Here is a 72,089-nt window from a genome sequence, read left to right as displayed (position 1 = left end):
CGACCTCATTAAAGTGGAACTAAAAAATGTGTGTAGCTCGGTCAACCTGAAATCCCATCTGGCGATTCCCTTTAACCAAAGCTACATGAGATTCCATCTGGCAACCTCATTCAACTGGAACTAAAAAATATGTGGTAGCTCGGTCAACCTGAAATCCCATCTGGCGATTCCCTTTAACCAAAGCTACATGAGATCCCATCTGGCGACCTCATTCAACTGGAACTTAAAAACATGCGTGGTAGCTCGGTCAACCTGAAATCCAATCTGGCGATTCCCTTTAACTAAAGCTACATGAGATCCCATCTGGCGACCTCATTAAACTGGAACTAAAAAATGTGTGTAGCTTGGTCAACCTGAAATCCTATCTGGTGATTTCCTTTAACCAAAGCTACATGAGATCCCATCTAGCGACCTCATTAAATCAAATAAAAAATGTACAAAAAGTGGTCTCATTGTAATGGGTGACCTACCTATGTGGAAAGAATATGGAAAGCGGTCTCATTATGATGGGTGACCTACCCAAATGGAAAGAATGTGAAGTGTGGTCTCATTATAATGGGTGACCTACCCAGATGGAAGATAGAAAAAATATGAAGTGGTCTCATTGTTATGGGTGACCTACCCAAATGAAAAGAATGCGATGTGCGATCTCATTATAATGGGTGACCTACCCAGATGGAAGATAGAAAAAATGTGAAGTGGTCGCGTTATAATGGGTGACCTACCCAAATGGAAGATGATGGTCTCATTGTGATGGGTGACCTACCCAGGTGGAAGATAGAAAAAATGTGAAGTGGTCGCGTTATAATGGGTGACCTACCCAAATGGAAGATGGTGGTCTCATTGTGATGGGTGACCTACCTAGAAAAATGATGTTTTTTTTTTCAAAAAAAATGGTCTCATTATTACAGGTGACCTACCCAAAGATAGAATGTGACTTACTTGGCAAAAAGACTTATTTGAAGCAGTTCTGGCAGGATAAGGCTGGCAAACTTGGCGCTTTCTGGTTGCAGGTTGACTTGAAGACTCCTTTTGATGACGGGGTTAATCTCCTCGTTTCTTTGAGATTCTCCTACTGGCAGGGTTCATCTCATTCTCTTCTCGTTCCAGGATCTAAACCGATTCTTTATCATCATCAACTTAATGATTCTTTCTTTGACCTCATTGAGGATCTTTCTGTAACAAATCACAAGAATGTGCAATGTTTTGAGGTTAGATGACATGCATGCATCCTTACCTGATGTGAAATATAGGTCCCCCCCTTTTGATGATCTATCATCATAGGGTGCCTTTGTTTGCATTCCAAAGCTTTCTTTGTTCTTTTGATGCCTTGGCTCATTCATGTGCTAGCCATCCACTCAGTTGTAAGTGCAGTGCCCATCTTGGGCTGTCTTCGACGGTTACTGCTCTTGTTGTTTATCAAGCTTGACTCTGCCTCCAAGTGTGGTGTTGCTCGATTCATCATGAAGGAGTTGAACAAATCATCCATCTCCTAGATTCTCTCAAGAATTGTCCTTTGATTTGGTGCGTGTGTTTTGCCAACACCCCTCAAGAGGTTTTTGGCATTTAACCTCCTTTTAGATTGTCAATCAGTCATGAACTTGCCCCCAATTGAAATAATACTCTTCAAGTATATGTTATCATCAGTCTTCATTGAAACTATCCAATCATCCAGACATGCATCTCATAGCTTGCAGTACAAAGGTTCATGGTTGTATGCTTAATGTTATTCTCAATAGATTCCCCTCAGCTCTTCTAATCAAATTGTGAAAAGAAATGTAGTGGCATCATCAATGATATTCATTTTATCACCCATATTCATGCGATGAAGTGCGTCTTTGATCTCCAAAATAGATGGTCCCACAGTCAGTCTTCGGGGTGGGTGCCTTTCCGACATTCATTCAATGCAATTGTGTGATAACATCTGTCGATAACCATGTTTCAAATGATGAAAATATGAGATTGTCCTTCAAGTGCAGCATTGTTCCACAATTAGTCTTGGTGGTGTGCACATCTTTTCAATATTCATTCAAATACAACTGTATTCCCACATCGGTCGATAGCCATGTTTCAAAAGATGACGATATAAAGATGTCCTTTAGATGCATCTTTGGTCCATCATTAGCCTTGGTGGCGTGCATATGTTAGATGTTCCTTCAAATGCACTCACTTGATAACATCTGTCAGGAGTCATGGCCATGTTTTAGAGGGTAACCCAAGTTGACGATAATAAAATGCCCTTCAAGTGCAGCATTGCTCATCAATTGCTGCTGAAGTTCACTAAATCACTGACTGTCTTTGAACAACATTGCCCCCAGTAATGATCTGAATGCTTGTTCTGCTGATTAGCTTTCTTTAAACACCATTGTCCTCAGTGCATTGATTCATCATTTGATCATCTTTAATTGCCCTCAGCTGATCTAAATGCCTTTTGTTTTCCTTCTCAGGGTCCACTGTATTGCCCCCAGGTGGTCAACTTTTCAAAGAGTGTCAAGAAGTGTTGATGTCATTCTTGTCAAGGATTTTGCAAACTCGATCGATATTCTTCTTGTTTGACAATCTTTCTATTCTGGAATCAACTCTCATACTTCAAAGATCATGTCTATTCAAAGTCTAGTTGTTGAAATGAAATCAGAGAGATGTTAGTTTTTGAAAATCAAGTTTCTTCGGTCAAAGATCCAACACACGTTATTCGAAATATACAATCCTTTGATTGTCATGTATTTTGAAAACAGAAATTGACTCGTTGTAAGACTAAAATGGTTTTTTTTCATGGTTTTTTGTATCCATTTTAGACTCTGATTTCGGGTATATCTTTTGATGGTCTATGATGAGGTGACCTTCTATGAATTTCAAGAAACAAAAGACTCAAGTCAAAACTTGAGGGTTCATCAAGAAAGATTGTTTTTTTTTTAACACCAATTTTATCAGCATGCATAATAACCAGTAGCTTAATCCATGAAGCTATGACTCTTATGGAAAACTCTTCAAGTTTTGAGATCGCCATTTATCGGTTCAGATTGCTTACCTGATTAAAAAAGGCTTTTTAAAGCACGTAATGCAGGCTATGGTTCATGGCTATGAAAGAAAGGAATTTCAAAAGCTCAAAAGGTGTTTGAGGGTTTCAAAGCCCTAGGATCAATATCAACTATTCATCAACTTTTTTTCTTATTGTCATTGTAGAGAAAGTGACATGTAACCTTGTTAATATCAAATTCAGAATTCTCTTAACATAGGTCATAATGCTAATCCAACTTTATCTCTGATGAATAATGAATCTAAAAAATTTTGAAGACACTAAAAGCTTTATCCTAGACACACCAATAGACATGAAACTTGATTTTTTTGGTGTTGACTTTTGACATTTGTTGTGTCTTTCTTCCATTGAAACCTCTTTTGCCCCTCTTAGAATTGATAGGCATTCTCCTTCATTTCCACTTTTTTGCTTTTACATAACCTTCGTCAAAGTTTTCTTGGATGGCCCTCAATCTATGGCTTTTCTTGTTCTCCCTTTCTCAATCATTGGGCTTTTATTCTAAGCCTTTCTTTTATCATTGATTCTATCAGTGTCTTCATCCTTCCTAATAACATATCTCTCATGGCCTCCAGTGTGGGGTGTGATCCTAGTCAAGGTTTCTTTTTGAAAGAAAATATTTTACCATGCTCAAAATGGGACTGCAAGGGATATAATCTTTAGAAAGTGAAGGGATATCAAAGATGGCCTTTTCTCATTTCAAGCAAGGTCGGTTAGAACCGATAAATTTTGACTTCATCCAGTGTAATGATTGGGACTTGTAAGAATAATGATTCACGAGTCCATAACTATCGAATCCACTACATGTCATTATGCATACTGCTAAAACTTAGCTATATGATGTGTGGTTCAGTTTCAGGAGGTATGAGTTCAAAATTGTTTGGTCACCTCATGTCATTTTCAAGCATCGAGTTATTTCTGCAATCAAAATACTTTTAATCTTCAGGATTGATTAATCTTAATCGCATGTTGGAGCTTGATTAAAATATTTTGTAAAAATACCCTTTGAAAGAAGCATCTCTTGATTTCAAAACAACAGAAAGACAAAGGAAAGACATGTTTCGTTCAAGGATGAGATGTGACCCCAAAACAAAATGCAAGATGGCAAAATCCATAACAAAAATGATTGACAATTTAACCCCTTCTTAGATCAGCCTCTTTGGCAATATCTTTGTTTTGCCAAGCAATTCTGATCACTCGTCATTCTGAGGATGTTCTGGTGACAAAATGATCGATGACAAGCTCCTTCACAGATTCCTCTCGTCTTTTGCTCACCAACTTCGGGACTCGATTCTTGCAATTGTTCAATTAAAATGGCTGAGGACCCCACCATGACATCACATCTCTTGTCTGGATTATACCACCTAAAAAACGGTGGTTGCATGGGATCTGTCAGAGTCAGGCAAAAGTCTGGAATCTGGCAGATGCTGGTAAATAAACCCACATGGCAAAGGAATGTCTATCTTTGGCAAAGACATTGGAGTAGTTGATGCTTGAGCGAGACTTGACTAGGCAAAATAACTGAGGTTTCTCAATTGAGAGTCATCTTCTGATTCAACTCTCTTCACAGTTCTGGAATCCATGGCAAAACCTTCAATCCTTCACTTCTTCATAGCTTGTTCAATTCTTTCGATGATCTTCACAACATCATGTCAATCTTCCCATGTTGTTGTGGTCGTTTGTGGATTGTTGGAAACCTTCCAACAGCTAGGTAATCTTGGCAGTGCATAGAATCATGCAGCGCTATCACTGTCAATGTGTGAAATGATGCATTGTTTTTATTGGAGGAGAAACTGCTGAATATGAAACTCCTTTGTCTCCTCTTCGATCCCTCACTGACAATGTAGCAAACAAACACCTGTAGAGGGAGCTCTGCTCTGTTGAAGTTTCAATATTCTTCCTATTTTTCAGCCGAGGTCTGTCTCTTTTCCCTACTTCTGCATTTTGACACTGACACTGGTAGGAGAAACTTGTAGGTGATCTGAAACTACTTCATTCCTTCTTGGATTCTCCACTTGCAGAGCAACAAACAGATTTTTGTGGAGAGAGCTTTGCCACGATGAAGTTCTATATCTGCTCCTGTTTTCTAGCTCAGGTCTGGCTTTTCTGCCTACTACAGTGTTTCGGTGCTGAAACTAGTGGGGTAAATTTTCATATCATCTGAAACATTTACATCCCCTCTTCCATTCCCCACTTGCAGAGCCACAAGCGAGTTTTTATAGAGAGAGCTCTGCCACGTCAAAGTTCGATGACTGCTCATGTTTTCAGACTAGGTTTGACTCTTCGGCCTACTCTAGTGTTTCGGTGCTGAAACTGATGAGACAAAGTTTTGTAGCGTATGAAATAATTGTATCCCCTCTTGCATTCCCCATTGGCAGATCCCCAAACAAATCTCTACAGAGAGAGCTCTGCAATGTAGAAGTTTGATGTCTGTTCATGTTTTTCAGACCAAGTCTGGCTCTTCAACCTACCACGGTGTCTTTGTGCTGAAACTGATGAGAGATTTTTATAGCATATGTAACTTATAAATCCCCTCTTGCATTCCCAAGTTGCAGAGCCATAAACAGATTTTTGTAGAGAGAGCTCTGCCACATTGGAGTTCAGCGTCTAATCATGGTTTTTTTTTTTGCTACCGAACTAGACTTAAGCTCACAGTGAGGGTAACCATGCACAGAAGGCTAGCAGTTATTTGGTACCATTGAAAGATGTGGAGGCGATGAACAATTAACAGGGCAGCTGACCAAGAACAAAAGTTGTCATTAGCTGATGACTGAAGGCATTGCTGCAATTATTCATGACTGAAAAGAGGAGGTGTAACTTCAATGGGACATGGACAAGCAGTGTTCCCACAGAAGACTGTGTAGACATTCCCTTTCCCTTTGATGCTTTACACTTGTTCAAGCAGATCTGATTATAGCTACTTCACCTCTGATGCTCTCAACTTCCTTTTGACAATGAGCCTCTCTCCGACAACTTTCTTTGCTTTTATCATCTTTCTTCATTCACGTGTAGCACAGCTTGTGTGGAGGAACCTATCTTTCAACCCGGTACATGCATGATAAATGTATGAACATGTAAACTATATGATGAACTCGCCCTTCGAGGGGTGACATATGGTCGTAACTCTTGTATGATGAAACAAGAATCTTGATTCTTGCCCAAACTCTAAAATGAAAATTTTCTGAGTGACGGCCATTGGGTCACCCACAAGTCTTGAGTTCAAGATGCTTCAAGAAGGGTTTGCCCTGATGCAAAACAATGTATACGGAACACACATCCTAAAGGCAGGTTCTATTCATTATGTGAACATGGGTAGGTTTTCTACCTGGTCTCAAAAGGGTCTCATATCTGCCAAGTGACGATCTTTGTAAAGACAGTATAGGGGCGTTGCAAGAAATGGTTAAGGTACATATACCCACCATTACCAAGCAGGCACTCAGATATGAGTTGGGTGTTTCACGCATCTGAACCCTGACCAATAGTCTTAGGGCAGATCGCTAGTTCCCCACCTAACCTAAAAGCTTGTGTGTGCTTTCAAAAATAAATACAAATGATGCATGAAACAATTCTAAAAATGCATGGATAAGACAAAAATAAAACAAGACAAAAATACAAAAACTTAAGCACATCAAATACACAAAGCTTAGTCCAATATTGTCAGAAACAGTACCTTCCCAGTGGAGTCGCCATTCTGTCGCACGTTAGAAAATCTCCGCGCGGCATCGGCTGGCGATCTTTTCGTTGTCGTTGCGTTTGCTTGACTTGATTCGTTGGAGTCCCCACCTAGTAATTTATTGAAGGCTACTAGGAAACTGGATGTACTGGTCTTGTCAGAGATTCGCGGGTAAGGGACTGGTTGTGGTTCGGGAAGGTATTAGCACCCCTAACGCACCCTATCTTAGGAAAGCTGCTTCGCGAATTTGATGTATTTAAAGAAGTTTTAATAATTGTTTTTTTCATCGAATATTAGAAATACAACTTACGTATAAGTTAATAATTCTTGATCGTGATCCAATCAAAATATTAAATTCTTCTTTAATCTTTGCAATTTCATCATAAAAATATATATATAAAAAATAAAACAAATACAAACACACACATTCACTCTTACTATATTTTTGTTTCTTTTCTTTTCTTTTCCTTTCTTTTGTTACATCCAAATTCACAACATACAAATAAAAATTCAAACTAAACAAATATTACATTAATCAATTTAAAAATTACAAAATAACCCCTCAAAAATCCATAACAGTGCTGGGAAGCCCTTTTGGAACAGCATGAATAGTGGTGGCGCGTCTTCCCACGTGCCATCGCCACTGGCGGCGCGTGGGTTCACGCGCCACCGCACAAAAACTTGGAAGCCGGGTGGATCTGGCTCAGTTTCATCTCCTCTTCCCTTCCCTACCGGCGGTGAGGGTCTTCATCACTTGCAAAAGAGTAAAACACCCAAACCTGTTGATTTTAATCTTTGTTTAGATCGATTTCGCTTCTGTTCTCCTTTTCTTTTTTTAGATCTATTCTCTTCTTTCTTCTTCGTGGTGTCCGTTCTTTCCTCCTTCAACCGGTGGCAGGTCTGGCGGTTGGGCGGCGACGGCGCTGTGCAGGAGCTGGAGGAAGACGGCGGACAGATCTAGGTCTGTGAGCGCCGCTGTGTTCGGGCTGGTCTAGAGGAAGCAGGCGGAGGTGGTGGCTGATGGAGATCTGGATCGATCTATGATGGCTGCGAGTTGTCGCTGCTGGTTGAAGAAGGCGGGCAGCTCTGGCAGATGAGGAAGGGACGACACCTGTGGGCGTGCTGCTGGAGAAGGGCTGTTGCTGGAGGTGGGTCGACAGCTATCATTTGGTGCTCTTTTGGCCAAGGAAGGGGAGTTGTGGCCGGCTGCTGTGGTTTGTTGCAAAGGGAAGGGGAGATGTTGGATGTGCTCTGGCTGTCAAGAGGGAGAAGGAAGACTTGCCCGACTGAAGGGAGAAGAAACTGAAAATCAGGACCCCCTTCAGCCAGGGGTTTCTCTGGTTTTGGTCCCCAAGGCCAAAAGTGGGGGAAGGTGGTGGCTTGTCTTGGTTTCAAGGGTGGCCGCTGCAGAGAAGATGAAAGCTTGGGTTTTTTACCTTTTGGGTAGCTGCAGGGGGAGAAGTGAGGCTTGTGTGCCAGGGGAAGGAAGAGGGACAGGAGACCGTGGGTCTCTCTGCCCACTGCTGTGGGGAAGAAGAAAATGGTTAAAATCCCCCACTGCTGTATGTAGCTGGAGATGACAAGAAATAGGGGTTCCTTCCTGGGGCGGGGCCTCTGTTGTCGGCTGGAAACAAGGAAAAGAAGTGGGGGGCTGAGTTCCCGATTTTCAGCCGAATTTAAATTCTTTTTAGACAACGCTGCAAAATGCTAAAAACGATGCAAATGTTTTAAAAATGTATTTTTTTGGGGTTTTCAATGCTTTTCACTATTTTTGGATTTTTTCTGAAAATTTATTAAAACATGGGTCAAAAATTGGGTAGCAACAGTGATGAACAGTGCGAAGGTAATTTAATTACCTTTGCACTGTTCATGCATGCGTAAAATAGGCAGAAGGGGGCTGCTCACTCGCGTGGGCCAGTGACCAGGCTGGGCTGGCTAGGCCCAACCCAGCCACATGGGCTGGGTTGGGACCAGCCTAAAAAATAAAAAAAAAATTATTTTCAAAAATCTGTGATTTTTCGCAAATATTTTACTGTATTTTTATCAATATTGGTTTGTATTTTTCTACTGTAAAAATACAAATCTAGTATTAAATACCTGGTTTTCATCAAAAAAATAAAATAAAATAAAAAATATTTTGTTTTCATGCATACGGCCAAGTCTCTCTTAAAAAAATATATAATAAAAAAAATCATATTATATCTTCATAAAAAAAAAGTTTTTGCATGCATTTTGGATTTAATAACCAAGTTTATTAAAGTCACGAGAACTGGCCAATATTTTAAAAATTCCAAAAAAAATTATTTTGTTTTCTTTTAATATCTAGGATTGCGACCTTATACGTAAGACGTATTCCGGATATTAAATTATTTGTTGAGGTTAAAACGGTTAGGTTTTACCCAATAAGATAAAGATTTCTTTACCGAAGAGAACTTTTTTTTAAACCATAGATGAACCAACAACTAGAAAACACAACAAAACTTTAAATTTTATCAGACAATAAAACAATACAGCTTACCTTAGGTAGGGTGTATTTGGGGTGCTAATACCTTCCCTTCACGCAACCAGTCCCCGTACCCGATATTTGAGACCAGTTAGGGTTCCTAGTGACCAAAATACTAGGTGGCGACTCCCATTCTATTTTTCCACTAATAAAAGACAAGAATTCCTTGTCTTCCCACATTTGCCACATAAGATAAGATTTTGAGGGTGGATGTTTTCGTCGCGACGCCGCACCCGTGCGACACCACCAATCACTTGCTTTTCATTTGCGTGGTTCTTAGTTACGTGTTTAGGGACTAGCATTTGATTCTCCTGGGTTATAAATCGATACATGCGGATTTATGAGTCTATCAACATGTGTTATGATAGATTTAATTGATGAAAGCTATTCTAGTTTTCTTCAACCAAATAAGAATATTGGTAGATTATTATTGAATCATTTCTTCATTCCATGGTTATTTGTTATGGTGCATTTCTACATGGAATGCTACCCCTTCATCATATTTCTTCTTGGTTTTTGGATCTTTTGTTCTGTTCATTTGAAAGTCAAGATGATGTAGTTGTTTGAAAGAAATGTTAACATAATTGCTTGTTATATATATTTGCACTAAACTGAATTATATGAGAATTTTATATAGAAAAATAGCCTTGGTTTATAGAAAGGCTCACATGACGGTTGTCTAAGTGATTCTTAGATTTGAGATCATTAAATCATTTTATATAAAAAAATGTTATGTTATGATCCTGTTACGTGTTATCTTAATCGGGGTAATAAAAGGGAAGACATGAGGCATAACATGAACCATATAAAAGTATTTGAGTGATCAAGAGAAGATTCATCATTCTAGATGAATTTGAGAAAATGTTCCATCTATTCTCAAGAAATCCTTGGTCAAGATGGAATGAGATTTGAAAAAAGTCTCAAATTTTAATCAAATGATCAATGACTATTATGTAGAGAACAAACATGGTTTAACATGACAAATATACTCCATGCTTTAATGTTAAATCAAAATATTATTGATGAAGAGATATTAATTATACTAGGAAATCGATCACTGAAAGGTTAAGTCAAACCACTAATGATTTTTCTAATATTGAGGGGATCATGGCATGTTGTTAGATGATATACCTAATCTTCAAATAAAAATTAATCAATTATTGAATTGATAATAAATTAAATTGTTTGACTTATTTAATTATATTTAATTAGAATTATAATTTATATTTGGGCTAACATATCAGGAACCTAATGAGTCATACACATTAAAAATCATTAGTAAGAAATTAAACTGTGATGATTTAATTAAGTATAACTTGATTAAAATATATTTTAGAGATTAAGGACTAGAATATAATTAATACAAAGATTATATTTTAAATTTAGAAAAAATCAAGTAAGGAATTGATTGATTAAATTTCTAAAATTATCTTTAAATAATATTTAAGGGAAAAATAGAGATTTTGTTATTTATAGGGGTTTTAGGATTCCCTGTAAATATAAAGCTAAGTCTATTATTTTGTAAGAGAAAAAGAGGAGCAGTTGTCTGTTAGACATAAAAACTACATAACCACAATATTAGAGCTAGCACTCTAGACATAAAAATCCCTCTCTTCTAAATAGGTATTTATGAGATTTATCACGAGTGGTTCAAGTGGATTACCTTTGGAGACCAGACAATTGAACGACTTCTAGTTTGCAACAACCCAATCTTTAAGGAATTATTCAAACCCGAAAAAGATCAGATTTCAGGTAATAAATCTCTAAAAAACTTTAAATCTATCTAAATAGATCCTAGAAACTCCCGAATAATTTTATTTTATAATTTTCACTGCGTGTATAATATTCAGGAAACCAACAGTTGTATCAGAACCATCATTAGACAATAAAAGTTGTTGATTGCATGTTTTAATTGTTATTGATGTTAATTTCAAATTAATTTTATGTGAACAAAATTATTTTTTCCAAAAATAATTTTTCTCTTTTGATTTTGTTTTCAAAAATAATTTGATTATTGTTTCGGTAAATTTTTCCAAATCTTCTTCCTTGTCGTCGAGGATAATCTTTCTAGCTAAAGACTGATCCAATTTTCAACCTTTTAGAAAGGATTATTTTTAGTCTTCTTGATGTTCTCTCTTTTGGTTTAATGACCAAGTGCGGTCTTGCTTCTCTAGCCCTCAAGAAGACAACTTGGCGACTCCTCTTATTTAGGGCATGACCTCGAACCTTCAAACTTAAGCAGGGAAGACCAGTTATAATTTTCTTTTTAAATGGATATATATATATATATATATATATATATATATATATATATATATATATATATATATATATATATAAAATGTCCATGTAAATTAATCCTCCTAACTCTTGATTTAAAACTCTAGAGTTTTAAAATTATGGTGGTGAGAATAAAGATTTTATTATAAAAATATAAGTAGATAAAAGAAACTTCATTTCATCTATATCAAAATTAATATTATATTACTTAAATAAAAGGATTCAAAATCATATAGATGAAATGAAGTTTCTTTTACCTACTTATATTTTTATAATAAAATCTTTATTTTCATCACCATAATTTTAAAACTCTAGAGTTTTAAATCAAGAGCTAGGAGGATTAATTTACATGGACATTATATATATATATATATTAATCAGGTCAAATTATGCTAATTTTTTTATTATTCAATTTAAATCAATTTAAACCCAAATCATCCGAGTATCTAGATATGTCTGTCATGTAGAGGTGAGCAAAACAATCAAAATATCGATTAAACCGAGAAAATAAAAAACACAATAACTGAAGAAACTAAACCATGGAAAAAACCAATTAAATCTTTTAGAATATTTTAAAAAATATTCGGTTTGGTTTGGTTTCATAAGCTTGAAACTAAAGAACCAAACCGAACTGAACCAAAACCAAACCCATTAGAAAAGTCCAAAAAAACTCCAAATAACAATATAGTTTTTGGTTTTTAATATAAAATAATCAAATCAAACCTAAATTTAACCAAACCAAACCAAACCAAAACCAGTCGGTTGAGTTTTGATTTTTAATATAAAATAATTAAACCAAACTAAAATCGATTGGTTTGAACCAGTTTTGGTTTTATTTTTGTATTTTGTAAAATTTCGATTTGGATTTTTTTTATAAGTAAAAATCCAAACTTAACTGAAAATAATCACATTCATTAAACATTAAACATGTAATGTAGACAATTTTTTATCATAAAAAATAACAAAAGGCAGCAACATATTTTATTTATGTTCATAAAAGTTTTTCACACGGCAAATGAGAGCACCCAACTCTATCTTAACTACGGCTAAAATAAAAGAAACGCTTCTGGTTTCTTAATTAATTCATTAAAGTTGACTTTTCTAATTAACACCTTTGATTAGTGTTAATGATAAGTTTAGTTTTGAATTGATGGTTGAGATGTATTGTTTTACTAATCAACTAGTGTTATTTATCTAATACTTCATATCACACATTAATATTAAAATATTCTAAACAACAACTTGAACCATTATTCAAGGTTGTCAATTCCGTTTCGGTAGGTGTTTCGTTTTTTCAATTGGAACGGAATGTTTCAGTTTCGGAATGTTTTGGCGTGCCGTTTCGAGGTTGTACTGTTCATATATATATATATATATATATATATATATATATATTCAACAAACATGATTCAAATTCAAGATAAATTAATTATAAATTATGCAATACAAACACAATGCCAAACAAATATAATTTCAAAATTTAAAATATTTCTAAATAGTCAAGATTAAATAGATCTTTAACTTAAAGTAATTCAACTTAAACAAAATATCAAAATATTATGAAAGTAAAATGTTTTAACACAAATATTTTAAATATAAAGTTAGGTCAATGTTATTAAGGCTAATGAAATCTAAAGCATCCCTTGTTTTGCTCAAATTCCTACAAAGTATAAACATGAAAAAAACAACATGAATATAAACCATATATATTAGTGATAAATCTAATTTTAAAAAATTAATATCATTGTTAATAAAAATAGTAATAATAATTTTCAATGTTATTATTAATATCATTGTTATAGAAAATAGTAATAAAAAGAGCTTTTTATAATTGGGTGGTTTAATTAATTAAATTGAATAAGGTTCAATTTTATTCAATGGCTTTTCAAGAGCGGAACGGAACATTTGGAATGGAACAGGAACGTTTCGGGTGGAATTTAGCCGAAAAATCCGGAACGGACCGAGATTTAAAATGAGATGAAATTTGTTCCGTTTTGTTTCGTTTTTTGAATTGGTATGGAATGTTTCGGCCATTCCGGGCGGAACGGAATGGAATTGACAACCTTGCCATTATTATCTTTAAAATCCGTTTTCCATGATTTATGATTTCTGAAACGTTGATTTTAACACTGGATCACAATTTAATATTATCTTTTCATAAATAAATTATCAAAAACATTTGAGTTGAATTGATTAAAAGTATGTTTGACAAAAAATAAATTATATTAACCTTTTTTTTTGTTTCTTTAAGAGAATTGATTAAAGTAAAATTTTGATTTTGATTTTATATAATTTTTTTTTTAAAATCAAATAATTATTTCTAATCAAATGTGTTTATGAATCTTCTTTCAATTAAGAGTTAAAAAATGAAATTTAAATACCTTCACGAGAATAATGATGAAAACCAAAATATTATAACTTAAGAACAAAGTTTACCAACTTGATATTATAAGAGTCACGACCCTAATTAATAATTAAGTAGTTAAAAATATCAATTCTGAGTGGTGTAGCTTAACTAGTTAGGTTTTGGATTTGCTTCCTAAAGATTACCAGTTCGAGTCTCACAAACCTCAGGGCCGTTAAAGGGCTACATGGTCGTTAACTTCAGGGCTCGTAGAACTAGTTGAGGTATATGCAAGCTGAAGGTTACCAGTTCTAGTTTCGCAAACCTCAGGATCACTGGAGACTTACATGATCGTTAACTTTAAAGTTTGTAAAATTAGTTGAAATACGCGAAAGCTGATCACCCCCGGGATGTGAGTATGATATCCCTCGGGTGTGAGTATGATGTTACTGTATTTTAAGTTATCTTATATCATTTAAGCATTTAATTTTCCTTCTCAAAAATGTAAAACAGATGTTGACAACGAGGTGGTCTTTTTTTTTAATCGATTGCCGTTTAAAAAAATAACAAGTTACTATCTTAAAAGAATAAAAGAACATAGAAATATATACTGCAAATCTTCATAGTTTATCGATTCAGGAAGTTAGATCGACAAAATTGAATTAAATTAAACAATGTTCCAAACGTGTATAACCTGCTGGCATGTTTAAAAGTATGGTTGTAATTATTTTTTAATGTGTTTATTATTTCAAAATATATCAAATAATTTTTTTATTTTTTAAAAATTATTTTTAAAATTAACGCATCAAAACAATCCAAAAAATAATAATAAAAAATTTAGCAAAAAAGAAATTTAAATTTTTAAAAAACACGGGTTAGCCTATGTTTTCAAACGATCTCTTAGCATTAATAAAGGAATTGATGAAAACTACAAATGAAATTTTTAATATATGTATATAACGGGTAAGATCTTTAACAATTTTTATTTTATACTTAAAATGTTTTGTGAAGTATAGACAATTTTAATTTCATAAATCTGACAAATATTTCTTATTTAATTTTGAAGCTTTTGTTAACTAAAAATATTGAATCATTGTACAAGTAAACCTTAATTTAAGTCTGCTTTTGAAATACATTCTATTTATGTCACTTTACACTTTAATATGATTAAAGTGATAAATTATATAGTTATCAATTCACTCTCTCAAACTTTAGGATTCAAGTGATAAATTACACAATATATTAGCGTTAAATTGAGAATTAATTTTCCTTACTTTTAACTCCTTTTCGCGGACCGTCCATCACTCCATCTTTTTTTCATTGATAAAATCTAAGAAAAAAACTAAATATAGACTTACCTTTTCATTTCAAAATCACAACGGATTTTAAATGAATTTCATGATTGGTGACGGCATACTGTATTTTAAATTGAGAATGCATTGTTGATAATTAATGACGAATTTATTTACGAGAGGTGATACCGTGATAGTGTGGGTGCAGGGTGGTTAGGTATTAGATAATACACCACTAGAATTATATTATTATTATTAATCATAAAAATCATTAACATAAATTATTTAAAAACAAGATTTGAACCCCAACACTTTATTTTTTGTTTTGGGGCAAATCCTTACTACTTGTGCTTATGGTTGTGGGGTTTTCACTTTTATTTCCTTTCCATTATTGGTTGCCTTATCATACCTTTGCCAATGTCTTATCATACCTTGAGGTATCACAACATGCACTAGCTACTTGAAATCAATGGAGTTGATTAACGAGGAAAGTGCTGGTGGGCTACTTCAAGCTCAAACCCATGTGTGGAATCATATATTCAACTTCATAAACTCCATGACTTCGAAATGTGCCGTTCAACTAGGCATACCAGATGTGATCCAAAAACATGGCAAACCCATGACCCTCTCTGACTTTGAAAAGTGCACTCTGGTTTCTTTTCCCAGCAAAATCTTAACGGCATTCACAGCCAAGAAGCCTACTCTCTTACCCAATCCACTCGTCTCCTCCTCAAGGATAACCCCTGGAGTATGAGACCTCTTTTACTTTTGGGGCTCGACCCAGTTCTGACAAAACCATGGGATTGCTTGAGCACCTGGTTCCAAAATGATGAAGCCACCGCATTTAGTGTTGCCCATGAAAAGACACTTTGGGAGTACGCTGGCCAAGATCCAAGACTCAACAATATCTTTAATGATGCCATGTCTAGTGATAGCATACTGGCTAGCAAGTTGGTTGTAAGCAAATGTAAAGGCATCTTGATGGGGTGAATTCTTTGGTGGATGTAGGGGGAGGCTTCGGAACTATGGCCAAGGGCATTGCTGAAGCATTGCCCCACATGGACTGCACTGTGTTTGATCTCCCCCATGTGGTTTCTGAATTGCAAGGCTACAAAATTTTGAAGTATGTAGTGGGGGATATGTTTCAGGCAGTTCGTCCAGCAGAAGCAATTTTACTCCAGGTAAATTAATGTCAACAGTATTCTTCTACCAGCACTATATATTAAATTTGCATATATATATATATATATATATATATATATATATAAACGTCTTTCATTAGTTTTTCTTTGAGAGGTGCTTATATACACACGTCCATCAGTGAGCTTATATTTTGACACATTTATAACTATTCCATTCCTGACCTCTGCGTACACATGCATATGAAGATTTATATTCAAAGATGGACATCATCTCTGATAAGAGTTATCATTAAGACCAATTGTACTTAGCATAGAACTCATTGTATCTATCAGTTTGTTCCCTTGTATTTATCCAATCCTATTATATAGGACTCTTGAGCTGTAACCTCGTTATATAATGCCAAGCCATCTCCTCTCATCAGTAAGGAGATTTACAGCCGTATTACACAATCTGTTTAACACTTATATGGTATCAGAGCCTCGGTTGGAGATTGAAATCATGGCAGATTCATCTTCTTCATACTCTTCTCTTCCGCTCAACACAATGGTACACATACTTACCATTAAACTGACCTCCTCCAACTATCTATTATGGAGAAATCAGTTTGTTCCCCTGTTAACTAGTCAAGAACTCTTTGGTTACTTGGATGGGAGCATTGTTGCTCCATGTGCTGTGATCACTGATTCCAGTGGAGTCACAAAGCCAAATCCTGCTCACAATTCTTGGCTACATACAGATCAAATGCTTCTGAGTTTGTTGCTTTCTTCCCTCACGGAAGAGTCCATGAGTGAGGTGTTGGGTTTACGACACTCACAGGAGGCTTGGCAAGCTCTTGAAGTTTCCTTCTCACACCGATCAAAGACTCGTGAGTTGCAACTCAAAGATGAACTTCAGTTAATGCAGCGAGGATCTCAATCTGTTGCTGAGTTCTCCAGAATTTTCAAAGGACTTTGTGATCAACTGGCAGCCATTGGTCGTCCTGTTGATGACACAGATAAAGTCCATTGGTATTTACGAGCATTGGGACCAGACTACAAAATTTTCTCTACCACAATGATCTCACAGCATCCATTACCCTCCTTCTCTGAGATTGTTCCAAAAGCATTGAGTCATGAGATATTTGCTAAATCTGTTTCCCACTCACCATCCAATTCTGTTTACTATACACAACAGACTTCACGTAGGTCAGAACCAAAGAGAGGAAAGTCGCGCTTTTCCGCGACCTCTACATACTCTGGCAGTGTTAAACCATCATCCAACACTGCGGTTTACTGTCAGCTATGTGACAAAGAGGGTCACTTGGCTAAACGTTGCTGGAATTTCCTGAAGCTTAAAAAGAAACAGTCTGCAAACATCGCTGAAGCCTTTTCTGCATGCACAGTCCAAGATTTTAACAATCATGAGTGGTTTCCTGATTCTGGTGCCACCTCTCGCATAACAAATAACTCGGAAAATTTGGATGTCTCCACTGTTTACACTGGCAATGAACGTGTCCTGGTTGGTAATGGACAATCTCTTCCAATTTCTCATAAAGGTTCTGTTTCTAATAATGTTTCTCAAAGCTCCCTTGTTTTGTCTAATGTTCTTGTTGTTCCAAACATTACAAAAAATCTTATTTCTATTAGTCAACTCACAAAACAACTTAACTGTCAGGTTATATTTGATTCTTCTGGTTTTGTGATACAGGATCTAGCTACCAGAACGGTATTGGGGTCGGTCGATGTGAGAATGGTCTCTATGTTCTTGATCAACATCACTGCGCTCTTGCTTCAATCATGTCTTCCAAGAAGCCACGAGCCACAGTTCGACTATGGCATGCACTACTAGGTCATCCACATTTTCGTTTAGTTGCCTCTCTATCTAGAATAGGTTCTATTTCTTGTAGTGACAAATTGACTCAAACAGATTATTCACATTGCGATGGTTGTCAACTTGGTAAAAGTCATCGTTTACCATTCTCTCTTAATGATAAACGTTGTGACCTTCCCTTTGATCGTTTACATTGTGATTTATGGGGCCCATCACCAATTTCTTCCGTTAATGGTTATCGTTACTATGCTGTTTTTATCGATGACTGTACTCGATTCAGCTGGATGTTTCCTTTGAAACATAAATCTGATTTTTTTGATACATTCATCAACTTCCAAAATTACATTACCACACAATTTTCAGCAAAACTAAAATCATTTCAATGTGATGGTGGGACTGAATTTACCAATACTAAGTTTCGAAATCATTTACAATCTCATGGTATTGTTCAGCGCCTAGCATGTCCATATACTCCCAGCCAAAATGGCATTGCAGAACGCAAACATCGGCATGTTACAGAAACAGGTCTTACTCTTATGTTTCATGCTCGTCTACCAGTATCCTTGTGGGTTGAGGCATTCTCTACAACAGTATTTCTCATAAACCGACTCCCTTCACCGTCTCTTGGTGGTCAGACTCCTTATGATTTACTGTTTGGTAAGAAACCTGATTATTCCATGCTTCGCACCTTTGGGTGTCTTTGCTTTCCTTATTTACGTGATTATTCGCCACATAAATTATCTCCAAAATCTGCTCCGTGTGTCTTTTTAGGTTACAGTACCCTTCACAAGGGTTTTCGATGCTTCGATCGACAAACACGTCGTGTCTATGTCTCTCGTCACGTAAAGTTTTTTGAAACTGTTTTTCCCTATATCAATGGTTCTGTCACTAACATGTCATCCACCAATGACTATAGCACTTTCTTTGAATGTGCAGAATGTTTGTCTAGTCCTTCTCTTTCAACTGTTGACTCTGTCCTCTCACCATCATCATCCAGTTCCTCATGTTTGCCTTGCAGTGACAGTCTAGCGCCACTGTTTCCCATATCTGCAGACTCCTCCACTCCACTGTCCGTTCCCTCCTCTTCCAATGTAGCCTCGCCATCTCTCGAGTCTTCCCAACCTTCTCTACTCACTAACAGCCATCCTATGGTTACTCGAGGGAAGGCTGGTATTGTTAAACCACGGGTCCAACATGCGATGACTGTTTGCTCTTCTTTGCAGCCCTTTCAGACTCTACTTGCTCTCAAGGAGCCATGAGGCTTTAAATCAGCCGCCAAACATCCTGAATGGTTGTCTGCTATGGACTCTGAAATTCAAGCATTGCAGAGGAATGACACTTGGACTCTGGTACCTCGTCCTGCATCACACAATGTGGTTGGTTGCCGATGGATTTTTAAGACCAAACTTCGATCTGATGGGTCAATTGAGCGTCATAAAGCACGTCTCGTGGCTCAAGGGTTTTCTCAGATTAAGTGTTGCGATGTCGCGGTCGCACAAATTAATTACCCTAGCTTCAAACACAACACACAAGATAGTATAGAGCAAGCAAGGGGTCGATCCCACGAGGAAGATTCAAGTCAGATTTTTATGCTAGATGATATGCAATTTGGGGGGGGGGTTGGACGTTATCTAGGCTAAAGCAAAAGAAAACAGAAAACTATCAAACTAAATTTAATAAAATCAGAAAATTATCAAGAGAACAAACCTTGGTCACAAGCACACATCCACCTACAGAAATCAGAACTGATCATGGAAACGAAACATCAATTTATATTCTGAATATTTATCTCTTCTTAACATTGGTTAGTTAACGGATCCGCCGTATAACTAGCCCTAACCATCAAACAACCACAGTGTCCGCACTAGTAATTTAATTCAATGGCAGCCTTAAGAACTAGATAAGTTGATTAATCAAGAAAACATAACTGTCCGCAGTCTATGTTTGATTTGATTGAATGTTCTCCCTAAGATTAATAACGTAGATCCGCCACAATTATTAAACTCAGTTGCTTCACAAGTTCATATACCACAACTCCGGTTTTGATATCAAACTTAACAATAGATTGTCTACAATAATAACTTAGAGTCCGCTCTAGCAATTAAAATAAACAATCATAGGAAAAATAAGCATAGGAGAACAAACATATTCATCATATAAACTGAAAAGAAAAGGTAAAATAAATCTCACAGTTCTTGAAATCCGAAGGTTTCCGTGTCCTTGCAACCAAGAAAAAGTGTTTAGCCTTGCATGTTTGTTGAACAACTAATCAAAAAGAAGAAAGAATGCATAATTTAGGGTTTCTTAGAGGAAGGGGGCGTTTTTCTCTCCTTGGCTGGCTGCTCCCCTTCTCTTCTCTCATTCTTTTTATATCCTAGGAAACCCTAGGTCTCTATTTTACAAAATAGTCCTCCATTAAGTAGACTGTTTACATTTAAGTACTTCAATAACTATTTTCCTAAAAAGGAGAAATAGCCTTGCATGAAATCTTCAAGCTTTGATTTAGAGGAGCTAAATTGCTGAAATAAAAACTTGGATATCGGTTTAAATGCTTCGGAATGTCATTTGGACTCGTTTCTTCACGAAACCTGTTTGCTGGCAGAATTCAGATGTCATCTTTGAAAAATCATATCTCCCTCATATGACATCGTTTTTGGCTGCAATTTTGAGCGTTTATATAACTTTGAGTCATGAATCCAACAAAATTGAGTTTGCATCAATTGGACTTCTGTAGCTCCAGATATTCAAGTTGGAATGGCCAAAGGTCAACACTGGCAGATTGCGAGATTTGACTTTGAAGGCTGCGATTTCCATGCTCTTCCTTATTTTATTTTCTTGCCTTAGATGTCCAGAAAGGTATGGATGTTACCTTTTTAATTCCACTGGAATCACTTCATTTCAACCTCTAGAGCTCACGCTCTGCACAAAACATCAACTGAAGGTCAAATCTGCCAATTATCTCCAATTTACTCCTTTTTGCATCTTTCATCCAACAGTGCCTTCAAAACATAAAACAAAAAATATCAAGGCATTTTATATATAAAACATAGGCAAAACACTAGTTAAATGTGGGTGAAACTATTGAATAATATGGTTGCATCAAATACCCCCACACTTACCTCTTGCTCGTCCTCGAGAAAGGATAGGTAAAACCAAATTGAAGTTAAATTAAATGAAATCACTATGACTAATCTTCTAATCTCCCATCAATATCCAAGAATATATGCATTATAAACAAGAACACAATTAAGAAGGATAAAGAGTATAAATTTTCATGAATTTATTTACATGCAAACTTCAAAACTTAATTAATCGTCGGGATTTAAATGAAATCTATGCCATGCCAAAGTGATAGGTCCTCTCATTGATATACACTCCAACACTCACGTGTTTAGGGCTTATGTGTTTAAATCTCTCAAATTCAATCAATGAATATGTTCTACTATAAGCTTGCTCTTCAATCTCATCTCCATTAATAACATATTACAAACAATGCATGAATCAAAAGGTCTTATTTTCTGGTTGTAATGGGGCTAAGGTAAAGGTGAGGTAAAAGAGAGTAAAAGAAAAAGGTTCAAACCAAAGAAAGTAGAGCATTCTGAAAAATGATATTTCAAACAAGATATTCCATCGAAGCACATAAATTTTCCATCTTTAATCACCAATGCTTAACTTCTTTTGATTTCAAGCTTTTTCAATATAAAATCTTAAGAACATAAAGGAACACTTTTTTCTTTTTCTTTTTCTTTTTTCTGTTTTTTTTTTTTTTTTTTACCTTTGGCAACTTTGCCCATCTTTTCATCAAACATCACTTCTTCTTTCTTTTCACATAATTTCCAACCATAATTCCATGAAATATCACTAGTATATGCTCTACTAATCCTTGGCCAAGGGAAAAGGAAAACATATATAAAGTTAAGGCTTATACATGGATAAAGCAAAGAAAAGATAAACAAGCTCAAAAGGGGTTTACTAAGGATAATATGCTTTAGGTTGGCTTTTTGGATCAAATGGTTAAAATTCCTAATGCCTTTATCATCTTCATGTATGTATGTAATATGAATGTAATCTCAACAAGATATGAAGCAAGTTCTAAAGATACATATCATTGAAAGAAGGCACAATCAAAGAATATAATGTTGAAGGCTCAAAAGCTTGCATTGGTATAACACTATAAAGTCAACATGGCATATTCTCAAAGTCAATCCCTAAACCAATTAAACCTTAAAACTTGCATGCACACTCCTTCATTCGATTTATATCTTCATCTATCTCAACTAATTCTCATACATAATACTCATATTCTCAAAAACCAATGGGAGTTCAAAAGATCAAACATAATTTTTTTTTATTTTGAAAAATAACAAAGAAAACCAAAATTAGAAAACCAACATTCTCCCAATACCCCCACACTTAAAACATAACATTGTCCTCAATGTTAAAATAAAAGAAAAGGAATATTGGAGAATGACAAAAATAAAGTAAAATGCGAAAAATAAAAGACAAGGGAAAAAGAAAGCAAATCTGTTTTTTTTTTTTTTTGTGCTGGGTTGCCTCCCAGTAAGCGCTTTTGTTTTATGTCATTGGCTCGACATGTTGCATGCTTATTCTTCATAGATTGGTTCAGCTAACTCCGCAGAAGCAGTGAGTTCTGTCGTCCAACCTTCATAGAAAGGTTTCAAGCGATGCCCATTGACCTTGAGTACTTTGTTGGTTTCTAAACTTGTAATTTCAACTGCACCATAAGAAAAAACATTAGAAACAACAAATGGTCCAATCCAACGAGAGCGTAACTTTCCAGGAAAAAGTTTCAAACGCGAATGATAAAGAAGGACTTTGTCTCCAACATTAAACTCTTTTCTTGTAATCATTCGGTCATGGAGACTCTTAGTCTTTTCTTTATAAATCCTTGCATTCTCGTAAGCATCATTTCGAATCTCTTCCAACTCTTGCAATTGCAACTTTCTTGCAATCCCAGCAGCATCATAATCCATGTTACATTTTTTAATGGCCCAAAAAGCTTTGTGTTCAAGCTCCACCGGTAGATGACATGCTTTTCCATAAATCATCCTATAAGGTGACATTCCTATAGGTGATTTGTAAGCAGTCTGATAAGCCCAAAGTGCATCACCAAGTCGTAGACTCCAATCTCGCCGGTTAGGTTGCACTGTCTTCTCCAAAATGGACTTGATTTCTCGATTTGAAATTTCAGCTTGGCCATTCGTTTGAGGATGGTATGCTGTGGAAGTTCGATGAGTCACATGATATTTGCGTAACAATGCTTCCATTGAACGATTGCAAAAATGAGTGCCACGATCACTAATGATAGCTTTAGGGATTCCAAACCTGTCAACTATGTGAGTCCTGACAAAATCTAAAACAACCTTAGCATCGTTAGTTCGTGTGGCTTTCGCCTCAATCCATTTGGACACATAATCAACAGCAAGAAGGATATAAAGATTGCCAAAAGAAGAAGGAAATGGACCCATAAAATCAATACCCCAAACATCAAAAATTTCACTCACAAGAATATTTGTTAAAGGCATTTGATTCTTGTGAGTGATATTACCTGTTTTTTGGCATTTTTCACATGATTTGCAAAAATGATATGCATCCTTAAAAATAGAAGGCCAATAAAAACCACTTTCAAGTACCTTGTGGGCCGTTCTTTTTGCTCCAAAATGCCCACCACAAGAATGAGAATGACAAAAGGTAAGAATGGAATGAAATTCATCTTGTGGTACACATCTCCTAACTACTTGATCCACACAAAATTTCCACAGATAAGGAGTATCCCAAAAATAATATTTAGCATCAGCTCGTAACTTGTCTTTTTGGGATGTAGACAAACCTGGAGGGAATTCTTTGGTGACTAAATAGTTCACCAAATCAGCATACCATGGTCTTGTAGAGGAATGTAACACATACAACTGCTCATTGGGGAATGTCTCTCTTATTGTTTCGGTTTGTATATCCTCAGTCCTTAGTCGGCTCAAGTGATCAGCCACATGATTTTCGGCACCTTTTTTGTCTTTGATCTCAAGATCAAATTCTTGTAAAAGCAAGATCCACCTAATCAATCTTGGTTTGGACTCCTTTTTCTTCAAAAGATACCTTAAAGCTGCATGATCAGTAAAAACAATGACTTTTGTACCAAGTAGATATGACCTAAATTTTTCAAGAGCAAACACCACTGCAAAAAGTTCCTTCTCAGTTGTATGGTAATTGCATTGTGCACCGTCCAACATGCGGGAAGCATAGGCGATAACATGCAAATTCTTCCCAATTCTTTGCCCAAGGACAGCCCCTACCGCATAGTCACTTGCATCACACATTATCTCAAAAGGCTCATCCCAATTTGGTGGTTGGATGATAGGGGCAGATGTGACACGCCTCTTAAGCTCATCATGGGCATCTTTACATGCTTGATCAAACACAAAATCCACTTCTTTGGCTAATAGTTTGCACAAGGGTGCTGTAATCTTTGAGAAATCTTTAATAAAGCGTCGATAGAAACCTGCATGGCCAAGAAAAGAACGAATTTCCCTCACGCAGGAGGGGTAAGGCAATGATGAAATAACGTCTATTTTAGCTTTATCAACCTCTAATCCACGTGAAGACACAACATGCCCAAGAACTATTCCTTGTTCTACCATAAAATAACACTTCTCATAGTTTAAGACAAGGTTAGTTTCAATGCACCTTTTCAAGATCAAAGATAAATTTTCTAGACATTTATCAAAAGAATCACCATACACCGTGAAATCATCCATGAAAACCTCAATTATTCTTTCAACATAGTCAGAAAAAATACTCATCATGCATCTTTGAAAAGTTGCAGGTGCATTACAGAGACCAAAGGGCATTCTCCTATATGCATATGTACCAAATGGACATGTAAATGTAGTCTTTTCTTGATCCTCAGGATTAATAACAATCTGATTGTATCCACTATATCCATCAAGAAAGCAATAAAAAGACTTACCTGCTAGGCGTTCAAGCATTTGATCCATGAATGGTAATGGAAAATGATCTTTGCGTGTAGCAAGATTTAGCTTTCTGTAATCAACACACTTTCTCCATCCACTCGAGATGCGAGTAGGAATGAGCTCATCATTTTTGTTTTTCACCAACGTGATTCCGGTCTTTTTAGGCACCACATGGATTGGCGCAACCCATTTACTGTCCGTGATGGGATAAATGACTCCTGCATCTAACAGTTTTAAAATTTCAGCTTTCACTACCTCCATCATAGGCGGGTTCAACCTCCTTTGCATTTCCCTTGTTGGTTTCACATTGTCCTCCAATAGTATGTGATGCATACACATTGAGGGACTAATGCCCTTGATGTCAGCTAAAGTCCATCCAATGGCCGTCTTGTGATCACATAACAATTTCACAAGTTTTTCCTCTTGCGTATTTGTCAAACCTGATGCTATAATAACGGGAAGTGTATTGTTGTCGCCAATGAATACATACTTCAAATTATCGGGCAAAGGTTTCAATTCTAACTCGGGTGCCTGTAAAATAGATGGCAAAAGCTTTTTATGTGAGAGTACTAAATCAACAAAGACATTACCATGGGGAACAGTTTGCAATGATTGCAAAGCCAATGCTGATTCGTGCACGTTTTGGGGAACACATATGTGCCTCTCCATCTCTTCTATCTCGGTAAAATCATAGCCATAGCTCAAAGCTACGCTTAATCCATCCTCACAATCAAAATCAAAAACTTGCTGCACACACTTATCAACTTGGTCATAGCATGTGATAGAATAAACATTGCTATAAGGATATTTCATTGCATCATGAAAATTAAATTCAATCTTTTCATCTCCTACTTCCATAGACAAAGTATCCTTACCACAATCTATCCTTGTATTGGCAGTTTTCAAGAATGGTCTCCCAAACAATATAGGAGTGCTGTTTGATGAATCACAAGAATCATGTTCCATATCAAGAATATAAAAGTCGCATGGAATGACCAAACTATCAATCTTAACTAGGACATCTTCTATCACACCAAGTGGGTAAACAAAACTACGATCCGCAAGTTGTATTACAATGCTAGTTTTATTCAAAGGCTCAAGACTAAGAGAATCATAAACATGTTTGGGCATAACACTAATGGATGCACCTAAATCGCATAAAGCTCTTTTAAAACTAGCATTACCAATAACACATGGGATAGTAAACGCACCTGGGTCTTTTTGTTTCAAAGGCAGATTCTTTTGAACAACGGCAGATACAACTTCACCCATACTTACCGTTTCATGACCTTTCAGTTTGAAAGCTCTCTTAGTAGTACACAACTCCTTCAAGAATTTTGCATACTTGGGAATTTGCTTGATAGCATCAAGCAAAGGAATGTTGAGTTCTACTTTCTTGAAAACCTCTAAAATCTCTTTTTCTTTGTCCTCTTTCTTTGACCTAGAAGAACTCACAGGAAAGGGTGGAATTGTTTTAAAACTGGAAGTCATTGATTGAGGACTTACCTTTAGAGTGTTGGTCGTGGTTTCAATTTGTGAAGGAGAAGGATGTTTCTTTTTTGTACTCAATTCAATTTCTATCTCTTCTTCTTCCTCCATCTCAATTTGTTTCGACCTTTTCTCTTCAAGTTCTTTCCCACTTCGCAGCATGATCGCACTAACATTCTCTTTTGGATTCAATGCTTGGGAGGGCAATTTTCCATTCATTTGTGCTTCCAATTTCCCCACACTTGAAGCTACTTGCCCCATTTGCTTCTCCAAGTTGTGAATACTTGACCTTGTTCCCTGTTGAAAAGACATGACATTTTGTTGCAAGGTCACAGTGTTAGAAGCCAAAGTTTTCATCATCTCACGAAGATCATCACTGGATGACGACCCCATAACATTGGAGTTTGTGAATGAAGGGGGTTGTCTTGCTTGATAATTCTGTTGGGGCTGAAATCCATGGGGATGGAATTGTCGGCCTTGATTGCCTTGTTGAGGCTGGTTCCCATACCGTAGGTTGGGATGATCTCTCCATCCAGGATTGTACGTGTGGGAAAAAGGATCATACTTACGCTGAGGTTGTCCATTGAATGCTCCATCAACTGCATTAGCTTGTTCAATGTAATCTTCTTGCATTGTTGGGCACATATCTGAAGCATGTCCTTGTAAGGAGCATATGCTACAAACTTTCACCTGCTGTACATTGCCACAAGCCAAAGAACGCACAAGAGAAGTAAGATCATTAACTTTATTCTCAAGGTTAGAAATACTTATCTCATTTACTCGTTTATTTGCAAAGTCTCCACGAGTGCCAAACTGTTTCGAGTTGGCTGCCATGTTTGAGATCAATTGGCGTGCAACCTCGGGTGTCTTATCTACCAATGCCCCTCCACTTGCAGCATCAATGATACTACGGTCAGTAGGCATCAATCCTTCATAGAAATATTGAATGAGCAGCTGATCGGGTATTTGATGATGAGGGCATTGAATGCACAGTTGCTCAAATCTTTCCCAATACTCGGAAAGTGTCTCTCCATGAGATTGTCGAATCCCACATATTTCTTTCCTTATGTTGGCAACTCGAGATGCTGGGAAATACTTCTCAAGGAAGATCTTCTTCATGCCATTCCACGTTCCAATTGAACCTGGGAGAATGGAGAAAAGCCATACCTTTGCTGCCCCTTTTAAAGAGAAAGGGAAGGCTTTCAACTTAACCTGTTCTTCATCAACTCCATTCGGTTTCATGCCAACGCAAACCATATGGAATTCCTTGAGATGAGTATGAGGATCTTCTCCTGCAAGACCATTGAAAGTTGGTAGCAAATGTATAAAACCAGATTTGAGCTCAAAGTTTACATTATTGTCGATGTTTATGCACAATGGCTGATTTTCCACGTTAGGAGCAGCAAGCTCCTTGAGTGTTTGTTGTCGTGCAACAGCCATGGTGTTAAGGCGAGCTTCCTTTCGTAACCTGCGTAAAGTTTTTTCTATTTCGAGATCCAAATGCACTTGAATTTGATTAGTAGAACGGGTTACTGGCATAAATCATCAAGAAAATTCAAAATAAACCAACCACACAAGAGATCGAAAACAATGCAAATTGTACAAAAATCCTACGGTAGAAAACAAAAACTGCCTAAAAACCCTAGAAAACAGCGGAATTTGGCCTCGATAGGGTGGGGCTAGTGGTTTACCACTAGTCCTGTTTAGAACGTCGTTTCCCTTCAGGAAACAAATGGCCGATACCTAATTCCACCAAAAAATCTGTTTTGAACAGTACCGCTGCCGTAATGAACAGTACCGCAACAAACAAAAATTCTGTTTTTTTTTTTTCAGAAAAAGAAATAACAATCACAGCAAATAAAAATAATAGCACAAGAATCAACTAAAATTACTTCCCCGGCAACGGCGCCAAAATTTGTTGCGATGTCGCGGTCACACAAATTAATTACCCTAGCTTCAAACACAACACACAAGATAGTATAGAGCAAGCAAGGGGTCGATCCCACGAGGAAGATTCAAGTCAGATTTTTATGCTAGATGATATGCAATTTGGGGGGGGGGGGTTGGACGTTATCTAGGCTAAAGCAAAAGAAAACAGAAAACTATCAAACTAAATTTAATAAAATCAGAAAATTATCAAGAGAACAAACCTTGGTCACAAGCACACATCCACCTACAGAAATCAGAACTGATCATGGAAACGAAACATCAATTTATATTCTGAATATTTATCTCTTCTTAACATTGGTTAGTTAACGGATCCGCCGTATAACTAGCCCTAACCATCAAACAACCACAGTGTCCGCACTAGTAATTTAATTCAATGGCAGCCTTAAGAACTAGATAAGTTGATTAATCAAGAAAACATAACTGTCCGCAGTCTATGTTTGATTTGATTGAATGTTCTCCCTAAGATTAATAACGTAGATCCGCCACAATTATTAAACTCAGTTGCTTCACAAGTTCATATACCACAACTCCGGTTTTGATATCAAACTTAACAATAGATTGTCTACAATAATAACTTAGAGTCCGCTCTAGCAATTAAAATAAACAATCATAGGAAAAATAAGCATAGGAGAACAAACATATTCATCATATAAACTGAAAAGAAAAGGTAAAATAAATCTCACAGTTCTTGAAATCCGAAGGTTTCCGTGTCCTTGCAACCAAGAAAAAGTGTTTAGCCTTGCATGTTTGTTGAACAACTAATCAAAAAGAAGAAAGAATGCATAATTTAGGGTTTCTTAGAGGAAGGGGGCGTTTTTCTCTCCTTGGCTGGCTGCTCCCCTTCTCTTCTCTCATTCTTTTTATATCCTAGGAAACCCTAGGTCTCTATTTTACAAAATAGTCCTCCATTAAGTAGACTGTTTACATTTAAGTACTTCAATAACTATTTTCCTAAAAAGGAGAAATAGCCTTGCATGAAATCTTCAAGCTTTGATTTAGAGGAGCTAAATTGCTGAAATAAAAACTTGGATATCGGTTTAAATGCTTCGGAATGTCATTTGGACTCGTTTCTTCACGAAACCTGTTTGCTGGCAGAATTCAGATGTCATCTTTGAAAAATCATATCTCCCTCATATGACATCGTTTTTGGCTGCAATTTTGATCGTTTATATAACTTTGAGTCATGAATCCAACAAAATTGAGTTTGCATCAATTGGACTTCTGTAGCTCCAGATATTCAAGTTGGAATGGCCAAAGGTCAACACTGGCAGATTGCGAGATTTGACTTTGAAGGCTGCGATTTCCATGCTCTTCCTTATTTTATTTTCTTGCCTTAGATGTCCAGAAAGGTATGGATGTTACCTTTTTAATTCCACTGGAATCACTTCATTTCAACCTCTAGAGCTCACGCTCTGCACAAAACATCAACTGAAGGTCAAATCTGCCAATTATCTCCAATTTACTCCTTTTTGCATCTTTCATCCAACAGTGCCTTCAAAACATAAAACAAAAAATATCAAGGCATTTTATATATAAAACATAGGCAAAACACTAGTTAAATGTGGGTGAAACTATTGAATAATATGGTTGCATCATTAAGGGTCTTGACTTTGATGACACATTTAGTCCGGTTGTTCGCCCAGCTACTGTTCGCCTGATTCTCTCATTAGCACTTACATCTGGCTGGCGTTTACATCAGCTTGATGTCAATAATGCATTTCTCCATGGCCTTCTTCATGATGAAGTCTACATGGAACAACCTCCAGGCTATACTGATCCTTTGTTTCCTCGGCATGTCTGTCATCTCAAACGAGCACTATATGGCTTGAAACAAGCACCTAGAGCTTGGTTCCATCGCTTCAGCTCTTTTCTGCTTCAGATTGGTTTTCTTTCCAGCAAAGCTGATTCATCATTATTTGTCTATCACACTACTCTTGGGACAGTTTATCTACTCCTCTATGTTGATGACATCATAATTACTGGTAGTAACACATCTCTAGTTCATCAGTTTATTGCTTCACTTTCCAAGGAGTTCTCACTTAAAGACTTAGGTGTTCTTCATTATTTTCTTGGTGTTGAAGTTCAGCCTACTGATCAGGGTCTCCTCCTCAGCCAAACAAAGTATGCCATTGATCTCTTGCAGCGAGCTTCCATGGTTGATGCTAAGCCAATCTCTACTCCCTTTGTTGTGGAACAACATTTGATAGCTGAAGGAACTTTGTATACTGATCCTACCTTGTTTCGTTCTTTGGCCGGTGCACTACAATACCTGACAATCACCAGACCTGATTTGTCATTCAGCGTTAATTGCATTTGCCAATTTATGCACTCCCCAACAGAGGATCACTTCCGTGCACTTAAACACATTTTACGATATATTAAAGGCACTGTTCACTATGGTCTTCAGCTGCATAAACAATCTACTCATGCACTTCTTGGTTATTCTGATGCTGACTGGGTCGGTTGCCCTGACACTCGTCGATCTACCACTGGTTATGCAATCTTTCTTGGTTCCAATTTAATTTCATGGTCTTCCAAGAAACAGAGCACTGTCTCGCGTTCCAGTGCAGAAGCTGAGTATCGCTCCTTAGCTGTCGCAACTGTTGATATTGCTTGGATTGTTCAAATACTCAGAGACCTTCATGTTACATTACCAGCTTCCCCTACTTTGTGCTGTGACAATCAAAGTGCCATCTTCATGGCTGGTAATCCTGTTACTCGTCCACGGTCCAAACATATTGCCATTGACTACCATTTTGTCCGTGAGCTTGTTGCTAATGGCTCACTGAAGTTACAATTCGTTCCTTCTTCCCTGCAGCTTGCTGACTCCCTTACAAAAGGTGTGTCCAAATCACAATTCTTTCTCTTTCGAAACAAGCTTCGCGTTCTTCCTTCTCCCACGCTTACCTTGCAGGGGGATGATAAGAGTTATCATTAAGACCAATTGTACTTAGCATAGAACTCATTGTATCTATCAGTTTGTTCCCTTGTATTTATCCAATCCTATTATATAGGACTCTTGAGCTGTAACCTCGTTATATAATGCCAAGCCATCTCCTCTCATCAGTAAGGAAATTTACAGCCGTATTACACAATCTGTTTAATACTTATAATCTCTAACCCAAAAATCTATACTACGAAATTTTTATATACATGCATATGAAGATTTTTTTTCCCGTCTTCATTTATTCATGCTACATATCTTATGGCAAATGAAAAACAGTGGATACTGCATGACTGGAATAATGAACGCTGCGTGAAAATACTTAAATGATGCAAACAAGCAATTCCGAGCAAGGGGCTGCAGAAAGTTGGGAAGGTGATAATTATAGATATGGTGAGAGAGAACCAGAATGGAGACGAGGGGTCAATTGAAACGCAGTTGCTTTTTAATCTAGAAATGATGGTGGCTTTTAGTGGCATGAGAGAAATGAAAAGGAGTGGGCTAAGCTCTTCTTTGATTCTGGTTTCCTCAACTATAAGATACATCCTGTGCCAGGCACAAGAGCTGTCATTGAGCTTTATCCCTGATAAGATCTTAGTGTTTTGTTTTGTTTTGTTCTGTTCTGTTTTTTTTTGTATGTTTATGTTTAAAACTTCATGATATTATAGTTTTCAAAACCATGTTCTGTACTAAAGTTTAGCTATGAATTGCTAAAATAGTTTGACATTTTGGGTGCTTTTATTTTTTGGAAAATAAAATTCGAGAAATTATTTTTTAAATTTTTTTGTGTTTGTTTGCTATTAGAAAAGTTGGTCAATGAAAAACACTTTCCAGTCAAAGAAAAATTTGGCTTGGTTTCTATGAAAGTGTTTTCCTTTTATTTTAGACAGAAAACACTTTCCGGAAGTTGTGAAAAATTTAGAAATGTCATATTATTTGCTGATTATATCAAATTTAGTCCCCAAACTTTTGATTGTTATATATATTTTGTTTTGAATATTTATTTTTTAATTTCATTCCTTAGAATTTAATATTTATATTAACTTTGGTCCTCATTTTTATAATTGTTATTTGCTTTTCCCTTATTATTTTTTAATTTAAATTTTTAATCTATTAAATTTGATCCTCATTCTTTTGATTGTTACTTATTTTATTTGAAATAATTTATGAAATGGTAATTATTATTATTATTTTAATTTCTTCATCTTTTAATTTTTTATTTTTTAGATTTGATCTCTATTATTTTGATTATTATTTATTTTATTTGAGATAATTTATGAAATTATATTTTTTTCAATTTCATTCTCATTTAACCTTTTAATTTGTAATATTTGTTCCTCGTTATTTTAATAAACTTGAAAAAAATAAAAAATTAATAAGTTATTTTTTAGCTTATTTTTCATTACATAACCAAACACTGGAAAATATTTTTTAACTTATTTTTCATTACACTACCAAACATCGGAAAATAATTCACTTTCTCGAAATTCACTTTCCAAAAAAAAACTACTTTCCAGTAAACAAACGAGTCTTTCTCTCTTATAAAAACAAATTTGTTTTATTTAGGAGGATTGATAGCCATCATGTCTTACCAACTGCTCGTGACTTGTATGGAGTATTAAAATATGTTCTTAGAAGTAAATATTGTTGTCCAAAAATTTAGTGAGTAATAAAACCAGTAAGCATTAATTGTTTAGATCATAAGAATATACTAAGCAAAAAATTGTTCTATAAACTATAAATATGCAATTTTATATATCATTGCAAACTTGCAATCTAAACTAAAAACTATCATCCATTCTAAGCGTATATTCAAAGTTGCATAAGAGATAGAAATATAATTCTAACTTGTATACTAATCATATAATATATCCATGATTAGATTAAAATAAAGAAAAATAATTACTTGTGAAAGCATTTTAAAATAATAAAGTTTTTTTTTTGTTGTTACCAATAATTAATTCTTTGTCCTTAATGCTTCGTTGTTCCTCACTTGGAGCAATTATGATGTTTGCAATATGCCCTTTAAGATCCGAATAACACTATATTGTTTAAATGCATTTCTAAACAAAGCATCTAAACAAAGTCTAAGAATCAAAGTCAATAGACTCAATTATATCTTAGTAAAACTGAGTCTAAGCTTTAGATTAGGGGGGGGGGGAAGTTTGAAAGTGTGTAGAAAACTGTAAAATCTGAGATGGGGAAGAATATATAAAATCAGGATAAACAATGAAAAAACTCTTCTTACACTCTTTTTTTTTTGTAACAGACTCGATTGTACGACTTGATCAATATTAAAAGATCACAACATATGCTCTTAATTTGAAGGTAATTTTTATTTTTTTAAAATCTACCAAAAATTTTGGACCTTATTTCAATCATCATAATTCAACACCTCACACAATGTGTGTGTGTGTGTATGTATATATATATATATATATATATATATATATATATATATATATATATATCCTACGAGTAAGTTCAATATGAACATTGTCATAACTCAATTTTTGACCATTTTATTTTAATTATTATTATTATTTTATTTACTGAAAAAGATAAAAAAAAATGATGATGATAATGAAAAAAAAACAAGTAAAATGAAATAAATGAAGAATGAATTAAATTTTGGGTTAAAGGCAACATAATTGGAAGTTTTGGGGTTTAATTAAACTTTAGAATTAATCTAATTAATCAAATCAAGGGTTAATTGGAGTTGACAGGTTTTAGACCTAATTGAGCTTGGAATTAACTTATTCAGGGACTTAATTGAAGTTTAGGGTTAAAATTGCAAAATTAAAATCCAAGGATGACATTGAAAATGGCGCGAAAATGCAGGGGTCAATATACAGTTTATCCAGGGGTCTTTCTTACGACAATTTCAAAACCTCAGGGATTAAAACATAAATGGCCTTTTAACAGTCAAACGGCATCGTTTTAAAAAAGAACCGCTCGTCTTCTTCCGCTCGCCAAGCCAGAGAAACGGACGCCCCTGCCATCACTGCTCCTGCAATAACGGTCCTGGGGTCTTCATTGCCAAGAAAAACGCATGCCATTCTCCAACTATAAAAGCAGGAGAAGGGATGCGCACCAGAGAGAAGAAAAAAACGGCAGGGAGAAAAAGGAAAAAACTGGGGAAGGGAACTGAACAAAAAGAGAGAAGAAAAACCCAGAAAACAAAGCAGACATAGGGGACGAAAACGAACACCAAAGGAAGAAAAACTGAGGCCAAGGGGGGAAGGAACCACAGAACCGGGAGGGACTAAAAAGAAAAAAGGACAGAGCAGACTTTGGTTCCCCTGGTTTCTTCTCAAAGAAACAGAGGAGACGAACGAACATGAAGAAAAACTGGGGGGCAAAACTGGGGGGATTGGACTGAAAAGGAGAAGAAAAAAACTGGGAGAAGAAACCGGAGAAAAAGCCAGCGTTCCCAGATTTGCTTTCGTCCCCAGAACGCAAACGTAAAACAAAAAAAAACTGGTGAAAAACCAGAGGAAAGTGTGACCATTGTCTGAGCCCTCTCCAGCATCGGAGAGAGAGATAGAGGAAGGACCAGAGAGGGAGAGCAAAGGGGGACAGAGAAGAACTAAGAAAAACAGAAGCACAGAGACAGAGAGAATAAGAAATAAACACGGAAGAGACAGGGCAGAGAGGAGGTAGCGTCGGCCAGCCAGAGCTCCACCATCGTCTTCATCGCCTCCACTAGACCAGGTAAGTTCTTCCTTCTCCTTGCTTTGTAAATTATAGCTTTCATTTGTCGCGCAAAGCTAAAATAATTACCTCGTTACTGTTTCAACAGTACCCAACCGGTCACTGACTTGGACCAGTGACCGGGCTGGGCTGGGTCGGGTCTAGCCCAGCCCATATGGGCTGAGCTGGACCCAACCCCCAAAAAAATAGAAAAAATAAAAAGTAAAAAACAGAAAAGTAAAAAAATAAATAAAAAAAAATGTGTATGCATAAATAAAAATAATATAAATTTATTGACTTATTCACTGACGTTAGAGTCCAATGAGATCAATCTCACTTGAAATGGAGTTCTAGAACTCTGGATATAGTTAACAATCTGAGGAGTGTTCAAACAGTAACAGTTCAATATTTAGATAGTAACCGTTGGACAGTAACAGTTTAATGTCTAGACAGTAACAGTTGGATAGTAACAGTTCAAAGTTAGATAGTAACAGTTATGCTTTCACATGAATACTATATGTAAGAATATAAAAGAATTGAGTCATACAAACACTTGCACATTGAGATACTAACTCTGAAAATATACATGATATATGCATGTATGTTATTATGAGAAAATGAACATGCATAGAAAGTAACATATGAGTAATTAATGAATATGGATTCTCTATAATATTGGCTTGAAGGAATCATAACCAAAAACTTCCTTGTGATTCAGAAGGAGTAACCAGGATTGGATCTTATGTTAGGGGAGGTCACGAGACAGGCGTAGCAAGTGCGTGATTTTCCCTTCTATTTGCATTTATACAATTTAAAATTCTTCTGGTGAATGCAATTACAATAAATATTGTGTTCAATGTAAATAAAGTCTAACGTATATACAAGATTAGCTTCGGCTAATTGCATCCGTGATAAGATTGCTGGGAAATGAATTACAAGAGTAGCTTCGGCTAATGGCATCCATGATAGGATTGGCAGGAAATGAATTACAAGGATAGCTTGGTCTAATGATGTTCGCGGATAGATTATCGACGGATAGATATAACCGGTACCAGCCATGCCATAATTATCGACGGATAGATTCCGTCAGTAATGACATACAGACGGCTTTACCGACGGATAATATCTGTCGGTATTTCACAGAGGGTTGGCAAACAATTACCGGCTATGCCATAATTACCGACAGAATATCCGTCGGTAATTACCGTTGAAATTGCAGACGGATTTAGTCCGTCGGTAATGTTCCCGTGGGAAACTTTTTTTTTTGGTGCGCACGTATCTGTCTATAAGACCGTCGGTGGGTGTTTTTTTTATTTGCGACAAACTTAGCGACGGAAATGGGAGTTATCGACGACTAGTATACCGACAAACATTTTCTGTCGGTGAGACCGTCGGTAATTATTTCACCAACGGATTTCATTCCTTTCACCGACAGAATTCGTCTGTTAGTAAAACTGTTTAATGGTGTAGTGAAAACATATTAATTTGATGTAAATAAAAAAAATTAAAAAAATTTAATTTTTTTTAAAAATATTTTCCGATCACAATGTCAACACTGCTTAGGCAATCGAGAGGTGTTTTAGGCTTCTTCTTTTGTTTTCCTCCATAAAATTGGCTCCAAATGGGCTTTGGAGATAAAACCACCTACCTGATTTTTCTTCTTTTTTTAATATTATTGGGCCATGCTTTTCTGGCACAAGTATTTTTCTATACAGACCTAGTGTGCGTCCAACCCAATTTTTCTTAATACCTTTCTTTTTCAATGATTTATTATTTTCTTAATATCAATATTATTACAATACTTTATGATTATTTTTCATGATTTTAGCTTCTTATTTATTAAAATTCAGTGTATAAAAATAATCATTATAGTAAAAATAACGATATTAATCAATTTTTTCTATAATAATTGAGGCTTGAGGATAGATAATAAATAATACTAAAATAGAGTTAATGTAATAACTATTTTTTTCTCTTAATAAATTCAACATTGACTTTAGATTAATATTCAGAATAATAAGGATTTATTTGTTGATAATTTATCATTTCAAGTTTTTATTATTTTTGGTATATTATGTGTTGGCTCAAAATTGATCATGTTTCTTAATTAATATTTTCATTTTTCTATGTAAATTATTATTTTATTTCCCATGATAAAAATAAAAATAATATTCTAATCAATGGATACGATATAAGTTTTTAGTGAAATGATCAACTCTCTGTGAAATATCGACGGATAATATCTGTCGGTATGTATTTAAAATATACATAAAAATTAATTTATTAATAGTAAAAAACCTTAATAAACAAATAAAAATGGAATAAACATTAAAAATATAAAAGTAATGTTAAATAATATTCATTACAAATTTAATGTGTTTAAAAAACAAAATTAAACTAGAATAGCGGCGGAGCTGGAGGAGGAGGAAGAGGAGGCTGGTTGTTCCCGGGACCATACGGCCAAAAAGAACTTGCACAAGTATCGTCACCCATCTTTGATCTCATCTCCATGACTATTTGACGGAGCTCATCATAATTCGTCAAGAGTTGTTGATATTGTTGTTTCAACGCAATGAACTCCTCAGACTGGGTGTTCGATACTGATAGAGAGCTCTTCCAACAGTTGAGACACTACAAGCCGAACACAAGTTTTCAGCCGTAGTGTTGGAGAGCCTGTAGACCTGATTTTTATTGGGTCCACCAGACGATCCCGCCTCCATCCATAAATTTGGATCGAAATCTGGATGGGTTGACAGATTGTCCCCATATCTCTCCCTCAACCGGTTATTATAGGTCTCCTGAAAATTCCATCGGTAAAAAAATAATCAAATGCAATTCAAGAAAATAATAACTTACAAAATAAAATGAATGAACGAACATACCACGAAGTGCTGAGCACGGTTGTCCACGAACTGCTACACCCCCTTTTAGCGGTCATGACTCCGCACATGCGTCTCTACAAATAGCTCCATTGGACTCGGTTCACGCCCAAGAGATGCAGCCTGTAAGGAAAAAATAGGTTGAAAGTTAAATATAAGGAACGACAAATTAATTAACAATATATTTTGTTAAAATTAATCTTACCATCCGCTTTGCATGTGCGTTGAATGGGACGAATCCACCAGTTTGCGTGGTCACCAAACCATGAATTTGCCGGTTCCGGTTGTCGGCGCCAGACTATGAGCGCCGTGAGAACCGCTCTGAGGTCACGTGCTCAATATATGACATCCATATTTCCCCTGAGATGAATGGCGGTTTGAATTCCTGCCAAACCGCCACCTCATTCCATCCTTCAAGACCGTTATCCCTCACATGTCTTTTTGATTTTTTTTGGATGTCATATCAAAAATCACGCAACCTACTTCTATAGTAACAAATTAGAATTAAAAACATAAAATTATAAAACAAAAATTAATATTATTTTTGATGTTACCTAGTTGCCGCGTGATTCTCCCATACCCTCCTCACAACATTGTTGTCCGCCCTATCCCACTCAAATTTGTTCTGTGTATATAAATAATTCAAATAAAATAAAAATAGTACAAGATATAAAATTATAAAAATCATTTATTAAAAATAAGCTGGAAATTAAAAATTAACACCGACATGAAATCGCTTAAACCATGCATCGATATTAGGTTTCCACTCAGGATGTCTGGAAACCTGGCTCCATTAAAACAATAGAATCTCCATCGACGATTTAAACGCCAATGTTATAGTTCTTGCAGTCTCAATGTTTGTGAACCTGAAATTAAATAAAAGTAGTAATATTAATTAGTTGTTCATAAATTATGTTATAAGTATATATATATAAAAAACTAAAACCTAAACACACTTACATTGAGAGATCATCCTTCCATTGTGCCTGGTACTTACGGGTGAATTGACCCTACTGTATAGGCACATCGCTTTTGCGCTGTGAAACCGCGCTAGAAGAGGCAGCATCACAAGTTGGCGTAGATTCCTCGCCGTGATCAGCACCTAAGGATACGTCCTCCTCGCTGCTAGAAGAACTACCTGCAACCGTCTTCTGACGACGTGCTGTAGATTTCATTCTACACATCTATACAAATTTATACGAATAATTACATAATTAACTTCGATTATTTTAAAAAAAAATTCGATAGAGTCTCCCCTATACTGGGGGGGTCCCAAGTTATTGACAAAATCATATTACACTTTCAATTTTATTTCACATCCCGATCCAATCATCCTGGATCTCAACCCAACTCATCATCATTAACACAACATTTTATTTAATAACATCATATAATGATATTCAAGTAAAAGAATCAATTTCAACTATGAACATTCATTGTTAAATTGGTACTTAGAGTTACAAACATTAGATTAAAGTCATACATTCAAATTTATGGATTAATATTATATTTCAAGTTTTAGGAGACAAGACTCTTAATTTATAAATAATTACATGGTCAAAAGAAAAAGGTAACTAAATCAATATCATTCCTAACACGATCGACCCTAATGTAACAAACAATAACAATAACATGTAAACAATAATATCCTAAAATTAAGATAAACTAATTAAATTTAATTATATATATAAATTAACATTTAAAACATAAATTCAGCAATAACAATTATAGCAATACAAACAATAATATCCTAAATTAAGATAAACTAATTAAATGTAATTCTATATATATAAATTAATATTTTTAACATAAATTCATCAATAACAATTATAGCAAACAAACAATAATATCCTAAATTAAAATAAACTAATTAAATGTAATTCTATATATATAAATTAATATTTTTAACATAAATTCAACAATAACAATTATAGCAAACAAAAAATAATATCCTAAATTAAGATAAACTAATTAAATGTAATTATATATATATATATATATATATATATATAAATTAAAATTTTTAACATAAATTCAACAATAACAATTATAGCAAACAAACAATACACAAAACTAAAAAAACTATATCAATTCAAAATAAATTTGGGAATAAAAAATGCTTACCTTAATAGTGTGTTGACTTTAAGATTTTATCTACAAACAATACACAAAACAAAGAACACAAAAAAAAAATCATAATTAAAATAAAAAAATACTAAGATAAAGAAAAAAGAATACATACATTTTAAAACTACCACCAAATAGGGGTAGATCTCTTCAAAAAGCCAAATGCAACTGGAGAGGAGAAGAGAAATGGAGAAGAAGAGAAACTGAGCCGACAGAAAAAAATGAATCAAATGGGGGGAATGGGGTGTTTTATATGGTAATTTTTCCAACGGTATTACCAAAGGAAATTAATTGCTGTCGGTGGCATTAATTTCCATCGGTAATTAATTTAAATGCGCACCAAAAAAGTTCAAAAATCTCGCCAGACTTTTTGATCCGTCGGAAAATCCGTCGGTATTGGTGTAGACGGACACGTGTCAGACATGCGTGCGCTTCGGGATGTGCGTAAATCCATTGGTGTTTCTGTCGGTATTGGATGTCGGTAAAGCCGTCGGTGTACCCATTGGTGATGGTGGCACAATCTTGTAATTGTTTTGCAACTCTTTGTGAAATACTAACGGGTTCTTGTCCATCGATAAATCCATCGGTGAACATGGCACAATCACGTAATTTTTTTGCAACTTTTTGTGAAAAATCGATGGGTTCTAGTCCGTCAGTAACGCCATCGGTGAAAGTGGCAAAATCCTGTAATTTTTTTGCAACTCTCTGTGAAATACCGACGGGTTATGGTCCGTCGGTGAAACCCAAATTTTTTTTTTTTTATGTAACCCTGTCACAAAATCTTGAATTGCAATCTTACAGCACACACAACATAATAACAAGGGCTGACCATTAAAGAAGAATAAATATTTCATGTTTCAAATTATTACATTATAAAATAAGGCTTTATAAAATATTTAGTTAGTCGGAATTTTCATCTTCGTCCTCTATTGAATTGTTATCATCAGCTTCATCGCACTCTTTAATTTTGTTATCATCTTCTTCAACAACATTCTTTTTTTTATTAGTAGAGCTCAGAACGACATTCAACTCCTCTGCGTCAACATTAACAAGACAATCGTTGAAAACATGAAAATTCAAATTTTCTTCCAAGTTAATCGACGGAGCAACTCAGTATGGTTCAACCAACTCACTAGCTTGAAAGACTTCATCTATCACACTTGTGTCTTCGTTCTCATCCTGAACAACCTCGACATGACCCTTGGATTTTGTTTTTAAAATGGATAACCAATCAACTCTTGATCGGTCTTTTCTAAAGGAAGGGGTGTATGTGTAATAAACTTGTTGGCATTGCTTTACAAAAACAAAGATGTCGTTTACGTTGTGGTGTTTAGCTTTTGAGTTGATTTCAACGAGACCATAGTGAGGATCTACTCTGATTCCTCTGTCAGTTGTGTTATACCAATAACATTTGAATAAAAACACTCTATTTTGCTCGCTATGATATTGCAGTTCGATGACCTCTTCCAATCTACCGTAGTAGTCAACTTCAAACTCACTAGAAGTCGATCCCTTAATACAAACAACGTTGTTGTATGTCTTTCTTCCATGCCCGTATTCTTCAGTATGAAAGACATATCCATTGACAAAATACCTGTTATAGCACTTGATTTTCTTTCAGGGTCCAGACATAGTAAAGACAGTGAAATAGCAGCACTACCTTCCATTTGATAAACCTAGCTTGTAAATTAAATACAACAATAATCAATAAACGAATATTATGTAACATTGACTACAATTAATTACATTGCAAGAGATAATGAGTTTGTGATAGGACTTACATGTGTTCTAAACCATGTGGCAAATTGTTCATCTTGTAATTGAAAGATCTGGGATTCGGCCAGCTGTGAGTTATTGGACAGTAAGTATCGTCGATGTTGCCTGCAAGGTTATTCCAAATTATATGAGTGTATGGTATCACAAAACATAAATAGTACACTCTTGACAAAGTTTAAGTCGAACATCTACTTACTTAATAAAAGGTCTCAGCTCATCATAGTTAAATAGGATATAATTGTGTGCTTGTCTAAACTCTATTTCAGACAAATATCTTCCCCTCACGGCATTTTTAGGTGTGGGTCGTCCAGGATTGCAGAATATTGACAAGTTCCCACTTGAATGCACTTCACCACCATCATCATGCCGTGGAACACGGTTTATCCTCGTTCTCAAATGAGGTTCGAAATAGTATGAGATAAATATTTAGATCTCCTCAATAATATACGCCTCACATATTGACGCCTCAACATGCGCTTTGTTCTTAACCTTTTTTTTTAAGATTGAACAAGTACCTATATATATATATATATATTAATAAAAAATTATCAATTAAAAACATTAAAATAAAAATAAAAATATTTAATTATAAATTACATAACTCATGTAATATCTAACCTCTCGAATGGATACATCCATCTATGCTGGACCGGTCCTCCAATTTTTACCTCAAACGGTAAATGTACGGGTAGATGCTCTATTGAGTCAAAAAATGATGGAGGGAATATCATCTCAAGTTTGCATACTGTCTCGACGATATTCTTTTCAAACCTTTCAATGTGATCAACATTCAACTTGTTGGAGCATATATCTCTGAAGAAATGACTGATCTCCGTTAGTGCATCCCATATCCCCTTTGGCACCAAATCACGAAAAGCTAATGGGATGAGTGTTTGCATAAACACATGGCAGTCATGACTCTTCATTCCATATAATCTACATTCCTCCGTATTAACCAGCCTTGATATGTTCGAGGCATGTCCATCGGGAAAACGCAGACTCTTAAGCCATTTGTAGACTAGTAGTTGTGCATTTTTCTCTAGCACGAAGCTTGCTCTTGGTTTTGTGACCCGTGACCCATCACAAACCAACTCCATATTTTTATGGTTACAGAATAGCGCTACATCCAATCTAGCCTTGATGTTGTCCTTTGTCTTCCCCTTCACATCTATGACGGTGTTGAAAATGTTCTCAAACACGTTCTTTTCAATGTGCATGACATTAAGGTTATGGCGGAGAAGATTGGTCTTCCAACAAGGAAGCTCCCAAAATATACTTCGTTTCACCTAATTATGGGTCAAACCAAAACCAGGAAACTTCTGCTTACCTGATTGGAGACCAAACATAATTTCACCGTACTCTGACACAACATCAAACAATTCTTCACCGGAAAGACGAGGGGGTGCAACATCATTTTCAACTCTGCCAACAAAGAAATCCTTTCTGTTCTTTCTGTACTTGTGGTTATATGGCAAGAAACGACGGTGACAGTAAAAAAAAGAAGCTTTACCCCCATTTGTTAGCATGAATGCCTTGTTGTTCTCCATACACTATGGACATGCTAGCTTTCCATGCATGGTCCAACCAGAAACCATTCCATAAGCTGGGAAATCATTGATAGTCCACATCAAAGCCGCTCTCATAACAAAATTTTGTTTCTTCGAGATGTCATAAGTCAAAGCTCTAGAGGACCACAACTGTGTCAACTCATCAATCAACGGACGAAGACAAACATCTATATTCCGCCTCGGACTGCTCGGACCTGGTATGACCATAGATAAAAACATGAACTCCGGCCTCAAACACATCCCTGGTGGCAAGTTATAAACCGTCAGTATGATCGGCAAACAAGAATAGGGAGCAGCAAATAACCCAAATAGGTTGAATCCGTTTATACACAACCCAAGACGCATGTTCCTTGATTCAGCTGAAAAAGTGAGGATGCATACTGTTAAAGTGTTTCCAGGCTTCACCGTCAGAAGGATGAACCATCACTCCATCAACCGCATGGTGTGATTGGTGCCATGTCATGTGCTCAGCAGTCCTTGGTGACATAAATAACCTCTGCAGTCTAGGTGTGATTGAGAAGTATGTAAGTCTTTTATATGCCATGAGAGTCTTCCCTCTACCAGTTCTGGGTTTGTAACGAGAATGCTCGTATGTCATGCACTCGGTCATCTCAGCATTTTCAAGGTAGTATAACATACAGAAGTTATGGCATATATCAATTTTTTGGTATCCCAAACCAAGGGGTTTCATCATGGACTTGGCAACATAGAAGTTCTCTTTCAGCCTGTTCCTTTTAGGTAAAATGCTTCTCGCCCATTCAATAATCTTGTCATAACATCCCTCACTCAACCCGTGATTTGACTTGATGGTGAACACCTGTGCTACGGATGATAATTTACTGTGGTTCGTGCAGCCATCCCATAATGGTTCGTCAGAATCTCTCAACAGTTTAAAAAACCTTGCTGCATCTGCATTAGGTTCTTCTTCTACGATTGGACATTCCTTGACATTACCTTCACTCATTCTCATTGCATCCATAACCATATTCCTGTAAGGATTACTATTCTCGTTTCCAACTTCATGCATATTACTAGCACTAGAAGTTGACCCAACCACCTGTTCTTCCATGCTGTCATCAGGAACAAATAGTTCTCCATGAGCATACCAACACAGGTAATCTTCAATGAACCCTTTGGTTAGAAGATGCATCGTTACAACATCTTGATGCAGAAACTTTAAATTTTTACACTTCCTGCATGGACACCTAATACCACCATCAGTAAAATTCATCGGAATAGATGTTGTGAAATTAATAAAACCCTGGACACCGTTACAATAATCCATCCTCTGCAATCCTTGGAGTGAGTTCTGATACATCCATGAATGATCATCCATGACTTCTATTGAACCTCTATAAAACATAACAAAAATATTGGTTTTCCCTGATATTATCCAACAAACTAAAACAACACTTATGTTAAATATTCATTATCAATTATATATCAACTATCAACGTTCATACATACAAATTTATACATATATAAATTTACAGAAATCACAACTTTGAAATAGAATTGATAACAATTAAACAAGACTCGTTAAACAAGCTATTAATTATTTATCTCATCACAACGACACATTTAATTCGGTGTAATTCAAACAAAATTTCAATAATTTACAAACAAATATAATTTGACAAAATCTAAAACAAACTATAACAACTACAAAATTATACATTCATACTACAAGTTTCTTTGAAAAATAACAATTAAACAAGTACAAACGTTAACAAAATACATATACTACAACAATAAAATTCACAATTAAATATTAAAACTAAAAAGGATAGATTTACTTACAAAAAAATGATAAAATCTACAAGAAACGGATATTGTGACCACGTACAAGATATAAGAAATTAACTTGAGTGCTCGTGTTGAGAATAGTGGAGAGTTGGGATGGGTGGTTGGCTGCAGTTTGAGAGGGGAGAGGTGGGATGGGAAAGAAGAAGGAGAAACAGAGAAAGAGAGTGTCGGTAGATGGATGGGTTTATAATGGCTTTTACCGATGGAATCACCGATGGAATTATTCCATCGGTGACAGTGCCACGTCACTGTACGACTATCTCAGTTTGAATCCTTCGATAATTTCATCGGTTAAATCGTCTGACGTCACCACGCCGTTGCATATTTCCAGACAAACTATATACCCCGTCGGCAAAACGATCGGAATATACTGACAGAATATTTCCGTCGGTATATACCGACCGTTTCGCCAATGGATATAGGCCGTCGGTATATATCGACAGATTTTGAGACGGAATTATGTCTGTCAGTAATTATTACCGACAGAAAAATTCCGTCGGTAATTCCGTTGGTTTTCTCCGGCTTTCTGGTAGTGTTTTGATGCTTTCAGATCATTTTAATATGTTAATGTCAAAAATGATTTTTAAAAAATAAAAAAATATTATTTTAATGTGTTTTAAAATGAAAAACACTTTGATAAGTAATCGTTATCACATCCCAAACACCCTGTAAGTATAAATGTATTTTTTCTGGAATTATCCATGGAAAAAACCACTATAATGAACTTGTTTTTGGGACTAAAAAGACTTTTTTTTTGCTCAAAGTTATTATTGGCCACTTGATTTTTCCGTGTTTTGAACTTTAATCATCTAACTTAGAACTTTAACTCTTAATTGTAAATTATAAGAAATTAATTATTAATTTAGCTATAAAAAAAAACAATTGAAAAGAAAAACAAATAAAAAATCAAAATAAAATAAAAAAGCAATGAACAATATGTGAATAATAAAACAGTGAATGAGTGGTGAAATGTCTCTTAATGTACAACAAATAAACATGAATTTTCCATTTTTTTAAGGCTTTTTTAAGATTAAATTTAGATAATCCAAAATTCTTATACGAATATTAATTAGCTTATAATTATTGATTTTTTTTTTAGAATATGATTAAGCACATCTTATAAGATTTCATTCTTCAAATTTTCTAACTTTGAAATATAAAAAGCACACGCGTTGTGTCTTAATATAAAATAAATCAAAGAACAATTAAAATCAAATCAAATTTCCCCGCCAAAACAAAAAATCATATCCTTTTCCTCTCTCTCGAATCTCGATGGAGAAAGGCTTGATATCAGTGGACCGATTCACCGAGTCAAGCCAGACATACTTCTTGAATCACTTACACATGGACCACACTCAAGGCTTGACCTCAAAATGGGGAAAAGGTCTTCTCTTTTGCTCCAAACTATCCGTTAAGCTCTTACCTTTCAAGTTCCCTGATTTCAACCTCTCTCTACTTTACGCTGTCGATCTTCACATCTGGCATTCTTTTTCTCTCATTTCTCCAACCACCGCATCTTAAATCATCGCTCATGCCATGGCTCTCAACGCCTACAATTACCCTGGTAAGCCAATTTTTTATGTTTTCTTTTTTATCCCGGAACCAACCAGACGAGTTCACTTGCTTATTCAATCGCAATGCATGAGATATTTTGGGAATCAATTTCAGAAAAAGAAATCATTACCTTCCAGAAATCACTTTTTGGATGGTTGACTATGGAGATTTGATGGGATTGAACTGTAACAAGAGGGGTCATGTTTTTGTTTCGCGGGGAGTTTGGATGTTTGATGTATACGGGGGATTTTCGATGGGAAGTTGATATCGAGAGGGAAAAGGATGCAAGAAGTAGGCTACTTAATGTTCTCAAGAATGAGATAGTTGATGTTCTTTACTTCGATAATACGTATTGTAATCCGTCTTATGATTTTCCCACTCGACAAGTTGCTGCTCAGCAGGTAGGATTTACATATTTCTACAGCAGTTCTTTATTTGAGTATTTTTTGGTAGGTGCTGACGATTAATGTGCATTGCGAAGAATGGATACCGGTTACTAGGGATGAAGTATGGATAAAGAGCTAAATATTATTGGTGATGAAAATGAGCAAATATAGTGAGCAATTGATTAGTATTCGTGTCTTAGGAATGGTCATGAAATTTGAGTGTTTTTTGGTAGGTGCTAAAGATTAATGTGCATTGCTGAGAATGGATACCGTTTAATAAGAATGAAGCATGTGTAAGTAAAGAAGGAAATTTGGTAATTGTAAAATCTTTATTGAAATCTTACGTTTACACTGTTGTAGTATATATACAAAAAAAAAAGAATTTGTAACGTTCTAGGTTCCTATTATAATTAGGAAATTTACAACTGTAGAATAAATCAATTCCTAGAATCTCTCCAATGACTGTAAATGCTAACACTCCCCCTCAAGTTGGTGCAAAGATATCTTCGATGCCCAACTTGTCAAGTGAATTCTGAAAAATTTTGCTGGAGACGGCCTTTGTAAGGATATCTGCGAGCTGGTTTTCTGACCTCACGAATGGAAAATTAATCACCCCTTCTTCGAGATTTTGTTTGATGAAATGCCTGTCTATCTCGATATGTTTTGTGCGGTCATGTTGAACTGGGTTGTGAGATATTTCGATGGCAGCTTTATTATCGCAGTATAGGTTCATCTTTGATTCTGGACTGAACCCAATTTCGGACAATAACCTCTTGAGCCATAATAATTCGCATAGTCCCTTTGCCATTCCTCGAAACTCGGCTTCTGCACTTGACAAGGCAACTACCTTTTGTTTCTTGCTCCTCCATGTGACTAAGTTGCCGCCAACAAATGTGAAGTATCCCGACGTAGATTTTTTATCCGATATGCTTCCTGCCCAGTCAGCATCTGTGTATCCTTCAACCGCTAGATGATCATTTTTAGAAAATAAAAGGCCTCTTCCAGGAGCTGATTTTAAGTAACGTAGTATTCTAATTACAGCATCCATGTGTTCTTCATTCGGACAATGCATAAATTTTCTGATTATGCTTACTGCATAACAAATATCAGGGCGAGTATGTGACAAATATATTAATTTTCCCACCAGCCGTTGATACCTTTCCTTATTAGTTGAAGCCCTTTCCGTAGAGTCCCCAAATTTCTGATTTTGAATCATGGGGGTGTCGGCCGGTTTGCAGTCAAGCATTCCTACTTCGGTTAGTAGGTCTAGCACATATTTCCTTTGTGAAAGAAATATGCCTCGGTTTGATCTAGCCACTTCAATCCCAAGGAAATACTTTAGTCCTCCTAAGTTCTTCATCTCGAATTCGGTAGCCAATTGTTCCTGTAGTTTCAAGATTTCTTCTGTATCGTCTCCAGTAATGATCATGTCATCCACATAGATTATCAATGCAGTCACCTTTCCCTGTCGTTGTTTTAGAAATAGAGTATGATCCGAGTTGCTTTGTTGAAAGCCATATTTCTTCATTGCCATACTGAATCTCCCAAACCACGCGCGAGGTGATTGCTTTAGCCCATATAATGCCTTCTGTAGTTTGCAAACAATTCCAGTATTTGGGGATGAGGTATATCCAGGTGGGATGTCCATATACACCTCTTCTTCCAGGTCTCCATGCAAGAAAGCATTTTTTACATCAAATTGGTGTAGCGGCCAATCTAGATTTGCTGCTAGTGATAACAGCACTCGAACAGTGTTTAACTTTGCTACCGGAGAAAAAGTCTCCTGATAGTCCACTCCATATGTCTGAGTATATCCTTTTGCTACCAGTCTTGCTTTAAACCGCTCAATGGTTCCATCCGCTTTGTGTTTGATAGAGAAGACCCATCTACACCCAACTGTTTTCTTCCCCTTCGGCAGTGGAATAAGTGCCCATGTTTTATTTTTCATCAGTGCTTCCATCTCCTCTTCTACTGCTCGTGCCCACTTAGGATCGGTCAAGGCTTCCTGAATTTCATGCGGGATATGATGAGCTGACAGCTTATTGGTAAAGTCTCTAAGTGGTTTGGTCAGCATTTGAGTTGTTACATGGTTGGAGATGGGATACTTCGATTGTTTTCCCTCTGTGCTAGGGGAGTATCTAGCTGGAGGCTTTCCTCTATTTTTCCTGGCAGGTAATTTGTAACCAATAGGAGTATTCAAAACAGGATTGGAGGATGGAGCAAGAGAGTTTACCTCATGGATATTCTCTGGCGAGGAATGATCATCGTCGAGTACAGAGAGTAGAGGGGTCTGACTACTAGATGTGTGTTCAGTTTCACTTTCCATTTCAGCTTCTTTATCCCCGGTGTCGACTGCCAAGTCTGCAATTAAGTCCTCCTCTCCCATGTCCACAGATACACCCATCTCTTCCTCAACCGTGGCTGCCCTTTTTGTTTCCATGTCTTCTGATGGAGTACCCGTGGCATCATCGTCATCTTCCCTTTCCACGTTGATGACTGCCCGTATGTCCCTCTCTTCGTCTGCATGTATAGGCAGTATGCCCATCTCTTCGTTTCCTGCATTGCCCGTTCCATCACCCGCGGGCAGTGCAGGTATTGGTTCTATATTTGGGCAGCTCCACCACTTCTCTTCTTCCGTCCATGTCTCCCCCTGAAGCTGAGAAGTGGACACTGGAGAATAATAATTTTCAGCTTCTGAGAAGGTTACATCCATTGTGATGTATGTGCGTTTAGTTACTGGATTGTAGCAACAATAGCCCTTCTTTGATGCGCCATATCCCAGAAAGATGCACCGATCAGCACATGCATCCAGCTTGTTTCGTTGGTTCTTGTGAAGATGAACAAACGCTACACATCCAAATACACGTGGGGGCAACATTAGTATAGATGGTAGTGTAGTATGAGTGGCCAAGACTTGCAGCGGAGTCTTAAATTCTAAGACTTTAGAAGGCATCCGGTTCATTAGGTGCACAGCCGTGACCACAGCTTTATCCCAGTATCTATGGGGAACGTTTGCTCCAATTAGTAGTGCACGAGCAGTTTCTAAAATGTGTCTGTTTTTCCGATACTGAACTCATCTATGTAGTATAACCCCTCTCTCTTAGTACCACGCCCAATGATCTTCTTCGTGAGAATATCCTGAAAAAGGCAAAAATGTGGATACATTAAAACAATGCAATTTAGGTCTTCAGTAGCTTGTCCCACAGATATTAATTTTGTTGTAAGAGAAGGAACTAAAAGAGTATTAGTTAAGGATATTGATGGTGATAATTGTACTGTTCCAGCCCCTGTTACTGGATACAAGACCCCATTAGCATTTGAAATATTGTTCCTTCTTGGCGTTATGTATTCATCAAGGTCGTCTGGATTGTAGGTCATATGGTCTGTTGCACCAGAGTCTACAATCCAGTCATCATCCTTTTGTTTCGTAGAAACTACCAAAGCACTGCTGGTATAACAGCAGCCTTTACCTTGATCACTGCCATTACTAGCCGTCTCTGCCTTTGTCTCTACACAGGGAATGAGAGAAAGAGTAGGTTCTGCATGTGCTATTGCTGTCCGTTCAACTCCTCCATGTGCTATTGCTGCCCGTCCAACTCCTCCATTAGCTTCCTGTGATTTCTTTGCTTTAAATTCATTCCACCATTCCGGATAACCATGTAGCTTGAAGCACGTTTCCCGTGTGTGTTTGGCATTACCACAATGGGAGCAGCCAAGTCCTCCAGACAGATTTTTGCTTCCCCCCGTTGCTGCATATCCGGGTGCTCTTTTGGTCATGCGCAGCATTTGATTTTGTTTCCCACTCTTCGTTGCCATAACTGAAGCAGTAGGGCCACCATTTGTTTCAAGCATTACAGACTGCCTAATGTCCTCTCTTCGAACATATGCGTAGGCCTGCTCAACAGATGGAAAAGGTTGTAATTGTAGAACATCACTTCTGATTTTATCTAGCCGATCGTCCAGTCCATCAAGGAACACATACACCCGATCCTCTTGAAGCAGGGTGTTGTGTCTCTGTACATCAATTGCACACTCCATTGGGTTTGGTCGCCGGTAATCAATTTCCCTCCATAAGCCCTGAAGACAATTGTAATATCCCTCAATAGATTCCCCATTTTGTTTCATTCGAGTGACCCTTCTCTTCAAATCGTATACCTGTGATTTATCATTCCCATCAAAATAAGTTGTGGCAATTGATTCCCATACCTGTTTTGCTGTTGGAAATCGGATAAAGTTGCCGACTAGAGAAGGGTCCATTGAATTAATCAGCCAACCCTTTACAATAGAGTTTTCTGTCCTCCATCTTCTGAATGTTGGATCATTCAATTCTGGTTGCGGAAGATCACCATTGATATATCCCAGTTTGTCTTTTCCTGAGATATACATCTCGACAATCTGAGACCATAGAGCATAATTAGTTCCATTGAGTTTGATAGCAATCGGTGCAGCAGTATCATATGTTACTGCAGGGGTCTGGTTCAGGCTTTGTCTCAAAGCCTGGGTCATTCTCGTAGTCAAATCTTCAAGGATAGCCTCTGTTCCTTGTTGATTTTGTTCTACTAAATCGGTAGGGGCTGCCATCGTATCTACTAAATCAGTAGGAATTTCCATCAAGTTTCTACGCTAACAGGGAGAGATAGTTTGTTCTGGGTGGCGGCTGCCTCTTTGTTTCACAACTCAAAGGAAAAAAAGGTTTAAAAAAAAAATTAGGGTATTTGCTCTGATACCATGTAAGTAAAGAAGGAAATTTGGTAATTGTAAAATCTTTATTGAAATCTTACGTTTACACTGTTGTAGTATATATACAAAAAAAAAAGAATTTGTAACGTTCTAGGTTCCTATTATAATTAGGAAATTTACAACTGTAGAATAAATCAATTCCTAGAATCTCTCCAATGACTGTAAATGCTAACAGCATGGACATTAGGATTGATACTTTGGGGAAAGAAGAGATTCTAATTCACATTTCACGTGTGCTTAACATAAAGGTATGATCATCGTTGATGTTGATGGGAGATTCTATTCTTCTATATGTGTGGATTATGAAGGATGTGTTTTTGTAAAGCATAGAATCGAGTTCTAGCTCAGTTTCCATGCCTGTTTATTATTTTTATTATGATTCTTGGGCACCCATATTTTCTCATAGTTTTACAAGAAAGTAGTTGTTGAATGAAATTTAGTGAGCTACTAGCAAATTACATTTGCGAACTATTTCTGGTTCAGGTTTGTTTTAGCTTTAATTTCCTTTCCTTCTTTTAACATTTGAGTGTGGCCAGAGCGTTTACAAACCATGCATCTTGTTGGATTCCATGACACATTCACAACTAAAACTTCTCTAACAAGAGTCCGAGCAGTTCCTCAATACAGTTTCAACGTTGAAACTTTAGAGGGATTAAACACAATGCAACCAACAATAGGAATCATGCCATCTGAAACCTGTTAAAGGAGATGACAATCTTTTCGGTTCTCTCTTAACTTCTCGTTACAAAAAGAGAGAGCCATCTGATAAGCTGGACGATAATTTAGGATATGCTGAAAGGTATCACTAGTACATGTTTTCAGTTCCTTACTCTGATCACTCATGCTTTGCAGAGATATAAGAGTTTATTGAACTTGTCTATCCAACTAACATGAAAGGTATTGTGTCTTCATCATTTTGTTATGTTGACCCACTTTATTACTTCAGTCACGAAAGAGGTTCGTCTACAAGAATTAAAGGAGAGGGAGGCAAAAAAGAAGTTGATGTCTCTTATTTTGAAAGTGGTAATTCTCCCAAGGCAGGAACGAAAAAAAGCAGGCCGGTAAGATTGGATTATAAAAGAGTTAATGTAAGCAGAGCGAGCTCATCAAGAAGAGTGCGCCGTGGAGCCAAAATTGTGGAAAGTGACTGTTAAAATTAAAAGTGTTTTTCCAATTATCTTGATGGAACATGTGGTTTCTGACTTGCAAGGCAGCAAAAACTTGAAGTATGTTGTAGGGGATATGTTTGAGGCAGTTCCTCCTGCAGATGTAATTTTACTCAAGGTAAATTTTTGCTGTTTTCATGTACTAATTTGCAGTATAGTAAGTTTGCATATGCTTACCTTCCATTAACAAAAACGAATTAACGCAGCACATAACATGTTGACGAGGGTTATTTAGCACTAAAGAAATTACAAAAGAAAACACAAAAAACTATAAAAAAAAAAACTTGCAAATTTGAATATTTCTAAATAATATTATAATGAAGGTCAAAAGTCTACAAATAACCTAAGTGCTGATTTGGTCCATGAATTCCTCAATTATACGCCTAACATGACACTTTAACTAAATACAGCTTTTAAATGATAGAGTTGAAATGGTATAATTTTGTCTTATTAGCAACCATAATTTAAAAAGATTATTAACATAAAGAAAATATTGGTTAGGTTGGCATAGTCTACTGCACTGAACTGGTCAGACCAAAGACAAGAAATTAAGAAGCTACCATAATTTAAAAAGATTATTAATATAAATAAAATATTGGTTAGGTTGGCATAGTGTATTGCACTGAACTGGTCAGACAAAAGACAAGAAATTAAGAAGCAACCATAATTTCTCCACACACAAAAAAAAAAAAAAAAATCGTTGGTCCTTCGAACCCAAATTATTATTAGTAACAAATGACTCAAAGGATTCGGTGATTCACGGTAGGCATATGAGGAGAAATACAGTTTATTCTAACAATGTTTTTATATTTTTTATCCCTATACTTTTTTACACTTTATTTCTTAATTTTTTTATTTGATCCTTTAAAATTACTTTAATTTATAATTGGTTTTGATGATTTATATTTCATGCTCATGTGGATGAAACATTGTTCATTTTAAAAACTTTGTACCTTTTAAAAAAAAAATTAAAAAAGCTGAGTGATTCACTTATTGTTAATTGAACAATGTCTCTCTATTTTTGGTTCCTTTGATTTTTTACACTTTAGTCCCTTAAATTTTTTTTATTTGGTTCTTTAACATTTTTTTAATTTGCAATTGGTCTTGGTGATTTATTTTTCATGCCTGCGTATGAGAATCTTGAGGCGTCGGAGAAATGTTCTATCACTCGGTTGATACTCAGTTTTGCAAAATAAATATCATTTCTTTATTTATTTAAAAGAATTAGATTTTATGGACTGAATTTGAGGCTTAGACAATTCGATCCTTTTTTTTTTGGCTAATATCAGGGAATCATTTGTATGGTCAAGGGATGAATTTATTTTATTTTTTTGGGTCAACTTTTTTTTTTTAATTCAATCCATTCACATTGATTCTATTTAAGACTTGAATTTGTAGTTTGTTTTTTTTCCTAGATATAGGGTTCTTGCAATGTATCAAGAATCCCGACCCTTGATTTATGCTCAGTGTTAAAAAATAAAATGAAATTACATTGATATAAAATAATTAGATTTTGAGGAACCAAAATTGAAACTAAAAAAAATATAGTGGACTATGGTGTACTGGTAGGCCAACTAGGTTGGTGCGTGTACCATACAAACCATCATATGAAGGAGGCCCGCTGTATTCAAGTGGCGGTGCGATCTCCTTTGTTGGCTAAAAACAATCTTCCACGTTGTCTTCTAGAGCGTCGCGCCATATGCTTTTCATTGGGATAATACGTGTTGTATTTGGTTAGCTATTAGGCATTGACATTGTTTTTTCCTTATCCCCTTTGTTCTCTCTCCTTTTATTGGGATTCACGTTGGTCAAACAAAAAATTAAAGGTGTAATATCATTTTGTTCTTAGGTTAATTTTAGTTTTTATTCTTTTGATTGCTATTTTTTACTTTAGATTCTGTTTTAAAATTGATTTTTTTTAACTTCATCATTTAACATATGGTTGGTTCAAAATTAAGCTTTATAATTTTTTTATACTAGCCTTATAATCTGGATCGCAAGTTTGAAAGGTTAACCTGAATTGATATTGATCCTTCTTTTAAATCCCTTTTTTACATTAATTTTTTTTCAATTTTATTCTTTAGAGTTAATCTCATGATCTTCTAAATATTATTGTATTATTTATTTAAAAATTATTTTATTTTAAGTATAAATAAAAAAAAAAGAAAAGAAACAAAAAGTTGATGGGCCACGAGAATGAAGCCTAGGTGTGACTAAACTTTGAAGGGATGAACCATGCATGCTACTGTTTGGCCTTTCAAAATATAAGTTTGGCACTATTAAGCTTGGAAGCTATCCCTCCATGTCTATCTAGAAAAATAACCTAAGATTAAACAAACTTTTCGAATTCTAAATTATTTTTTTCAATATGATAATTAAAGGGTTAAATCATTTTCATTAAATTCCTCTTTTCAAGATAAACTCATTAATGTTATGATTAATATTTTTTTTTGGCCAAATCAGGATTAACCAAAAACTCTCTCCTTTCCTTTTTGATGGCTCTCTCTCTCATTCGGGGACTGAAATATAATATAAATAAAGTTTTATGATTGAAATGTAGATTTTGAAAACAAAAGGGATCAAAATGTAGAAACTCTTGCCTCTTGAACAATGTAACTGAAAAGACAACTCTTTTTTTTCTTTATTCTTTGAATTTTTTTAACAGTAACTTATAATTCTATTTTGTAATAGTGGTTTGTAATGTAATGCAAGAATAAACTCTGTTAGTGTATATGTGAGAGTATGCATAAAGAAACACATTTCAACATATAAAATCATGATAACATAATTTTTAAGGATGAAAAAACAAAAGAACTTAATAAAGTGCAATGACTGAAGCACAAAGCACAAAAACTACATGGACCTAAAAAAATAAAAAATAGTTATGAACATTAATGACGAGAGCAATTTAATGAGTCTTGATTAACAATGCATGTATTGTCAAACCTGAATAGTTTTTTAGTTTATTTTGTAATTGTAATATGTCTTAATCATGGAAAATGATGAACAGTGGACACTGCATGACTGGAGTGACGAAGACTGCGTGAAAATACTAAAGCAATGCAAACATGCAATTATGAGTAATGGCCAGCAGAAAGCTGGGAAGGTGATAATCATAGACATAGTGAGAGGGAGCCAAAACGGCGAGGAGTCAAATGAAACGCAGCTGCTTTGGCCTAGAAATTAAGGAATGAAATGGAGTGGGCCAAGCTCTTCTTTGATGCAGGTTTCATCAGCTATAAGATACATAACGTGCTTGGCACAAGAGCTCTCATTGAGCTTCATCCTTGATAAGCTCTTATTAGGTCTTCTCCTTTGTTTTTATTAATTTCCTGGGATTTATAGCAACCCTTTGTCTTGCCAACTGCTCGTGACTTGATCCCTAAAGGTTGCTCTAGTGGAGAGACATTGAAGGATGAAGGACTTTCAATGGCAACAAATTCAACACAAGATGATAGTACAACAAGATAAGGAAACTCCAACAAAAAAACAAAAAAAGGTAGATGCAGATATCTTGGTTTCAAATCAAATCAGATAACAAAAATGGTAGATGATATTAGTTATGGATTTTATACCTCGTGTACCAAAGTTAATTTATCCAAAATTTTTGCAAGTTAACTTATCAAACTCACGACCTAATCATTAGATCAAGATAATTTTATAGAAAATAAATCAAATAAATTATGAAATTTGATTTCTAATCAACTCAATGTTGCAAGATAGAATTGAAAAATAATTTCATTAAAAAAAGACACAAATAAAATAATTTAAGTCAACTCGGGTTAATTCACCAAATTATGACCTTGACTATGAAACTAAAATAACCTTATAGAAAATAAACTATAACAATATTTCGAGTCAATCTATGTTAATCTGTCATACTCGAGACCATGATCTATGAGACTAAGATAACTTCATAGAAAGCAAATCAAAACAAATTATGAAGTTCAATTTTCAATCAACATGTTATTGAAAGATGAAATTGAAAAAAAAATCAATATAAAAAAAGGACTGAAATTAAACTCGTGTCATGAGATCGAAAAAACCTTATAGAAAGTAAACCGAAACAAATCATAAAACCTAATTCACAATCAATCAAATGTTAAAGGATATAATAAAAAAATTTCAATCCAAAAAATAAAAAAACTCAAGTCAACTAGATAAACCTATCAAACTCGTGACATAGATCATGCGATTGAAATAACCTCATAAAAAGCTAACCATAAAAATTTAAATATTTAAGAATAAAATTAAAAAATATTAAAACGTAGAATAAAAAAAACTATTATAATAAATAGTGTTTTATGAAGTGATTTACATTAAAATCACAATCTTCTTTTGTTTTTAGTTAATAAATATACTGTCCTCTAATCTCTCGCATTGAAATTCTACCTTTGCAGCCTCTCGTATCTACAAAGAATTTTGAAGAAAAGAATGAGGTACTGGGGAAAATCACACAATTCATCCCTTTTTGTGTTTATTTGTCAAGCTATGGTTGAAAATATCATTTAGTGTAAAATATATAAAAAGAAATCTTCTGGCTCCGATTTATTACTTTTCATGGCCAAGTTGGGATATAATGGCATTTTTACCCTATTAGGATTGTGATATATTATAACAGTGGGGTTTCGTATATAGCAATGATTATTTTTAAAAATATTTTTTATTTAAAAATATATTAAAATAATTTTTTTAAGTTATAAAATTTATTTTAGACATACATTAAAACAATTTAAAAATACTATAAAAAAATTTTAAATAAAAAAAATCTAAATTAATTTTTTAACAAACAACATTTTAACCATAATACTAAAAACGTTCTAAAACATTCATATGAATTTAAATATGTATATTTATATAAATAAGCTGAAATTATCTCTTCGATTTTTTTTGAAGCTCTAAGAAGATCATATGAATTTAAATATGCAATTTTAATGCGGTTCTGAAAATATTTGCACATGTTATTCCCAAATAAAGATGACAAACCTCCATAATTCTCAAATTTCTAACCACCAAACCATGGACAACCCGTTCTAGCGCAAGAACCCGAACCCGCCAACACGAGCCTCGGCGCACAGGAAGCTCGTCCTGCCGGCGAGGATGGGGGTTCAGCAAACGCTGCCCCACCAACATCAGACCAAGTGAAAGAACCATTGAGAGCCTTCCTGAATCAGTTTAGGAAGAGAAAAGTCAATGATTCTTTCTTGAACAATGCCGCGCGGGACCTCGACCTGGAACGACTTGTTACAAGTTCCAAAGGTTACCCACTATTAGTTAAACTTTGGAACGTTAGCGGGCATCATGGGCAGCTAAGATGATAATTTTTATATTCTATTAGTTTTATATTTTAAAATGAAAAACCTAATCACAATCCACCTGAAACGTTGCTATATTTAATCAGATAATTCATGGACAACATTATGAGAGAAGTCAAATTATATTAACTTAACAAGCAAAAGCAACGACTTCTTACAAGTTCCAAAGGTTACCCACTAAAATATTTTCAGAACCGCACTAAAATTACATATTTAAATTCATATGATCTTCTTCTTAGAGCTTAAAAAAATGAGATAATTTCAGCTTATTTTTATATAGATAATTTATTTAATTTGTATTTTAAAAAAAAAACCACATTTTTACTTCTGTTATGATTTTTTATATGAAAAAGGTTACTTTTTTTAATATAGAATAAAAAAAATTCTTTTTTTAATTTAAATACTTCATCTTAAAATAAAAATATATATAAAAGTGTAACGAAAACCATGTAGTTATAATTGTGTTAATTTTGTAAAATATTGTTTAATAATTAAATGTGATTTCGAACGAGCACTTTATCTATAACAATCTATAAAATAGAAGATGTGAATGTGAGAGCCACATATCAATTTTTTTATTGGATACAGTTGAGAAATTAAGCCTTCTCCGAGGTTACAGTAAGTTTGATCACTCCTATAAATATGACGAGAAAATAGTATTTTGAGGTATCACAACATTAACTAGCATATGTACTAGCTACTTGAAATCAATGGAGTTGATTAACGAGGAAAGTGCTGGTGAGCTGCTTCAAGCTCAAACTCATGTGTGGAATCATATATTCTGCTTCATAAACTCCATGACTCTGAAATGTGCCGTTCAACTAGGCATACCAGATGTGATCCAAAAACATGGCAAACCCATGACCCTCTCGGAGCTTGTTTCTGCCCTACCGATCCACCCATCAAAAGCTCAATATGTCCACCGCCTTATGCGTATTCTCGTGCACTCCGGTTTCTTTTCCCAGCAAAATCTTAACCAAGAAGCCTATTCCCTTACCCAATCCGCTCGTCTCCTACTCAAGGACAATCCCTGGAGTATGAGAACTCTTTTACTTTTTGTGCTCGACCCAGTTCTGACAAAACCGCATGATTGCTTGAGCACTTGGTTCCGAAATGATGAAGCCACCGCATTTAGTATTGCCCATGAAAGTATATTTTGGGAGTACGCTGGCCAAGATCCAAGAATCAACAATCTCTTTAATGATGCCATGGCTAGTGATAGCATACTACTTAGTAAGGTGGTTGTAAGCAAATGTAAAGGCATCTTTGAGGGGTTGAATTCTTTGGTGGATGTAGGGGGAGGCTTAGGAACTATGGCCAAGGGCATTGCTGAAGCATTTCCCCACATGGACTGCACTGTGCTTGATCTCCCCCATGTGGTATCTGACTTGCAAGGCAGCAAAAATTTGAAGTATGTAGGGGGAGATATGTTTCAGGCAGTTCCTCCTGCAGATGCAATTTTACTCAAGGTAAATTAATTTCAACAGTATTCTTCTACCAGCACTATATTTTATATATATATATATATATATATATATATATAAACATCTTTTATTAGTTTTTGTTTGAGAGGTGCTTATATACACACGTCCATCCTTGAGCTTATATTTTGACACATATATAAACTATTCCATTCCTGACCTCTGCGTACACATGCATATGAACAGGGGCGGAACTGAGGGCGGGGGGGGGGGGGGGGGGGGCAAGCAGGGGCCCGGGCCCCCCCTCAAAACATTTTAAGTTTTAAAGAGGAAGTGTCATATTAGTGGGTCTTATTACAGTAATTGATTATCATTTTACTTTTGATTTCCTAATTCACTCTTGAACTACGTGGGAAAAAAAAATAAACGCATTACTTTGGAAATTAAAAAATAGAGCCATCAATTTATTCTAAATATAAATTTTATAGGCTGCAATTAATTAAACAGAAAAATACAAATACAAATTGCAAGTAAAAATTTTTAATAAAAAAATTGAACCAGAGTTATTAATTAATTTATCTTTCATCAAATAAAATAAGGTAATTTAAATTTAAAATCTATTTTTGTTTTGTTTTGAGATGTTTGTTAATAATTTGATGAGGTTCTTTTATAATTTTATAATTTTTGCTTTTTTTTTTTCAAATCTGCTAGTTCTACCAATTGTTTTTTGAATTCTTGTTATAGTGATTTTTTTTTTCTAATTAATTAGATATATTTTATTGGTTTGTTTTGATTATGCTTGGATCTTTTTTTTATGTTTTTTTTTTAGCAGGACCACCAAAATTATCAATTTTTTCTTACGATATATGTTTTGATTTTAGGCTGAACGATGAACAAACTAAGAAGAATTGATTCTTTATTATTTTCTGCTTTATTTCAAAGCTTATCAAACATAAATAATGCTTCGCTTTAGCTAAATTTCTTTGTATGTTTATATTTGATAGGTATAAAGACCAACAACATTAAAGTGATGAATACATTATGAAGATGAAATTAACTTTATTATTTTTACTCAATTTGATATTGCTCTAAATATTTTATCTTATACAAAGATCATTATATGTTTGTAGTAAGTTATTTGAATAAAACTAAATTATGCATGTTTTGTTTTACAGCTTATATACAATAAATTAAAATAAATATTATATATTATTATATTAATTTTAACTTTTTCTAACAAATAATCCTAGCTCCGTCCCTGCATATGAAGATTTATATTCAAAGATGGACATCATCTCTAACCCAAAAATCTACACTACGGAGTTTCTATATATATGCATCTTATGTTTTCTATCATCTCTAACCCAAAAATCTACACTACGGAGTTTCTATATATATGCATCTTATGTTTTCTATTTTCTTTAGGATTTTTTTTTTCCCGTCTTCATTTATCCATGCTACATATCTTATGGTAAATGACAAACAGTGGATACTGCATGCCTGGAGTGATGAAGACAGCGTGAAAATACTTAAACGATGCAAACAAGCAATTATGAGTAAGGGACAGCAGAAAGCTGGGAAGGTGATAATTATAGATATGGTGAGAGAGAACCTGAATGGAGACGAGGGGTCAATTGAAACGCAGCTGTTTTTTGATCTACAAATGATGGTGGCTGCTACTGGCATGGAGAGAAATGAAAAGGAGTGGGCTAAGCTCTTCTTTGATGCTGGTTTCCTCAATTATAAGATACACCCTGTGCTAGGCACAAGAGCTCTCATTGAGCTTTATCCTTGATAAGATCTTAGTAATGTTTTGCTTTTGTTATGCTTAAGTATGAAAATTCATGATATTATGGTTTTGTCCAAAATAATATTTATGTGTAAAATAATAAAATTATTGTTGTTGTTGTTGTCGCTGCTACTACTGTTAATGTTGTTGTTGTTGTTGTCGTCGTCATCATGATTATAATAAATTCTTTATCCTTAATGTTTCATTGTTCTTCACTTAGTGCAACTAAAATGTTTATAATATATCTTTTAAGATTCCAATAACAATAACAACATCTTATTTAGACTCAATTATTTCTTAATAAAATTGAGTTTAAACTCTAGATTAGGAGGAAAACAAAGTTCAAAAAGTGCAGAGATAACTTTAAAAACTGAGGTGAGGAAGAATATATAAAATCAGGATAAACAATGCAAGAAACTCTTCATTTACCCTTTTTTTATAATGGATTTTGGAATTAAAACTGATAAAGAATTAATAATGATGATTATTAGAATTGATTTTCAGCATTATTAACTTTGATTAACCGTTATAAAATCAAAATTATGCCTGAATGTTTTGGCTTTAAATATTTGATGATTCTGAGTTGAAAAAACTAATACGATTTAAAGAAACTCTTCTTGAAGAAAACTGATTAGATTCATGGGCTAGATTGGACAAAACAATGGACTAGAAAAAAATAATTATTTATGAGCCAAAGAGTTATTTTATAATAAACCCAAATTCAAGATCAAAATATGTTAGCAAAAAATAACCCAAAATCAAGACTAAGGACCTAAAACCTAGAACAAGGAGCTTGAGCCATAGCTTAGTTGATTTGATCACGTGTTTGTGGGTTAAACCTATACTACTTTGCTAAGACTCATTTATGACTCCTCAACATCCCATTATATAATCTAAAAAAAAAAAATTTCTTTCTTATGTTGCATAGAGGATGTTTGGTTTTATAAAACCATGTCAACTAATTATTTTTTGAGATCAATTCTCATTCACCCATAACTTATTTTAATAATGTTAATGTTCCATATTAATAAAGTTTTGTTGGAGAATAATTTTTAATAAAGTTTTGACCTTAAAAGTGAGTGGATTCCATTTTAAATTTGACTTAGATATGCCTTTCAATCATGTTTTATTAAAAAAAATTTCAACAATCCTTTATATGAATGAAAATTGTCCGGCTAGTATAAAAGACTTGAAAATTTATAGAGAGATACTACATCAGCTACGTTTCTTTTAACTTTGAACATTTCTTAGTGAAAAACTATCAGATTTACTTGATTAAATAGGAAATATGATGTCTTAAATTATTTAACCTTTTGTGTAAATCAAGACAATAATATTCATAGTTTTTTACCTAAATATTTACTTTGATTCTCATTATTATGTTTATTTTGGCCCTAAACAAATCCTAGATTTAAATTTGCCTTTATCAAAGTTCTCAAAGAAATGACCACATTTCCCACTTACATAGGTGATATTTCATTAAGAGTATTCATTTATATTCTACTTGGTATACCAATATATATATAAAAATAAGAGCGCAACTCACCATCTTCTTACACTGGAGCTAGCACCTATTTCATCAGAGGAATAAACAAGAAATAATAATTTTTTAATGCTACAAAAAATATCATATGACTTAGTTTTCTATTTGAACCTAGATTTTGGGATTTCTAATCAACTAGTTATGGTCACAATCATTACACTCTTTTATCTTTAAAGTTTTTAAACCTATTCCCTTTGATGAATTATATTATACATAAGATCTATCAATAAATTTTTGGTCAATGGATTTGTAATATTTTACTTTGGATTTTCATAGTCAATGAAAATAATTTCATTTGAGAACAAGTATTTAATGTTTTTATATCTATGATGTATATGTCTAGAATGAGCATTATATATTGCTTTCAACTCAAGACTACTCGCAATGGACATAAATTATCGGAACTGATTTTGGCCAACATAAAATATCCTCTAAGCAATTTCAAAGCCTCTCGACTATCTGTCCACCTTTATCAAGAGAAATAAACTCTGATTCCATCATGTATCCTATGATACAATTTTTCTCAGAGGATTTTAATGACACAATTACTCCACTAAGTGTGAAGACATATCCGCTAATGGATTTTGAATCCTTAGTGTTAGATATCTAATATGCATCACTATACCCTTCTAGTACTGTTGGGTAACCAACATAATATTGTCTGTAGTCTAATATGTACCCGAATTATTTGAGTACCTTTTCTATTGCTTTCAAATGTTCCATAATCAGATTATTGGTAAATTTTCTTAAAAAAAAGTCATTAGTTGGTTGCTAGTTGTTGTGTTATATGTGCCATTGGTGAAAATATCGATAGTTAAATATTAGAAAATAACTATTAGCTAGAAAAGTGATGTTCAAACTAGATAGATATTGTTATCCATTTTAGGTCCCTATATAAAAAAGAGAGATTTTTTTTTGAATAAAACCAAAAAAAAATAGCAATGAGAAGAAGACACAAGAGTGCCTAGAAAATAGCCAAAGATTGGTTGAGAGAGTTCAAAAATACAAAGATTAAAATTTGGCGTCATATTTTTGACAGATGAAGGCCCTATTGAAAAAGAAAATTTAATTTGAGGAAGAAAAGTCTGAAATAGATTTGGTTGAAAGATTAATTGAGTTTATGAAGGGTTTGATTGCAAGAAAAAATGATTTTTAAATATATTTAGGCTTTAACTAGAAGAAATTAAAGTTTAGGGTCGAATTACAATTTTTAAGAGTTAATTTGGTCAAATCAAGGGCTTAATTGCATAAATATTAAAGTTTGATGGTCAATTAGGGACTTGATTTGAGAAATTTAAAACCAAGGACTAAACTAGAAGGGGCTGAAATGGACCAAATCTAGGGCCAAAATTGAAAGTTTATTGATCAATTAAGAGTCAAATTGCACAAATTCAAAATCAATGATTAAAGTGAAAAACATGGTCAACTTTAAGGCTGACATTTTAATTTGACACAGATGCATTTGAATTGATTCTTAAAATCAAAATCTCAATTGAGGGCTTGATTGAAAAAATTAAAAATTAAGGACTGATTTGGAAACAAACTTTTTGGCGTCATTTTCTTTTAGATGAAACGACACGTTTTGTTCAAAACGACACTTTAACAGGCCCAAATTACTTGGGTCTGTTGGTGCCAAACCCAAATTTCTTGGGTATGGTATCCCCTGTCAGACCCAATTAACATGGGTTTGGTGTCCCTGCTAGACCCATGACGTTCCAGACCCAAGGCACTGGGGTTTGGTAGTCATGCCTGACCCGAACACCTGAGGTGTGGTTGCTTTGCCAAACCCGAGCGCCTAAGGTTTGGTAGACATGCCTAACCCCAGTGCTAGGTGTTTGACAGCCATGTCATTCTTTAGTGCCTGAGTTTGACAACCATGTTTATTTTTCTTGAAAAGACAAAATAAGGCCCCAACCTAAATGTTAAAATTTTGAGCCTTAAAGGGCAAATCAGTATCTATATTGCACTCCAAAAAACATAAATGAACCATTCTTTCAAATTCCAAATGTATTCCATAGAAAAGATAACCCCACCCCCAACTGCATGTTTAGCAAGTTTATTTGGCATAGATAATTATATCATTATACTGCTTCAATCTACAATAATCTATATCTTGATGAACATTAAAAAGATAAACAGTAAAACACTAATATTATTTAGTATATCATATAATGATTTGATTAATAGTAAAAGCACAATTTCTTTTGTTTTTAGTTAATAAATATACTCTTTCTAATCTCTCGCATTGAAATTCTACCTCTGCAATTTCTTAGATCTACAAAGAATTTTAATGAAAAGAATGAGGTGCCGTGGAAAATCACACAATTCATCCCTTTTTGTGTTTATTTGTCAAGCTATGGTTGAAAATATCATTTTAGTATAAAAAATATAAAAATAAATCTTCTGGCCAAATACGGTAGGTGCGTAAAAAAAACTTGTTGGCCAAGTTGGGATATAATGGCATTTTTACCCTAATTGTGATATATTGTTATTACGATAATAATTATATTTAAAAATATATTAAAATAAATTTTTATATTTTAAAATTTATTTTTAACTCATATTCAAATGATATAAAAATACTATAAAAAAATTTTAAGTAAAAAAAATTTAAATTAAAAACTTGACAAATAACATTTTAATTGCAATACCAAAACTAGTGTTATTAAACTCAGGTCGACCCGGTGGCTGGACTGGTCCAAGTTCACTAAAAGATCGGCTGTAGCAACAGCCCGGTCAAATCCGGGCGACCCAACTGGTCGCCCCATGACCCGGGCGACCTGGACAAACCTGGACGAGACCTAGTTTTTTTTTTCTTTTCAAATGTGAAATTTGAAACTCATTAGTATATAACTATATATACTCTATGTTTCCAAGAAAAAGGTAATGTTTTTTCAATGTGGGATAAAAAAATATTTTGGTTTAAATACTTCAACTTAAAAGGACAATATAGTATCTTTTCAATGTAGGATTTGAAGTCCTTTAATATATATACTCTATGTTCCAAAAAAAAAAAACAAGTTTTTTCAATGTGGGATAAAAAAAACCTTTTGATTTCAATATTTCAACTTAAAAGGATAACATAGTATCTTTTCAATGTGGGATTTGAAGTCCTTTCGTATATATACTCTATGTTTCTATGAAAAAAACATGTGTTTTCAATGTGGAATTTGAAACCCATTAGTATATATACTCTATGTTCCCTTGAAAAAAAATCATGTTTTTTCAATGTGGGATAAAAAACCTTTTGGTTTAAATACTTCAACTTAAAAGGATAACATAGTATCTTCTTAATATGGGATTTGAAGCCCTTTTGTATATATACTCTATATTCCCATGAAAGAAGTTATGTTTTTTCATTGTGGGATTTGAAACCTATTAGTTTATATACTCTATGTTCCCAAGAAACAAGTTATGTTCGTTCGATGTGGGATAAAAAAACTTTTTTAGTTTAAATACTTTAACTTAAAAGCTTAACATGATATCTTTTTAATGTGAGATAAAAAAACTTTTTAAAATATTCTTTTAAACTTCATTGTTTACAATATATATAACTTATATTTACATGGATTTTTTCGTATGAAATATTAAAACTTTATTTTTTTTTTAATTTTTTCAGGTTGACCCGAGTTGACACAGGTTGACCCATAAAACCCGGGACCCGGCTCCTTGACCGAGTCAACCCCCAGGCCGGGTTTAATAACTATGACCAAAACACTTTAAAACATCCACTATCAATTTGATAAATGATAAATCTTGTACTTGAATTATCATGTTTTTAACAAATACTAACTGTTTTTAAATATAGTATTTTTAACTAAAATTCTTTATAGATGCCAATGAAAATTTAATTCACTTTTGCAAATAGTTTAAAAATTCTTTGAAGTAAAAATGTAGGTTTTTTTCTTAAGAATACAAATTCAATATATATATATATATATATATATATATATATATATATATATATATATATAATAAGCTGAAATTATCTCAATTATTTTTGAAGCTCTAAGAAGATCATATGAATTTAAATATGTAATTTTAGTGCGGTTCTGAAAATATTTGCACATGTTATTCCCAAAATAAAGATGACAAACCTCCATAATTCTCAAATTTTTAACCACCAAACCATGCACCACGAATGATTGAACACAACAGGATAGCGATTTGTAACTTATAATTCAATAAATTGTATGCTAGTGTTTGCCCTTTCAAAATAGAGGCTTGACACTCTTAGTCTTGGAAGGCTAGCCCTGAATGCCTAGTATTTGTTTTTTTTTTAAATGTGAACAACGTATTGTTTGTCTAGACAAATAACACATCATCCATTGTAACACTTTCCAGCTACCTCTAGCTAGTAATCAAAAGGATCCCTAAAATCTAAATTTAACATATTTTTACAAAAACAAAATCTTAAAAATCTCTATAAATCAATTTTCAAAACACACACACTTTAATGGACCCAAAATCAAACAAACTTTTTGAATTTTGAACGGGTCAAATCATTTTCATTTAACGTTTTTTGTGTGGCTAGAACATGATTAACCAAAAACTCTTTCTCCTTTCCTTTTTTAAGGCTCTCTCTCTCATCCCTTAACATTTTGGGACTTAAATATAATATAAATAAAGTTTTATGATTGAAATGTATATTTTGAAAACAGAAGGGATCAAAATGTAGAAATTATTGCCTCTTGAACAATGTATATGAAAAGACAACTCTTTTCTCTTTTTTTTTTTGTCCTTGTTCTTTTTAAAAAAATTAGAAGTAACTTATAATTCTATTTTATATTAGTGATTTGTAATGTAATGCAAGAATATGTGAGAGCATGCATAAAGAAACACATTTCAGCATATAAAACAATGATGGATGAAAAAACAAAAGAAATTAATAAAGTGCAATGACCGAAGCGCAATGCTCAAAAACTACATGGACCTAAAAAAGTAAAAATAGTTATGAACAATGAGGTGAGCAATTTAATTAGTCTAGATGAACAATGCATGGTAAAACCTTAATGGTTTATGCATTTTAAAAATGTTTTTGAAAAACTTTGAATTTTTTTTACTCTAAATTAATATGTTTTTTATATTTTTATATTATTTTGATGCGCTAATATAAAAAATAATTTTAAAAAATAAAAAAATTATTTTAATATAATTTTAAATAAAAAATACTTAAAAAATTCACTATAACTACACTCTCAATCAAAAAAATAGCTGTGACAGCTATGAAACGCAGCTGCTTTGGGATCTTGAAATGATGGTGACTGTTACTGGCCTAGATAGAAATGAAATGGAGTGGGCTAAGCTCTTCTTTGATGCAGGTTTCGTCAGCTATAAGATACATAACGTGCTTGGCACAAGAGCTCTCGTTGAGCTTCATCCTTGATAAGCTATCATTTGGTCTTCTCTTTTATTTTTTATTTTTTTTTCATAAAATGATTATTTTGATCATTCATGATATTAGTTATGGATTTTATACCTTGTGTGCCAAAGTTTAGCCATATATGAATTCCAAGGAGTTTCATTGAAATTCAAAGTTTAGCCATATATGAATTCCACGGATGATATATAGTTTAACAAGACAAGGAAACTCCAACATAAATGGTAGATGCAGATATCTTGGTTTCAAATCAAATCAGATAACCTTGGTGGACCTAAGATGCGTAGCAATATTGCCCACGGATAGATTTCATGCAATCTGTTTGTATGTTTTTATGTTTAAATAGAATTCCTCTAGTTTAATATTACTGCCAAGTGTTGACATTTAAAAAAAAAAAAGAACTCGAGTTAACTTATCAAATCCACGATCTAGATTATGAGATTAGAATAGTCCTATAGAAAGTAAATCAGATAAATTATGAAGTTTAATTCTTAATTAACTCAATATTGCAGGATATAATTGAAAAAAAATAATTTAAAAAAGGACACAAATAAAACAATTCAAATCAGTTCAGGTTAACTCACCAAACTTATGATCTTGGTCATGAAACCAAGATAACCTCATAGAAAGTAAACTGTGAAAATAACTCGAGTCAATTCAGAGTAATCTGTCATATTCATGATCTTAGTCTATGAAACTAAGATAACCTCATAAAAAACTTTTTGAAATTTACAAACATGTTATAAACTCTAAAATAAAAGAAAATAATCATAAAAAACCCATTGAAATTTACAACCATGCTGTAAACTTCAAAATAAAAAAAAATATTTTTTATGTTTAAAAGATCAATGTTAAAACATATTTTTTTTTTGAAATTTTAAATATTATTTTTTTAAAAAAAAGATATTCAAAGTATTTTAGGGTATTAATAATATATAACATACAAGGAAACATTTTCATATTTAGTCAAAATACAAGCATCACGATTAAACACAAGCATTATATTTAAAGTTAACAAGCCATACACATATATTTCAAAATTTGCAGTAACCCTAAAACAATTCATCTCAAACAAACAAAATTCGACACACCAACTTAAACTCGAAGCCTGAAATATAAGTCTAACCCATCATTCTCAAAAGTAAGGCACAAGTCTGTTATGCACGAGAAAACCAAAATTTTGAACTCAAAACCCTATAACAGAAACTGTGCCTCACGACCCATCCCCTTTCCTAACCTTGGGACCTGCCTTACTCATTTCATGTAGAAGGAAAGAAAGCTTGGGGAGCATGTCTTTATATCATGTATATCATAGACTAAAAAAACTAAACACATCATGGCCAACTATCTCCTCTCCAGCGAGCAGAAAAGAAAAAAAGTGACCCAGAACCTGCCAAAAGATTACCTCAAGTAAAAGAGAACTTTCCTCATGTTTTTACTTTATCCTCTGGGCAAACTATGTTTAGGAGCAAAGCTCCTCCTACAGACGGAGCTGACCCGAGGATGTAAGGACAAGAGATTAAAAAAAAAGTAGTAGGAACGGTTGCAAAGAAGGGAAAGAATTGCAGACGAGAAGAGGCATTGTTCAAAACATGGAAATGAACAGTCCCATTCTAATTATAAATCCAGGATGGGGCGGTGTCGTTTGTGTTAAAAAAAAGTTGCACGGCGCCGTCTTGTTTCCTTATCATTAAGCCCTTGATTAAACCATTTACACTTTCTAAAGTTTAAGATTGGCCCTTAATCAATCAAATAAGTCCTTGAAAAATTAAATCGGATCCCAATATACATTTTCTCTTGCACGATCTTAAGCTCTAAACAGCCCAAATTGTACTGTCCAAAAATCACAAACTTGGTCAATTTGTCTCGAATTGTCAAATCTCCTTTTTATATTAGTTTCCTACTGCACGTCTTCTCGGTATCTCAAACAGGACCGACAAAACAACTCCCTAGCGCACGGCCACCTCGACGCCACCTAGACCACCACCTTAAGCCACTTTCGCCGCCAGTTGCACCACCCCCTACAACAAGTAACTTTCTCTTGCCCGCCACTCCTTTTCTTCTTTGCTTGCAGCAAATTCGCTGCATGCAGAACGTATTGACGTTCTGCATGCAGTGCTATTAATTAACCCCAGTTTGGGTCGTCCTTGACCCAGTTTATTATGAGTCGACATGCAGCCCAGCTGTTCTGTGGCTGCCCTCGACCCAATTATAAGTTTTGTTTAGGCCCAGTTCATGTGGAGGCGAGTCGTAACTCATTTTACCTTAAGGTTGGTCTTGACCCACTTTCTCATGGGTCATGACTCAATCCCTCTCCTCTAAGCTGCCTTTTGTCTAGGGCAGTCTTGTCCAATCATTTTGAGGCCGGTCAAGACTTTCTCTGAGGTTGGCAGGATCTATTTTTGCTTTGATGCAAACGCGACCCTACTACTTTTGGAGGATCTAAGACCCAGTTCCTTTGGGCGGTCAAGACCTAGTTTCTCATGGGTCTAGCCATAACCCACATCCTTTAAAGGCCGTTCAAGACCTAGATTCTCCTGGATCCAGACTCGGCCCAGCTATCTTCCTGGTCAAGACCCCTTTCCTTTGATGCTGGCAAGACCCATGTTTGCTTGGGTCCAAACTCGGTTTGGTTACGTTTGGGGCCAGTCAAGACCTCTTTTTTTTTGGGACTGGTAGGATCCATTTTTGCTTGGGTCCACACTCGGCCCCACTGCCTTTGGGGTCAAGACCCAGATTCTTCTAGGTCCAGACTCAGCTCAGTTGCCTTTAGGGCCGGTCAGGACCCCTTTCTTTAGGGCTAGCAGGACTCATTTTTACTTTGGTCCAGACTCGGCCTAGCTGCCTTTAGATCCGGTGAAGACCCCTTTCTTTGGGGATGGTAGGACCTATTTTTGCTTGGGTTTAGACTTGACACAGGTGCCTTTAGGGCTGGTCAAGACCCGGTTTCTTATGGGTCTAAACACGACTTGACTCTTTCTCTAGGTCGAATTTGGGTCCAACCAAGGTGGGCTCAAACTATAGGATTGGGTTGAGCCCAAACCCAATATATTTTTATTATATTATATTATATTATTATTATTTTCAAAATAAAATAAAAAAATCCAGAAATCCATTTAAAATTTAATGCTTTTTTTTCTCACAAGTTTTCTACTATTTTTTTGTTTTTTTTGTGGGGCTCACAAATGGGTAACAATAGTAATAAAAAAATACCAATTCAAAAAAAAAAATACTCTGAGTTAGCTAGTTTAACTTGTCAATCCCATGACACAAATCATAAAATTGAAATAACCTCATAAAAAACTAACCATAACAAATCATGAAACTTAATTTCTAATAACCTAAATATTTTAAAATAAAATTAGAAAATATTAAAACATAGAATAAAAAATTATTATAATAAATAGTATTTGATATAAAATGATTCAAAGTAAAAACACATTCTCTTTTAGTTTTTGTTAATAATTATACTCTCTCTAATTTCATGCATTGAAATT

At 34.7% G+C, this 72,089-nt stretch overlaps 2 protein-coding genes and 2 pseudogenes across 2 annotated transcripts; 3 read left to right on the top strand and 1 right to left on the bottom strand.

Annotated features, from left to right (window-relative positions):
- Positions 1–15,579: 15,579 nt before the first annotated feature.
- LOC133669122 (trans-resveratrol di-O-methyltransferase-like) lies at positions 15,580–32,036 on the top strand (annotated as a pseudogene).
- An 18,258-nt stretch (positions 32,037–50,294) lies between these two features.
- Positions 50,295–51,819, bottom strand: LOC133669025 (uncharacterized). The gene is made up of 2 exons (XM_062089041.1): positions 50,709–51,819; positions 50,295–50,376 (listed from the first exon to the last, which is right to left on the bottom strand). The coding sequence occupies exons 1-2, from the start codon at positions 51,817–51,819 to the stop codon at positions 50,339–50,341; spliced, it is 1,149 nt and encodes a 382-aa protein (XP_061945025.1). The 3' UTR covers positions 50,295–50,338.
- An 846-nt stretch (positions 51,820–52,665) lies between these two features.
- LOC133668963 (trans-resveratrol di-O-methyltransferase-like) lies at positions 52,666–56,435 on the top strand (annotated as a pseudogene).
- A 2,680-nt stretch (positions 56,436–59,115) lies between these two features.
- LOC133669717 (trans-resveratrol di-O-methyltransferase-like) lies at positions 59,116–61,811 on the top strand. The gene is made up of 2 exons (XM_062089951.1): positions 59,116–59,928; positions 61,367–61,811. Exons 1-2 carry the CDS (start codon positions 59,170–59,172, stop codon positions 61,673–61,675), a joined length of 1,068 nt encoding a protein of 355 aa, XP_061945935.1. The 5' UTR covers positions 59,116–59,169; the 3' UTR covers positions 61,676–61,811.
- Positions 61,812–72,089: the final 10,278 nt, after the last annotated feature.

Source organism: Populus nigra, chromosome 12, assembly GCF_951802175.1.
Source record: "Populus nigra chromosome 12, ddPopNigr1.1, whole genome shotgun sequence".
Lineage (NCBI taxonomy): Eukaryota > Viridiplantae > Streptophyta > Magnoliopsida > Malpighiales > Salicaceae > Populus > Populus nigra.
The sequence above is the reverse complement of the archived record's forward strand: the minus strand, read 5'-3'. Positions and strand labels throughout refer to the sequence as shown.

Bases quoted from the DNA above. Each gene is read 5' to 3' on its own strand.
- LOC133669025 (XM_062089041.1), bottom strand. From the start codon at position 51,819: ATGGCAGCCCCTACCGATTTAGTAGAACAAAATCAACAAGGAACAGAG. The intron at 50,377-50,708 runs GTAAAGGCTGCT...TGCCTTTTTCAG, and splicing joins TAGTAATGGCAGTGATCAAG to GATATTCTCACGAAGAAGAT.
- LOC133669717 (XM_062089951.1), top strand. From the start codon at position 59,170: ATGGAGTTGATTAACGAGGAAAGTGCTGGTGAGCTGCTTCAAGCTCAA. The intron at 59,929-61,366 runs GTAAATTAATTT...AATGACAAACAG, and splicing joins CAGATGCAATTTTACTCAAG to TGGATACTGCATGCCTGGAG.